At 35.7% G+C, this 72,089-nt stretch overlaps 2 protein-coding genes and 2 pseudogenes across 2 annotated transcripts; 1 reads left to right on the forward strand and 3 right to left on the reverse strand.

The window, feature by feature from the left end:
- Positions 1 to 3,669: 3,669 nt before the first annotated feature.
- LOC131837860 (olfactory receptor 6C74) lies at positions 3,670 to 4,608 on the reverse strand. The gene has a single exon (XM_059183524.1). The coding sequence runs from the start codon at positions 4,606 to 4,608 to the stop codon at positions 3,670 to 3,672; it is 939 nt and encodes a 312-aa protein (XP_059039507.1).
- A 26,576-nt stretch (positions 4,609 to 31,184) lies between these two features.
- LOC131839739 (olfactory receptor 6C74-like) lies at positions 31,185 to 32,178 on the forward strand (annotated as a pseudogene).
- A 9,379-nt stretch (positions 32,179 to 41,557) lies between these two features.
- LOC131837861 (olfactory receptor 2AP1-like) lies at positions 41,558 to 42,493 on the reverse strand. Its single transcript, XM_059183525.1, has one exon. It carries the CDS (start codon positions 42,491 to 42,493, stop codon positions 41,558 to 41,560), a length of 936 nt encoding a protein of 311 aa, XP_059039508.1.
- A 1,442-nt stretch (positions 42,494 to 43,935) lies between these two features.
- LOC131839740 (tetraspanin-3-like) lies at positions 43,936 to 49,938 on the reverse strand (annotated as a pseudogene).
- Positions 49,939 to 72,089: the final 22,151 nt, after the last annotated feature.

A 72,089-nucleotide genomic window follows, 5' to 3' on the forward strand; every position in this document is an offset into this window, starting at 1 on the left:
AGACAGGAAACAACGTGTGTTGGAGAGGATGTGGAGAAAGGGGAACCCTCTTACACTGTTGGTGGGAATGCAAGTTGGTGCAGCCTCTTTGGAGAACAGTGTGGATATTCTTTAAGAAATTAAAAATAGAGCTTCCCTATGACCCTGCAATTGCACTACTGGGTATTTACCCCAAAGATACAGATGTAGTGAAAAGAAGGGCCATCTGTACCCCAATGTTCATAGCAGCAATGGCCACGGTTACCAAACTGTGGAAAGAACCAAGATGCCCCTCAACGGATGAATGAATAAGGAAGATGAGGTCCATATACACTATGGAGTATTATGCCTCCATCAGAAAGGATGAATACCCAACTTCTGTATCAACATGGATGGGACTGGAAGAGATGATGCTGAGTGAAATAAGTCAAGCAGATAGAGTCAATTATCATATGGCTTCACTTACTTGTGGAGCATAGCACACATAAGATAGCACACAGAGGACATGGGGAGATGGAGAGGAGAAGGGAGTTGAGGGAAATTGGAAGGGGAGATGAACCATGAGAGGCTATGGACTCTGAAAAACAATCTGAGGGTTTTGAAGGGGTGAGGAGTGGGAAATTGGGGAAGCCAGGTAGTGGGTAATATAAGGGCACATTGCATGGAGCACTGGGTGTGGTGCATAAATAATGAATTCTGTTATGCTGAAAAGAAATAAAAAAAAACAATATTGGCACTAAATACTGAGTTATTTAACTTTAGATGTGTTTTTGGATTAATAGAACATAACAGATAGCTTGCATCACCTTGAAATAGTAAAACATATATGAAAGCAGACCTTCATCCTTGCTTTAGGGGCATCTCTGGCCTTTTGTTATTATTTAGACCATGGGTAAGCAAACCAAAATCTACAGTACAAGCCCACAGGCTGTTTTTGTACAGTCTTCCATCTAAGAATGGTTTTTACATTTGAAAGTTCAGAAGAGGAAGGAGGAGGAGGTTGAAGGAGTAGGGAGGATAGGAGAATGAAGGAAGCATATAATGGTATGTTAAGATATATTTTTAAAAATGTATCAGGGATTCAGAACTTCTCAGGCGAAGTATTTTTTAAAATATACATTAGGAGAAATATACGATTTAATTTACAAGTAGACATATTCCAGTTTTCTCTTTTATATGATAACAAATGCCCATCAATCGTATATGCTTTCATGAAGATATTTCTCTACCATTCTGTTCCAAAATACAGAGTATTTTATTTACTTTTTTAATTTAAATTCAATCAGCCAATATATGCACATCATAGGTTTCTGATGTAGTGTTCAATGACTGCATATAACACCCAGTGTTCATCACATCATGTTCCATCCTTAATGCATGGTATCTTAACCGTATGTGAAAAAGTAACTAGTTTTCAAAAGAGAGTTAAAATAAGCAAAAGAAATTTAGAAATTGGTTGTTCGAAATTATTTCCATAGTTATTTTTAATGAAGATTATATAAGCTCAATAATTACAAAAATGCTCATCCACCCATTTGGAAAACTTAGAATTATTATAATCTCTATTAAAATATTCCAAATAAGAACTTTCTGTGCACTTTAAAAGTGTTTATATAAAAATAAAAGTTTAAACAAAGAGGCAACCCACGGAATGGGAGAAGATATTTGCAAATGACAGTACAGACAAAAGGTTGATATCCAGGATCTATAAAGAACTCTTCAAACTCAACACACACAAAACAGACAATCATATTCATAAAATGGGCAGAAGATGTGGACAGACACTTCTCCAATGAAGACATACAAATGGCTATCAGACACATGAAAAAAATGTTCATCATCACTAGCCCTCAGGGAGATTCAAATTAAAACCACGTTGAGATATCACCTTACACCAGTTAGAACGGCCAAAATTAACAAGACAGGAAACAAAATGTGTTGGAGAGGATGTGGAGAAAGGGGAACCCTCTTCCACTGTTGGTGGGAATGCAAGTTGGTGCAGCTTCTTTGGAGAACAGTGTGGAGATTCCTCAAGAAATTAAAAATAGAACTTCCCTATGACCCTGAAATTGCACTACTGGGTATTTACCCAAAAGATACAGATGTAGTTAAAAGAAGGACCATCTATACCCCAATGTTCATAGCAGCAATGGCCACAGTCGCCAAACTGTGGAAAGAACCAAGATGCCCTTCAACGGACAAATGGATAAGGAAGATGAGGTCCATATACACTATGGAGTATTATGCCTCCATCAGAAAGGATGAATACTCAACTTTTGTAGCAACGGACGGGAGTGGAAGAGATTATGCCAAGTGAAATAAGTCAAGCAGAGAGAGTCAATTATCATATGGTGTCACTTATTTGTGGAGCATAACAAATATCATGGAGAACAAGGGGTGTTAGAGAGGAGAAGGGGGTTGGGGTAAATTGGAAGGGGAGGTGAACCATGAGAGACAATGGACTCTGAAAAACAATCTGAGGGTTTTGAAGGGGCAGGGGGTGGGAGGTTGGGGGACCAGGTGGTGGGTATTATAGAGGGCACAGATTGCATGGAGCACTGGGTGTGGTGCAAAAATAATGAATACTGTTATGCTGAAAATAAAAAATAAATAACAAAAAATGAAAAAAAATAAAATTAGGCAGCAGATTAACATTAAAGCAGACAGAATTGTAGTAATTCAATATCAAAAACAAATTCAAATAGGACAGAAGAATATTGTCACTTTCACTCCTTTTGATGTGAGCAACATGCATTGTGAAGCATTAGTTTTGAACTATGAAGACCCTTCTAAGTACCAAGTTCAGAGAGGCTTAGGATAGACTTTAATATAACTTATCACATAATAAACTGATATTTACAAATATAATAATATATGTTTTATGAAATTGTATCTTATAGTGGTACCATTAACATTAAAATTAATTTATATCATACAGTAGTGTTATAAAATACATTGATTCTTTTGCCTAATGTCCTTGCTTAATTTCTATTTTTCTATTAATATATTTAAATATTATGTACTATAGTGAATATATGTTTTATAAACAAATGTACATATACTGTGAAATTGGTTTTGTTTATGTTTTTTTTTTTACTGGTACAGTATATATGATAAAGAATAATAATAATAAGCAAATAAATTTACAAATTAATTATCTGAAATGATTGCCATCATCTAGATTTACAGAAACAGAAAAATTCTATATTATTTAAGGATATAGTAGTTAGTGATTCAGTATCTCTAAGAGTTATAGATCAATTACTATTTTTTATTTTGCCTTGAGTCAGTGACAATTTGAGGGTTTCTAGAAATATGTGTTTTTTGCTAAGTTTTACAAATTTAGGTGGTACATTAACTCTATATAGAATATGTGTAAAATTGAATCTCTGAATGCCAGAACAGTGGAAAAAAACATGGAAAAATTAAAGTCTAATTTTGTCTTCCTCTTAGAGAACTTTTAGAAGAAATAGATAAAAGTGCCAAATAAAAAGGCACATTATTTTGGCCTAAATAAGGGACAGATAAAGAAAGAGAATTAGGCTTTGGAGATTAGTCAGGCCACCATGAAATTTATAGCAAGAAAAATAGTTGCTATTATTTCAAATATAAACATTGAAGAGTTCTATGAAGCACTTTATCCTTCTTGCTTTATTTTACTCATAACCTCAGGAAAATCACTAAAATGATTCACTTCACTGAGAAAATCTCAATCTTTTTGATCATGTGCTTAAAAGCATCTTGCACTTGTTTGTTTCTCAGTGTATAAATGAAGGGATTCAACATAGGGGTAACAGAGGTACTGAGAAGGGCTATCCCTTTATTTAAAGATACTCTGTCCTTTGCAGAGGGTTTCACATACATGAAAATGCAGCTGCCATATGAAATGGACACAACTACCATGTGAGAAGAACATGTAGAAAAGGCTTTCTTCCTCTGTTGAGAAGAAGGTATCTTCAGTATAGTCCTGATGATGTTTGCGTAGGAGAGAATCACTAATATCAGTGTAACCAGGAGGGTCAAAATGGCTGAGAGAAATGCCATTAAATCTATTACATCTGTGTCTGTGCAAGAGAGCTGTAATATAGGAGAAAAATCACAGAAGAAATGATCTATAGCATTGTCTGCACAGAAATCTAGCTGGAGACCCACAAGGAGTGGTGGAACAATTACTATAAAACCAGCCAACCACGAAGCAAAGACCAACAAGTTGCAGACTCTGTCACTCATGATGGTGGTGTAATGCAGGGGTTTGCAGATGGCCACATAGCGGTCATAAGACATGGCAGCTAGAAGAAAAAATTCAATTGCACCCAAGACAATAGTAAAAAACAGCTGTGTTGCACAACTATTGTAAGAAATAGACTTATCACCTGTTGCCATACTGGCAAGAAATCTGGGGATGCAGACAGTTGTGAATGAGATTTCTAAAAATGAGAAACTTCGGAGGAAGAAATACATGGGTGTCTTTAGATGAGAGTCCAGTAGGGTGAGGGTGATTATGGTTAGATTCCCACTGACACTCAACATGTAGGTGAAAAGAAGGAGAAGAAAAATGATCACTTGTAATTGTGGATTATCAGTCAGTCCAAGAAGAATAAAAGTTGTTACTGTGCTGTGGTTTTTCATTGCTAACTTCAAAAAAAAAAATTAAAAAAACAAGAAAAAATGAGAAATAAAGGTTATAATCTTACATGAGATACCTATTTGCTTGAGATTGTCCATACATGTGTTGTTCCCATCACCCAACCTCCTTCAGTGTTACACTAGTCAGCAGTAACAGCCTCTAAAACCTTGCTCATATAATTTGTACTCAAAATTTCACTGAGTGCAACTCTAGTATTTCATTTCTGAAGTGTCATAAATTCAGGCATTCCAAAAGGATAATATATGGTATATGAAAGTCATATAAAAAAGAAACAAAGAAAAATCCAGAAAAAATGTTATAATATTTTAATTTGTGTCATCTGTAGTTGCAAATTTTTTCCAATCTATTTAGTTCAGATTAAGTTATTTTACACGATCAGGTAACTCATTCCTCTTTGCTAAACTTATCTCTTTCTCTGTTTATTACTCCTTATGATAGTATTCTGTAAATTAGATTTCAGCTGAGGACTCCCTGCCTTTTAGAAATCATAAACTTGACCTAAATACCTGAGTGGGGATTCAGTACTTTCACCAAACTTCTGTAAACTCTTCAAGATTGAAATTCTCATGACCACTTTAGGTCTGTTTTCCTCTTTTTCCTGAAGACTTTGGTGTACTTTTGTCTCACTCACCCTGGTTATTCTCGTTTCTCTGATATGGACCCAAGTAGATAGGAAGTATATCCTCATGCATGATGACTGTGTTGTTTATGTAGCATTCTTTACTTTTGCAGTAACAGAGGAGGGTTCTAGAAAACAAGCCATTTAAAAAAGATGTTATCTACTCATGCCTGGTAGTTTGTTTTAGTGTCATTGCTCTGCATGGTTCCCCCTGTCACCATGGTAGCCTCTTCTCTCTTACTCATGTCCTTCTCCTTCTCTTCTCTTATCCTCTTGTTTTATGGTTAGCACCTTAAAATTCAGAATTTTATTAGCCTTTTCATTTTTTTCTTACTTTCCATCTTTTTCCAGACCATGCCTACATCCTCATGTTTATCATCTCAAAAGTGTATCACCAAATTTTTCTGAAGCATGACCAAATTTTCCTTAAGAAGAATGTCATGTTATACATTATTTTAAACTTTTATATGTATTTTAAAGCTATTACATTTCACACAATCCAGTTCAGGTATTAAAAAATGTAGAGATATTTCCAATGGTTATAATAATTACAAACGTTTTTTTCTTCTTTTACTTCATTCCTTTCTTATATTTTTTCCTTTCTTTTCCCAGACTCCCCAATGTATAATTTTTCTAAAAATATCTACGTTCTGGTTATTTAAGCACAATTTATACTCAGTGATTAAGTTTTTGAAATCCAAGTTTGGTCTACTTTCTTTTTTTAAAGTTGGTCTAATTTCTTAGGTCCAAAGCATAAGAAAATGTCAGTCAACAAAGGATGAATTATATAGAGTACTAAATTATAAAGTTAGAAGTGAATTCATACATGCATACTCACAAGCTAAATTTAAATTACAAAACTGCAAAAAAAAAAAAAACACATACAAAAACTAAAAAACTATTGTAAACTACTTGACATCATTATCTTCTTTTAACTGCAAATAAAATACTTGGTGAGTGGCAATAAAATAGTCACTGTTTCTGACCATTTTTATAAGCCCAGGGACTTCTGTAACTACTTCCACAATTTATCAGTAAGGGAGAGGAGATTCCTTTGGGATATGAAACTGGATATTTTATGAAATGTTTAAATTCTATTGAATTCAATAAAAGGAAACTTCTCAAATTTACTACTAATTCATTTTTCCAATGTCATATTTTGCAATATTCATAATGATCTTGTATACCAAAAACATATGTAATTATAATTATCTGAGGAAAACAACATATTCATTTAATAAACTACATTTCTGGGATTCTTTTGAATGTTATGAAGGATAGCTATTCAAAGATTGATTCCAACAAAATGCAGGTTCAAAGATTCCTTATTAGGACAAGTCAACTGAGTTGTTAAAAAAATTGTTTTAACTTCATGGCATATATTTCAATGGCTTACAAATGAATCAATATTTTTGTCCAAGTTCATGCAATTACTATGACTAAAATTTAAAAAAAAAAAATTCCCCAACCTTACTGGCTTTAGTAGCAATTTCATTCCCAACTGTCTTCTTTTGATTTGAGTCCCAGAACAGAGGAAATTTCTGAATGTTGCATATCCATCATATTTGTATATTACTTTAAACTACTTTTAACTTGTGTTCTTATCCAAAATACATTAACCCCAACATCTCACACTCAGCTGTGTGAGCTAAAAGATTTTATCAGGACAAGAAATTTATCTAGTTTCATTTCTTCTTTAAAGAGCCATATCTCTAATTTATATTAAATTTAGAGAACATTTTCTGTATTAGGTATAAAATAAATATATTTATTAAAACAAAAACTTAGAATAGAGTGGTAAAAAAAGATTTCAGTCTCCTTGTTTACTTTGAGATGTTTCTAGCCTACATGAGGAGCACAATTGCTACTTTTGTAGTTTTAGGATTTAATAATTTTGTGTACTCTGCCATTGATCTCAAGAGGATTAAACGACAAAACAATTTTTAAAAGACAAACATTTCCCAGGATACCATTGTACGGTTATGCTAAAAATACATGAATTATTTATTAAGTGAAGAAAACTCTATAATCCATAAACTCAAATGTAAAAACAAGACAAAAATCTTTGAGGCAGCTATATGCTGTTTTTCTTCTGAATTTAAAAAAAATATTTTATAAACATATAATGTATTATTAGCCCCAGGGGTACAGGTCTGTGAATCGCCTGGTTTATACACTTCACAGCACTCATCATAACACATACCTTCCCCAATGTCTATAACCCCACCACCCTCTCCCGACCCCCCGACACCCAGCAACCTTCAGTTTGTTTTGTGAGATTAAGAGATTCTTATGGTTTGTCTCCCTCCTGCCCATCTTGTTTCATTTATTCTTTTCCTACGCCAAGTCCCCCACATTACATCTCCACTTCCTCATATCAGGGAGATCATATGATAGTTGTCTTTCTCCACTTGACTTATTTTGCTAAGCATGATACCCTGTAGTTCCATCCATGTTGTCGCAAATGGCAGGATTTCATTTCTTTTGATGGCTGCATAGTATTCCATTGTGTATATATACCACTTCTTCTTTATCCAATCATCTGTTGATGGACAACTAGGTTCTTTTTATAGTTTGGCTATTGTGGACATTGCTGCTATAAACATTCGGGTGCACGGCAAAGGCAAGGGAAGCAAGGGCAAAAATGAACTATTGGGATTTAATCAAGATCAAAAGCTTTTGCACAGCAAAGGAAACAGTAACAAAATCAAAAAACAACTGACAGAATGGGAGAAGATATTTGCAAACAACATATCAGATAAAGGACTAGTGTCCAGAATATATAAAGAACTTAGCAAACTCAACACCCAAAGAATAAATAATCAAATCAAGAAATGAGCAGAGGACATGAACAAACATTTCTGCAAAGAAGACATCCAGATGGCCAACAGACACATGAAAAAGTGCTTCATTGTGGTTTTGATTTGTATTTTCCTGATGCTGAGTGATATGGAATACTTTTTCATGTGTCCGTTGGCCTTCTGGATGTCTCCTTTGCAGAAATGTCTGTTCATGTCCTCTGCCCATTTCTGGATTGGATTATTTGTTCTTTGGGTGTTGAGTTTGCTAAGTTCTTTATAGATTTTGGACACTAGTCATTCATCTGATAGGTCTTTTGCAAATATCTTCTCCCATTCTGTCAGTTGTTTTTGATTTTGTTAACTGTTTCCATTGCTGTGCAAAAGCTTTTGATCTTGATTAAATCCCAATAGTTCATTTTTGCCCTTGCTTCCCTTGCCTTTGGTGATGTTCCTAGGAAGATGTTGCTGCAGCTGAGGTCGAAGAGGTTGCTGCCGAGTTCTCCTCAAGGATTTTGATGGTTTCCTTTCTCACATTGAGGTCCTTCATCCATTTTGAGTCTATATTTGTGTGTGGAGTAAGGAAATGGTCCAATTTCATTTTTCTACATGTGGTTGTCCAATTTTCCCAACACCATTTATTGAAGAGGCTGTCTTTTTTCCATTGGACATTCTTTCCTGCTGTGTCGAAGATTAGTTGACCATAGAGTTGAGGGTCTATTTCTGGGCTTTCTATTCTGTTCCATTGATCTAACTGACTGTTTTTGTGCCAGTACAATACTGTCTTGATGATGACGGCTTTGTAATAGAGCTTGAAGTCCAGAATTGTGATGCCACCAACGTTGGCTTTCTTTTTCAATATCCCTTTGGCTATTCGAGGTCTTTTCTGGTTCCATATAAATTTTAGCATTATTTGTTCCATTTCTTTGAAAAAGATGGATGGTACTTTGATAGGAATTGCATTAAATGTGTAGATTGCTTTAGGTAGCATAGACATTTTCACAATATTTATTCTTCCAATCCAGGAGCATGGAACATTTTTCCATTTCTTTGTGCCTTCCTCAATTTCTTTCATGAGTACTTTATAGTTTTCTGAGTATAGATTCTGTGTCTCTTTGGTTAGGTTTATTCCTAGGTATCTTATGGTTTTGGGTGCAATTGTAAATGGGATTGACTCCTTAATTTCTCTTTCTTCTGTCTTGGTGTTGGTGTAGAGAAATGCAACTGATATCTGTACATTGATTTTATATCCTGACACTTTACTGAATTCTTGTACAAGTTCTAGCAGTTTTGGAGTGGAGACTTTTGGGTTTTCCACATATAGTATTATATCATCTGTGCAGATTGATAGCTTGACTTCTTTGCCGACTTGGATGTCTTTAATTTCCTTTTGTTGTCTGATTGCTGAGGCTAGGACTTCTAGTACTATGTTGAATAGCAGTGGTGATAATGGAAATCCCTGCCATGTTCCTGACCTTAGCGGAAAAGCTTTCAGTTTTTCTCCATTGAGAATGATATTTGCGGTGGGTTTTTCATAAATGGCTTTGATAATACTGAGGTATGTGCCCTCTATCCCAACACTTTGAAGAGTTTTGACAGGAAGGGATGCTGTACTTTGTCAAATGCTTTTTAAGCATCTATTGAGATTATCATATGGTTCTTGTTCTTTCTTTTATTGATGTGCTGTATCACATTGATTGATTTGTGGATGTTGAACCAACCTTGCAGCCCTGGAATAAATCCCACTTGGTCGTGGTGAATAATCCTTTTAATGTACTGTGAATCCTGTTGGCTAGTATTTAGGTGAGAATATTCACATCTGTGTTCATCAAGGATATTGGTCTATAGCTCTCTTTTTTGATGGGATCCTTGTCTGGTTGTGGGATCAAAGTGATGCTGCCTCATAAAATGAGGAAGTTTTCCTTCCATTTCTACTTTTTGCAACAGCTTCAGGAGAATACGAATTAGTTCTTCTTTAAATGTTTGGTAGAATTCCCCTGGGAAGCCGTCTGGCCCTGGGCTTTTGTTTGTTTGGAGATTTTAATGACTATTTCAATCTTCTTATGGTTATGGGTCTGTTCAGGCTTTCTGTTTCTTCATGGTTCAGTTGTGGTAGTATATATGTCTCTAGGAATGCATCCATTTCTTCCAGATTGTCAAATTTGTTGGTGGAGAGTTTCTCATAGTATGTTCTTATAATAGTTAGTATTTCTTTGGTGTTAGTTGTGATCTCTCCTCTTCCATTCATGATTTTTTTATTTGGGTCCTTTCTCTTTTCTCTTTGATAAGTCTGGCCAGGGGTTTATCAATTTTATTAATTCTTTCAAAGAACCATCTCCTAGTTTTGTTGATTTGTTCTATTGTTGTTTTGGGTTCTATTTCATTGATTTCTGCTCTGATCTTTATGATTTCTCTTCTCCTGCTGGGTTTAGGGTTTCTTTCTTGTTCTTTCTCCAGCTCATTTAGGTGTAGGGTTATGTTGTGACCTGAGACCTTGCTTTTTTCTTGAGAAAGGCTTGTACTGCTATATATTTTCCTCTCAGGACAGCCTTTGCTGTGTCCCATAGATTTTGAACCGTTGTGTTTTCATTATCATTTGTTTCCAGGAATTTTTTAAATTCTTCTTTCATTTCCTGGTTGACCCATTCATTCTTTAGAAGGATGCTGTTTAGTCTCCATGTATTTGGGTTCTTTCCTAATTTCCTCTTGTGATTGAGTTCTAGCTTCAGAGCATTGTGGTCTGAAAATATGCAGGGAATGATCCCAATCTTTTGATACTGGTTGAGACCTGATTTAGGACCGAGGATGTGATGTATTCTGGAGAATGTTCCATGTGAACTAGAGAAGAATGTGTATTCTGTTGCTTTGGGATGAAATGTTCTGAATATATCTGTGATGTCCATCTGGTCCAGTGTGTCATTTGAGGCCTTTATTTCCTTGTTGATCTTTAGCTTGGATGATCTGTCCATTTCAGTGAGGGGAGTGTTAAAGCCCCCTACTATTATTGTATTATTGTTGATGTATTTCTTTGATAATTGTTATTAATTGGTTTTTATAGTTGGCTGCTCCCACGGTAGGGGTATAGATATTTAAAATTGTTAGATCTTCTTGTTGGACAGACCCTTTGAGTATGATATAGTGTCCTTCCTCATCTCTTATTATAGTCTTTGGCTTAAAATCTAATTGATCTGATATAAGGATTGCCACTCCTGCTTTCTTCTCTTGTCCATTTGTATAGTAAATTCTTTTCCACCCCCTCACTTTAAATCTGGAGGTGTCTTCGGGCTTAAAATGAGTTTCTTGGAGGCAACATATAGATGTGTTTTTTTTTTTTTTTTATCCATTTTGATACCCTGTGTCTTTTGATTGGGGCATTTAGCCCATTAACATTCAGGGTAACTATTGAGAGGTATGAATTTAGTGCCATTGTATTGCCTGTAAGGCGACTGTAACTGTATATTGTCTCCGTTCCTTTCTGATCTACTTTTAAGCTCTCTTTGCTTAGAGGATCCCTTTCAGTATTTCCTGTAGAGCTGGTTTGGTGTTTGCAAATTCTTTCAGTTTTTGTTTGTCCTGGAAGCTTTTAATCTCTCCTTCTATTTTCAATGATAGCCTAGCTGGATATAGTATTCTTGGCTGCATGTTTTTCTCATTTAGTTCTCTGAATATATCATGCCAGCTCTTTCTGGCCTGCCAGGTCTCTGTGGATAAGTCTGCTGCCAATCTCATATAGAACAAAAATCTAACCAATATACAGACTTCTTTTCCAGGCTGCTTTCAGGATTTTCTCTTTGTGACTTAAGACTTGTAAATTTTACTATTAGGTGACAGGGTGTGGGCCTATTCTTATTGATTTTGAGGGATGTCCTCTGCACCTCCTGAAATTTGATGCTTGTTCCCTTTGCCATATTGGGGAAATTCTCCCCAATAATTCTCTCCCGTATACCTTCTGCTCCCCTCTCTCTTTCTTTTTCTTCTGGAAACCCAATTATTCTAATGTTGTTTTGTCTTATGGTGTCACTTATCTCTGAAATTCTCCCCTCATGGTCCATAGCTCTTTGTCCCTTTTTTGCTCAGCTTCTTTAGTCTCTGTCATTTGGTCTTCTATATTGCTAATTCTTTCTTCTGCCTCATTTTTCCTAGTAGTGAGAGCCTCCATTTTTGATTGCACTTCCTTAATAGTTTTTTTTTTTTTATTTCAACTTGGTTAAATTTTTGTTCTTTCATTTCTCGAGAAAGGGCTTTTATATCTCCCGAGAGGGTTTCTCTAATATCTTCCATGCCTTTTTCGAGCCCGGCTAGAACCTTGAGAATTGCCATTCTAAACTCTAGATCTGACATATTACCAATGTCTGTATTGATTAGGTCTCTAGCCTTTGGAACTGCCTCTTGGTTTTTTTTTTTTTTTTTTTTTTTTTTTGGTGGTGAATTTTTCTGCCTTGTCATTTTGTCCAGATAAGAGTATATGAAGGAGCAAGTAAAATACTAAAAGGGTGGCAACAACCCCAGGAAAATATGCTTTAACCAAATCAGAAGATATCCCAAATCGTGAGGGGGCAGAAAGGGGATAAATAGAGGTTCAGAAAGAACTAAAGAAAAAAAAAAGAAAAATAGAAAAGAATTTAAAAAAGAAAAGTAATAATGAAAAGTATAAAAAAGAACAACAACTATATATATAACTATATATATAAAAGTAATAATGAAAAGTATAAAAAAGAACAACAACTATACATATAGTTGTTGTTCTTTTTTATACTTTTCTTTATTACTTTTCTTTTTTAAAATTCTAACTATATATATATATATATAGTTGTTGTTGGAATTTTTCTATATATATATATATAGTTGTTCTTTTTTATACTTTTCTTTATTGCTTATATATATATATATATATATATATATATATATTAGATAAACTAGTTTAAAAAGTTAAAAAAGAAAAGGGTAAAAGTTAAAAAAAAATTAGCAGAAGAAGAGAAAAAAATGAAAAAGAAAAAAAATTAAATTAACTGCAAGACTAAAGAATCATAGGGAGAAAGCCATGAGTTCAGTGCTTTGTTTTCTCCTCCTCTGGAATTATGCTGTTCTCCTTGGTATTGAAACTGCACTCCTTGGTAGGTGAACTTGGTCTGCTGGATTTCTTGTTGATCTTCTGAGGGAGGGGCCTGTTGTAGTGATTCTCAAGTATCTTTGCCCCAGGCGGAATTGCACTGCCCTTACCAGGGGCCAGGCTGAGTAATCCGCTTGGGTTTGCTTTCAGGAGCTTTTGTTCCCTTAGCGCTTTCCAGCTTTTGTTCCCTGAGCACTTTCCATAGAGTTACAGAGGACGGGAATACAAATGGCGGCCTCCTGGTTTCTTGTCCTGAGGAGCCAAGAGCCTGGGGCCCCACTCCTCAGTGTGCCCTCAGAGAACAGCGCCCAGTAACTCCCGTCTGCCTGACCTCCGGCTGAGCTCCGAGCTCACCGACCCTGCGACTGGTTCAAGGTAACCCCGAGCTGTGATCTTACTGTCAGCTCTGTCTCTGTAGCCAGCTTCCCCATTCTAATACCTGTAAGCTCTGCAACATTCAGACATGCCTGATCCTTCAGGACCCTGCGGGACCTGAGGCCACGCTGACCCTGCATGGGTTTTACCCCGGTTTAGCCTCTGGAGTGAAGTCCCTCAGCGGAACAGACTTTTAAAAGTCCTGATTTGTGCTCGGTTTCTCCACCGCTTGCCGGGAGCCGGCCTCTCTCCCCGGGGTCTATCTTCCCGTTGCTTTGGATTCACTTCTCCGCCAGTCCTAACTTTCAAAACGTGGTTGTTTTTCTGTTTCTAGAATTGCTGTTCTTCTTCTCTTCGATCTGCCGATGGATTTGTCGAGGCAGCTATATGTTGTAAGCCATAAGGAATTTTTCGTACTTATATCTTACATATCCATAACAAATATACATTCCACACAAGAAAAAAATGAAACTCTACAATTCATATTGTGAAAAGACTTTGAAGGGATTATTACCAAAAGTTTCAATCCTGATTCAATAACAGGCTTATATTATACTTACCTGAATTAAATCATGCAAGGCCATCCTCTTGAGTGGCAGTTTTAAAGACTTAATTAGTTTTAAGATTTGGAAGCCAAGATATTTATTTCATCATTGACAAAGGAAATATTAAGTGTCTGACATTACCATGGCAGGATCAAACTCATAGAGATCTACTTTGAAGGGAAATGAGTTTCTCAAGACAGATAATAGAAATCTAATGTTTACACCTGCTATCTAAGTGTCTACATCCAATCAGCATAAAATTTGGTTGATTCTACACAAAATTTAATTTCAGTTCATTTTACCTATTTTTATCTCTATTGCTAAGTACTTGAACTAATACTGTCTTCTATCACAGATAAACTTTAAAATTACTGCAATTTTACATATTAGATATTTAAAGATATTTCAATGAAGTAAAAATATATGTACAGAATGTACAATTATCATATTATATAACTTGGTTACTTTTCACAAACTCAACATACCTACATAAGCAGCGCTCAGATAAAGAAACAGAATGTTACCAGTACTAGAGAATCCTCCCTTTTTTTTCTTCTGGGCATTAAAGCCACGGCTCTTAGCCACTGTTCTTATTTCCAATGCATCAGATCATTTTTTTTTTTTTTGCCACATTTAACACAATTTAAATTTATTTCCTGAAAATTTCAATCAAATGTGCAGCACAGATGGCAGAAATTTTGTAAATTTGAAGCTGCAATGTGCTATTCTACTCTATGCCATCATTCAGAGATTGATTTTTAAGGCTCTGTTCTCTTCAACATATATCTACAGTCAGCTATCAGATGGAGGAAGAGAGATTGGTGAATCACCTGGGAGATTTTTATTGCTAATCCTGGAGGTCATTATGATAATTTCCACTAAGTTTCCATTCATAAGAACCCAGTTATATAGACAAGCCAAAATGCAAAATCTCTAGGATTTCTAGTCTCAACTTGTGTCCATCAAGAAATGCTTCATGAATTAGACACAGTGTCTGCTACAGGTGCTAACAATCTAATCTAGTCTACTATTGCCTTCCACCTGGTCTAAATAGTAGCCTGTAATAACCTTCAAAATAATCTTTTCTTCCCTCACTAATCCAATCTATTTTCTGTAGAGAAGAAAAAAAGTATGTTCTCTAAAATTTAACTCAGGTCATGCTACTTTACTGAAATTATGTCCTAAGACCTATTGAATTGCAGACAATGAGTGGCCAGGAAGAATCCTTGGCATAGCTCCTCACCACCCATCTTCATCCTCTTCCACTCTTACCTTCTTTGCTGTTTTCAGTTGTAACACTGACTCTCTTTTAATTCCTCAAGCTCTTTTTCACCTCTATCCCTACCTCTGCTCTCACTCTTCCTCCAAATTCCAGGCCTCTAATTAAATGTCATTTTCAAAAAGACCATATATGAGGAGGTTCTTCTTCAGAGTCTTTATTTCAGTATTTTATTCTTTATAACACTGTCAATATTAATTTTTACATATCATTCTTCTCTCTCTCACTTTCCCTTTTATCTTTCTGTTCTCCTAGATAATCCTCATTTCAGAGAAGGGAGTTGTCTGCTATCTTATTTCATCCCTATATGCTTAGGATCTGGGGGTATCTGGGGTATCCCTCAAACTAACTAGAAATTGAATGTGTTGAATAGTGTAAAAATTGAATTTTTTATATATGAGATTGATTCATGATTATCCTGAAATTCTGTGCATGATGAAATAAGAAATAGATGATGTCATTAAGTAAGTTGTAGGATAATAAAAGAAAGCCTAGGAAATTACCATGGAGGAAATTTGGAGAAGAGAGGCAATAATGATGCTAATTTTTTAAATATTAAATTCAGGGTGTCATCTATATATAGTTCTTCCCAATCAGAACTATCTGATATAGTTCTTCCTAATTTTTAGGTAAAATAATCTACACTGAAAACTAACAATTCAAACTTACCCAACTCTGGAAACATTTGAAAATAACTTGAAGATAAAATATTTTAGAATGAGAAAAATATCTGTTAAAAGGTAATGAGTTCATAGCAACAATTGCCACATTCGCCAAACTGTGGAAAGAACCAAGATGCCCTTCAATGGACAAATGGATAAGGAAGATGTGGTCCATATACGCTATGGAGTATCATGCCTCCATCAGAAAGGATGAATACCAACTTTTGTATCAACATGGATGGGAGTGGAAGAGATTATGCTGAGTGAAATAAATCAAGTAGAGAGAGTCAATTATCATATGGCTCCACTTACTTGTGGAGCATAAGATAGCACACAGAGGACATGGGAAGATGGAGAGGAGAAGGGAGTTGAGGGAAATTGGAGGGGGAGATGAACCATGAGAGACTATGGACTCTGAAAAACAATCTGAGTTTTTGAAGGGGTGGGAGGTGAGAGGTTGGGGGACCCTGGTGGTGGGTATTATGGAGGGCAGGTATTGCATTGGAGCACTGGGTTTGGTGCATAAACAATAAATTCTGTTACCCTGAGAAGAAATTAAACAAAAAAAAATCTTTTTCATAATAAAAGGCAACAAGTTATCAAGCTATGAAAAGGCATGGAGGAAATCGTAAATGTATATTACTAAGTGAAAGAAGACAGTCTGAAAAGGTACATACTATATGATTCCAACTATATGATATTCTGGGGAGGGCAAAATTATGGAAATAGTAAAAAGACCATGGCTGCCATGGGTTGGGGTAAGGGGTTAGGGATGAATAGATGCAGACAGGATTTGTAGGGCAATGAAAATTCTCTTGTGATACCTTAATGATGGATACATCTCATGCATTTGTCCAAACCCAAAGAGTGTACACACCAGGAGAGAACTGTAATTTAAACTATGGACTCTGGGTGATTATGATGAGCCAGTGTAAGTTCATGAGTTGTAACGAATGGATCACTCTGGTGGGGATTGTTGATACTGGAGGAGACTATGCACGTGTGGGTGAAAATGTTATGTGAAATCCCTACACTTCTCTCTTGATTTTCCTGTGAACCTAAACCTGCTCTAAAATAATAATAATAGTAATAGTAAAAGTCTTAACTAAAAGAAAGAAATATGAGAGAAAAAAATCTAAATTTAATATCACAAAGCATAAATAATAATATAATAATAAAAATAATAAAATGATCTCCAATCCCTCTTTAGTTCCTAGCCTTGTCTTAAAGAAAGCAATACAAATTACCTCCAAAACTGCTTATTATGACCCTAAGGAATTGTGTGTGTACCAAATGACCTCATTATTGTGTTATTTTTACTCAGAATGTTAATTCAGTAAATTTATTATTTTTTATTAAAGGTATATATATTTGGGATGCCCGAGTGGCTCATTCAGTTAAATGTTTCCTTCAGCTCAGGTCATGATCCCAGGGTCCTGGGATGGAGTCCATCCCAGGTTCTTGCTCAGAGGGGAGCCTGCTTCCCCCTCAGCTTGCCTCTCTCTTTCTCTCCCTCTCTCTGGCAAATAGATAAATAAAAATTGTTTAAAAACGATATACACATTTGAAATTCAAAAGTCAAGAAACTTAGAATTCTATTAATGAAAATTAGTAGCCCCCTGCCCTCAGGAGGATTTCATGCACCTTAACTCGTAGTCTCCACAGCCCTCAGCTATTAACAGCTTCGTATCCTCTATTTTATACATAACTACTTCTTAGTATTTTGAGTTAGAAATTATTTAAATATTTACTGGCTTAAATATGGAAGGTGGGCACTTGAAATTCGTACATTTCCCATCCTTCGTCCCCACATCCCTTTAAATATTTAATATAATTTTGAACATAATTTTACTGTAATGACCAGTTGGATTGTTATACTATACTAATTTACATTATTTTGACAGTGTAAAATTTTCTTCCATCTGAGCCAAATCTTGGCCTATATTTTGTTTCTTTATTTAACAATGTTCTGTTTCTACAGACTTCATTTTCTCACTAAAATAATTACATGGTAGATGGTAACTACACTTATTGTGGTAAGCATTTGGTAATGCAACTCAGTGTCAAATTACTATGTTGGGCACCTAAAACCAATATAATATTGTACATCAACTATACCCCAATTATTAAAAAAATGCATAACTGTTTTTGTACTGTTCAGTGTTCTCTGTTCAGGTAGCTTCCTGAAGTGCAGCCATACCCTCAGTAGACTCAAATACATTTAGCAAACTCTACCTTTATTTATTTCTTTTTTTATCAGTTCTAAGAGTCTCTGAACTCATTTTTCTTCCAGCATCATCAGAACTCATAGCTTTCAAGGCCTAATCCACAACTATTGTATGGAGATGCTTGTTTCCAATATGGCAACATGGAGATTCATTTTACCTTTCTCCTATTCCCAAGTGTGGATAGAGTGTGAGGATATTTAAGTTTCTTCACATTGCAGTGCCCTCTTTTAAGAAAACAACCCCCAAATTATGAATGCACACTTATAAATACAGGATTAGGAACAAATATGAGATTGATTTAGGATGAAAACAGTGATAGCCAGTCACACATTTAATTAAGCTATTAAAATCATAAAGTCCAGAAAATAACACAATTTGCATTATATGATATAGTTCTGTAATACCCTTTTTCCGTAACATATTTATTGTATTTTTATGATATTTCCATAGATTTTTTTAATTGATCATCTTAAAGTGTACAGCTTAGGGCCATTTAGTCCATCCATACTGTTTTGCAGCCACCACCCATAGTAAGTTCCAAACATTGCTCACCCAAAAGAAAGCTCTGTATCCATTTAGCAGTCATTTTCCATTCCTTCTTTCACAATCCCCTGGCAAATACTAATCTGTTTTCTTTCTCTGTGGATATCCAATTTTGGATATTTCACATAAGTGGAATCATACCATCTGTGACCTCTATGTCTGGCTTCTTTTACTTAGGATCATGATATCGAGGTATATCCACATTGAAGCATCTATTAATACTTCACTTTTTTCTCTTTGGATAACATCCCATTATACATATATATCACATTTTCTTCATTCATTCATCTGTCAATTGACATTTCAGTTGTTTCTACTTTTTTACTACTGTGAATAGGGCTGCTTTGAACAATAGCATACTTACAAGCATTTGTGAACAAGTTATTTGGGTCAATACCTAGGAAAGGTGTTATTGAATCATATGACAATTTTATGTTTAACTTTTTTTAATGGAATTCCCGAACTTTCCACTTTTTCCTCATTTTATATTCCTACTAACAATGCACTGGGCTTCCAACTTCTTCATATTCACATTATTTTTTTTTTTTTAATAATGGCCATCCAGCAGTTCCCCAACCCCCACCCCAGATGACCATAATTGAAATATAATTCACCATAGTTTTCACATGCATTTTTTTATAATGGCTAATGATGTGTAGCATCATTGCATGTCCTTGTTGGCCAATGGAGAAATGTTTGCTCAAATACTTTGCATATTTTAATTTGGATTACTTGGGATTCTTTTTGTGTTTTTATTGTGGCTGACTTGTAATAGTCCTTTATATAGTCTGGATACTAGAAGCTTATCAGATAAGTGATCTGAAAATATTTCTGCCGGGTTTTTTTTTTTAATACTTCCATGGCAATGTCTTCTGATGCACAAAATCTTTTAATTAATTAAATAGTTTAAAATATTTTATTTATTTATTTAAGAGAGGATGAAAGCAAAACAGATCACAGAGGGAGATGGAGAGAGAAAAGCAGATTTACCATTGATGGGAGAGTCTGATGGGGGAGCTCAATCTCAGGACCCTGAGATCATGACCTGAGCCAAAGGCAGACACTTAACCCAGGCACCTCAAACTTTTAATTTAGATAGAGTCCAATTGTCTACGGCCATACCATCCTGAACACGCCCGATCTTGTCTAGATAGAGTCCAATTTAATTTTTTCTTTTTTTGGTCATTTCTTTGGTGTCATGTAGAAGAATTCACCGCTAAATACAAATCAGCAAGATAGATTCCAACATTTTCTGCTACAAATTTTATAGTTTTGGTTCTTACATCTAAGTCATTGATATATTAATTTGTGATAGTATGACCCAGGGCTCTAATATTCTTAGCATGTGGCCATCTAGTCATTCCAGCTCCGTTTATATAAAAGACTATTCTCTCCATTGAATAGTCTTGTAACCTACTCAAAAATTAATTGGCCTTAGATGTATGAGATTATTCTGGACTTACCTATTCTATTTGATTTCTCTATAACGATCTAAAAGTTCTTTCCAATTCAACTGTTATTTATTTGTTTGTTTATTATTTTTGTCTAACTGTTCTGTCTAGCACAATGTTGAATAGCAGTTGGAAAAAGTGGACATCCTTGTCATGTTCCTGATGTTTGGGGGAAGGCTTTCAGTCTTTCAGCCTTGAATGGGACATTAGCTGTAGGGTTCTCATGAATGCTTTTCAGCAGTTTGAGAAAGTTCCTTTCTACTCTGCATTTACTGTATTTTTCTTATGAAAGGATTTCAAATCTTGTCAAAGCTTGGCTTTTCCTGCATCAATTGTAATAATCATGAGTTTTTTTCCCTTCATTTCATCTTCCATCATCTTCCATCATTGACATATTATGTAAATTGATTATTTTTTTAAATGTTGGATCACCTTACATTCTACCCCACTTTATCATGGTATCTTACCTTTAAATACAACCAAATTTGCTTTCTTAATATTTTGCTGAGGATTTTTGCATTGATATTCATAAGGGATAGAGATCTGTATTTTTTGATGTTTTTATCTGGTTTTAATATCAGAGTAATGCTGTCCTCATATAATCAAAGAGGAAAGGTATTAAAATCTCCAGTATTTGTAAGGGTTTGAAATGGATTAGTGTTAACTCTTTAAAGCTTTGGGAAAATTCATCTGGTCTTAGATAGTCTTTATATAGAGGTTTTGAATTACTGTTTCAATTTCTTCAATCACTGTAGGTCTATTAGACCTAAGTGGTAATTTGTGGGTTTTCATGAATTACTATGTTTCAGTTATGCTATCTAATTTGTTGATGCACAATGGCTCATAGTATCTTCTTATACTCCTCTCTATTTCTACAAGGTCAATAGTCATGAACCAACTTTGATTACTGATTTTAGCAATTTGAGCCTTCTCTCCTTTTTACTTGGTCAATCTAGCTAAAGGTTTGTCAGCTTTGATGACCTTTTGAAAAAGCAACTTTGGGATTTACTGATTTTCTCTATTTTTCCCTTTCCTATATGTCATTTATCTCCACTCTAATATTTATTATTTACTTCTTTCTGATGGCTTTGGGTTTCTTTACTCTTTTTTTCTTAAATCTGTAAGTTTGGACTTAGATTACTGATACGAGATCTATCCTTTTTGTTAAAGCAGATGTTTAAAGTTATAAATTTCCCTCTGAACACTGCTCTTACTGTATTTTGTAAGTTTTGGTAGCTTGTGTGTCTGTTTTTATTTGTCCCCAAGTGTTTTCTAATCTTTGTGATTTATTCTTGGACCCTTTAGTTGTTTATGGGTGTGTTTTTAATATCCACAAGTTTTTTCATACATACCAGAATTTTGGTCTGAAACTACTGAAAGTCAAAATGAAGAAGTAAACAACAAATGCCTTATATTATCTAACTATGCTTACGTTATCCAATTTGGTAGTCATTAAAAGTGGACATATGTTTAGTCCAAACTGAGATGTGTAATGAATATAAATGTATATCATATTTCAAAGGCAGTACAAAAAAAGTAAAAGATCTCACTAATTTTTTAATATGTATTAGATGCTGAAATGACAATTTTTGGATGTACTAAATATATTATTAAAATTAATTTCACTTGTTTTCTTTCACTTTTTTAAAAATAAGGTTATTAGAAAATTTGAAATTGCAAATGGGGCTTACATTTGTGTTTTGCATTATATTTCTATTGGACAGTGCTGATTTTTTTGTTTTTTAAGTTTAAATTATATACATGTATATATTAGACCTCTGTTCATTAAATATATATATAATTTACATTTTCTGTTTTTTAAATTGAGTGTTCTCTATTAATCTTTAATTTCACTCTTTTGTATTATAATCACCCTTCTGCTGTTCGGCCCATCCATTGAACTTCTACATTAGATAGAATTTTTGTTACTAATTTTAAAATAATTCTTTTAATATACATATATTTATATTTCTTTGTGAATAGTTCTTACTTTATTTCAGGCTCATTGAAAAAAAATTAGTCTCTGATATTTACCCCATATTTAAAATTTTTGATATTTCTAATTCCTCTCTGATATTCCAGTTTTCCAGCTTGATTCAGTTTTCTTCAGCTGAAGAATTTCCTGCAGCATTTCTTGTAGTGCAGATATGTTACTGAAAAATGCTCATGGTTTTATTTTATCTGAAAATGTCTTTATTTCCCTTTCATGTTGAAGGATAGTTTACTGTATAGAAGTCTAAATTGACAATTTTTTTTTTTTTCTCTCAGCACTCTAAAGATTCCTTCCTGGTTTCTGGCCTCCCTAGCTTATGAAAAGAAGTCAGAAATTGTTCAAGCCATTGTCCTCCAAAATTCATGGTATATAATGCATTAATTCTCTCTAGCCACACTTTTTTCTCACTGTCTTTGTTGTTTAACAGTTTGATTATAATGGGCGTAGGCATTTTATCATGCTTGGAGCTCGCTTGGTTTCTTGATTTTGTAAATTTATGTCACTTTTCGAAGCTATGGACTTTGGAAACATTGATTCTTCTGAATGATCATATGTCCAAGATGGTAAAATGGAAGGCATTCTGTAAATTCTGTAACCCTGACTGTCAATCTTGTCCAATAAAGTTTCCCCTTAAACCTGTCTGTTGATTAACGCAAGAAAGGGAGCAATAATAAAGAAGGGGAAAGGAAGGTAGGAAAGGATATAATGGAAATAAAGAAGAAGAAAATAGGGAATGAAGAAAGAAGGTGGTCAGAGATAATCTAATTTGGGCCTCAGAATACTGCCAATTATTAAAGATAGAAACATACTAATAGCAATGGACTTGTAAGTAATTTTAATAAATGGTAATTAATAGACAGTTGGTTCTACTCAGAAAGAGTTACTTTAGTGGAAAATCCAGTTGAATGTACTTATTCATTTATTCCTTCTTCAACACTCTTATTTTCTTGATGAAGGACAGATTTCTGACCTATATCATTTGTGTTTTCCCTAAGAACTTTGTTCAACATTTCTTATGGGACAAGTCTGTTGGCAATGAATTCTGATTTTATTTCTGTCTTAGTCTATCTAGACTGTTGTCACAAAATACCATAACTTGGTGCCTTGAACAACAGACATTTGTTTCTCAGTTTTAGAAGCTAGAAAGGCTAAGAACTGGGTGCCAGCAGATTTGGTGTCTAGTAAGAGCTGGCTTCACAGGTTTCATAGACTTGTCTCCAGGTCCTCACATGGCAGAAGTGGGTAGGGGAGCTGTCAGGACATCCAGGAGTGCTCAATACATTTCAAGCACACAATAAATAGGTATTTTAGGAAAGAATAAATGAACTAATAAATTAATGAAGATAAAGGGTGTGCCTAGTATGTTAATATAGTATATTTTGTACAGAATCTCCTAAGAACATAGTTGAAGGAGATAGAAACAGTCTATATTTTATATCTCTTATACAGTAAACAAACCAAAGATCTTCAGGGAAATATTGCCTTTGGAGCTGAATTCCTTGGAGAGATATGCACAAAGTTTAGGGCATTCCCTGGAAATAAACCATAATCATCTCAGAGGATAACAGTTGTTTAATTTTAGTGCTTGTTGTATTAACATAAAAACATTGACTATGAAGAATAAAAGAGATACTTTGGTGTTTAAATTGTTGATTTGAGCTAGAAATAGCTAATCATGAAATGTCCACAAGTATTAAAACTTATTTTAAGAATTACATATTTCAGTGTGCTGCCTGAAAAGAAAAAAAAAAAAAAAAGTAAGCCTAAGTGCTTTATCCTGCAATAGGAATATAAAAACTGTGAACATCAACAAACAAAATCCTTTGCCCGTATAACTGTTTTTACACCTTTAAGAATAACAGTTTCTGGGACGCCTGGGTGGCTCAGTGGGTTAAAGCCTCTGCCGTTGGCTCAGGTCATGATCCCAGGGTTCTGGGATCCAGCCCCACATCTGGCTGTCTGCTCAGCAGGGAGCCTGCTTTATCCTCTCTCTCTCTGCCTGCCTCTCTGCGTACATGTGATCTGTCTGTCAAATAAATGAATTACAAAAAAAAAAAAAGAATAACAGTTTCTGGGCACTTGGGTGGGTCAGTGGGTTAACCCTCTGCCTTCCACTCAGGTCTTAGGGTTTTGGGATTGAGCCCTACATCAGGTTCTCTGTTCAACAAGGAGCCTGCCTCCCCCCTCTGTTTGCCTGCCTCTCTGCCTACTTGTGTTCTCTTTCTCTGTCAAATGAATAAATAAATAAATAAATAAATAACAGTTTGTAAGTTTTTGTGCTTTGCAGACTGATTTATAATCCATATACTGAAAATAAGCATCTCTAAAACTCTGAGTAATTTGTTGATATTAATAGATTTACGTTATACTGATTTTAGCTTAATTATAGAGGATCTTAAATTAACTTATTAAATGACATCATTTTTGAATAAAAATGTGTTCATGATTTTGAAGGTAGGGATAATTTTCTTGCAGCTTTTAACATAAGTAAATAAATAAATAAAAGTAATAAGCTTGTTAAACATATTATAATACACTTTCCAGTGTATATCTAGGGAATTGGGGAGCAGGAGAAAAACTAGATCTGATTTGATAAAATTTTTACTTGTGGGGGTGATATATCTGTTTTTGACTCAAATTACTATAGCCATTATAATACAATTAGTTGCCTGAGGAATTGTCCCTTAGGTTTGGGAGAATGTGTTTAAGTACTAAGAAGATATCATTACACTCTTGTACTAATAGCCAGAATCTCTAGGACCATAAGTATTTTGTGGAGAAAACTGTATTGTATTCTCTCTGATAAATATTTAGTAATTCATGAGTTTTCATTCATGTGTACCTTTTTACCACTGTTTATCCTACCTAAAATACCTTACTCTACTTCCTAATCTATCTCCAGTGCTTAGCTTTGAATCCATGTTTTTCTTTTTCTTTTAAGCATCCATTCTTAATCTCTCCCCATAGTAAGAATGAGTCTTATTTACTATTAAGTTTATGGCACATGGTATATTGCTATATTCATGCACAAATTCTGTCTCCTGAATATATTGGTAAACTGCAATAGTCAAGGACATTTACTTATACTTCTTTGATTCCTCAGTATATAATAATGCATTCTCCATGGACCTATAAACATTGTTTACTATGAAAACTGTTATATATAAGACTATGAAGTCTATTATATATAAGTAATATATTACTTAGAAATAAGATCTTTGAGGCACCTGGGTGGCTCAGTGGGTTAAGGCCTCTGCCTTTGGCTCAGGTCACAGTACTGGGGTCCTGGGATCAAGCCCTGCATTGGACTCTTTGCTTGACGGGGAGCCTGCTTCCTCCTCCTCTCTCTCTCTCTCTCTCTCTGCCTGCCTCTCTGCCTACTTGCAATCTCTGTCAAATAAATAAATAAAATCTTAAAAAAAATAAAGAAGATCTAAAAAAAAAGTGATGCAGGGGTTTCCTAAAAAAACCTTTTTTTAAGGATTCAAGTAATTTGCTTATTGTATAAAAATCAGAAAACAGAAGCAAAATTTTAACAGTCAATTTGTAATCCCACCATTTAGAAATATGTTTAGCATTTTAGTTTTAATAATACTCTTACATGTGCTGTTTCTGTACAAATGTATGTAACATAAATAAGAAAACTGCAATTTTTAAATTTTTAAATTTTTTTACAAAAGTCACACTATACAAAGCCTTTTTTTTTTTTTTTATTCCCCCACCCAACATTGTGGTTTTTAATCACAATGGCAGTTGAGACTCATGAGGATGACAGTCTAGTGGCTCAATGGTTTTTTTTTATACGATTTGGGGCCATATATCATACCAACACTTCAGAAGTCTCCATCTTTGTCAAATTTCCATCTTGTATGTGGTATTACATAAATTTTATCCATTTCATACGTGGGAAAATGTTTACTATGTTTACTATGTAAACGATGTTTATAGGTCCATGGAGGATGCAAACTTGTGCAGCCACTCTGGAAAACAGTATGGAGGTGCCTTAAAAAGTTAAGAATAGAACTACCCCAACCCAGCAACTGCACTACTATGTATTTATCCAAAGGATACAAACATAGTGACTCAAATGGGCACGTGCACCCCAATGTTTATAGCAGTAACTATGGAAAGAACCCAAATGTCCATCAATGGATGAACTGATAAAGAAGATATGAGACACACATACACACACACACCCCAGAATATTACTCAGCCAACCATCAAAAAGAATGAAATTTTGCCATTTGCAGTTATGTGGATGGAACTAGAGGGTATGATGTTAAGCAAAATAAGTCAAAGACAAACACCATATGATTTCATGCATACATGGAATTTAAGAAACAAAATAGGTGAACATAGAGGAAAGGAAGAAAAAATAAAATAAGATAAAAACAGAGAGGGAGGCAAAAGACACTAACTATAGGGAGCAAACAGTTTTGGAGGCAAGGTGGGCAGGGGAATGGGGTAACTAGGTGATGAACATTAAGGAGGGCAATTGATATAATGAACACTGGGTGTTACATGTAAGTGATCATCACTAAATTCTACTCATAAAACTAAAAAAAATTGTTTAATAAGTGTTTCATATTCATAATGAAATCCATAAAAAAGCATAACTGATAAAGAAGTCGTCAAACAAATTTGCCCCCAAAGGATGAAATGCTTATACCCAAGAGTTTTCATGACATTTAGTCTGATGAAAGCTTATATAATTTTCAACCACAAAATCAACTCAGGGACAAATCAATAGGCAGGGACATTGAATTGCCTTGGCTTTTGAATTGGCTTGGCTTTTGGCTTATCATATTATTTGGGGTCAGTCAGTTTTACCTGCAAGTGTCTGAACACTTGCCAAGTGACTGATCATCACATTAAAATTTGCTAGAGGTTATTTTCTGTTTTCCTCTTACAGATTTGCTGTAACCCATTTCTACACATCAGGTAAAAAGCCAAGAGCTAAATACCAGTCACTGTCTCATCTGAAGAAGACTCTAATCCTTTTTTTTTTTTTTAATAAACATATATTTTTATCCCCAGGGGTACAGGTCTGTGAATCACCATGTTTACACACTTCACAGCACTCACCAAAGCACATACCCTCCACAATGTCCATAATCCCACCCCCTTCTCCCAAACCCCCTCCCCCCAGCAACCCTCAATTTGTTTTGTGAGATTAAGAGTCACTTATGGTTTGTCTCCCTCCCAATCCCATCTTGTTTCACTTCTTCTTCTCCTACCCACTTAAGCCCCCATGTTGCATCACCACTTCCTCATATCAGGGAGATCATATGATAGTTGTCTTTCTCGACCTGACTTATTTCGCTAAGCATGATACGCTCTAGTTCCATCCATGTTGTCGCAAATGGCAAGATTCCATTTCTTTTGATGGCTGCATAGTATTCCATTGTGTATATATACCACATCTTCTTGATCCATTCATCTGTTGATGGACATCTAAGTTCTTTCCATAGTTTGGCTATTCTGGACATTGCTGTTATAAACATTTGGGTGCACGTGCCCCTTTGGATCACTACGTTTGTATCTTTAGGGTAAATACCCAATAGTGCAATTGCTGGGTCATAGGGCAGTTCTATTTTCAACATTTTGAGGAACCTCCAGGCTGTTTTCCAGAGAGGTTGCACCAGCTTTGCATTCCCACCAACAGTGTAGGAGGGTTCCCCTTTCTCCGCATCCTCGCCAGCATCTGTCATTTCCTGACTTGTTGATTTTAGCCATTCTGACTGGTGTGAGGTGATATCTCATTGTGGTTTTGATTTGTATTTCCCTGATGCCGAGTGATATGCAGCACTTTTTCATGTGTCTGTTGGCCATCTGGATGTCTTCTTGGCAGAAATGTCTGTTCATGTCCTCTGCCCATTTCTTGATTGGATTATTTGTTCTTTGGGTGTTGAGTTTGCTAAGTTCTTTATAGATTCTGGACACAAGTCCTTTATCTGATATGTCGTTTGCAAATATCTTCTCCCATTCCCTCAGTTGTCTTTTGATTTTGTTAACTGTTTCCTTTGCTGTGCAAAAGCTTTTGATCTTGATGAAATCCCAATAGTTCATTTTTGCCCTTGTTTCCCTTGCCTTTGGCGTTGTTCCTAGGAAGATGTTGTTACGGCTGAGGTCGAAGAGGTTGCTGCCTGTGTTGTCCTCAAGGATTTTGATGGATTCCTTTCGCACATTGAGGTCCTTCATCCATTTTGAGTCTATTTTTGTGTGTGGTGTAAGGAAATGGTCCAATTTCATTTTTCTGCATGTGGCTGTCCAATTTTCCCAACACCATTTATTGAAGAGGCTGTCTTTTTTCCATTGGACATTCTTTCCTGCTTTGTCGAAGATTAGTTGACCATAGAGTTGAGGGTCTATTTCTGGGCTCTCTATTCTGTTCCATTGATCTATGTGTCTGTTTTTGTGCCAGTACCATGCTGTCTTGATGATGACAGCTTTGTAGTAGAGCTTGAAGTCTGGAATTGTGATGCCACCAACGTTGGCTTTCTTTTTCAATATCCCTTTGGCTATTCGAGGTCTTTTCTGGTTCCATATAAATTTTAGCATTATTTGTTCCATTTCTTTGAAAAAGATGGATGGTACTTTGATAGGAATTGCATTAAATGTGTAGATTGCTTTAGGTAGCATAGACATTTTCACAATATTTATTCTTCCAATCCAGGAGCATGGAACATTTTTCCATTTCTTTGTGTCTTCCTCAATTTCTTTCATGAGTACTTTATAGTTTTCTGAGTATAGATTCTGTGTCTCTTTGGTTAGGTTTATTCCTAGGTATCTTATGGTTTTGGGTGCAATTGTAAATGGGATTGACTCCTTAATTTCTCTTTCTTCTGTCTTGGTGTTGGTGTAGAGAAATGCAACTGATTTCTGTGCATTGATTTTATATCCTGACACTTTACTGAATTCCTGTATAAGTTCTAGCAGTTTTGGAGTGGAGTCTTTTGGGTTTTCCACATATAGTATCATATCATCTGCGAAGAGTGATAATTTGACTTCTTCTTTGCCGATTTGGATGCCTTTAATTTCCTTTTGTTGTCTGATTGCTGAGGCTAGGACCTCTAGTACTATGTTGAATAGCAGTGGTGATAATGGACATCCCTGCCGTGTTCCTGACCTTAGCGGAAAAGCTTTCAGTTTTTCTCCATTGAGAATGATATTTGCGGTGGGTTTTTCATAGATGGCTTTGATGATATTGTGGTATGTGCCCTCTATCCCTACACTTTGAAGAGTTTTGATCAGGAAGGGATGCTGTACTTTGTCAAATGCTTTTTCAGCATCTATTGAGAATATCATATGGTTCTTGTTCTTTCTTTTATTGATGTGTTGTATCACATTGACTGATTTGTGGATGTTGAACCAACCTTGCAGCCCTGTGAAGAAGACTCTAATATTAATGGTAAGTTTTTCTCTTTATGGTCTTCCCCTATGGTGCTACCTCTTTTCTACTTCTTTCATCTTCCTTCTCTTCCTTCCCTATTTCATTTCCCCCTCTCTGAATGCTTATTCACTTTATTTTGCATTTTATTGTGTTATTCTCTTCCTGTTTTGAGAACTATAACCAGAAGAAACACTGAATTTGTTTAATTCTTTTCAAGTTAGTTTTACTGTGCAATCAGAAAAATTTAAAATTGGCATAGGAGATGATAAAAAGTGACGAAATGAAGAGATGGAATGGAGACAAAACCCACTACACTGATTTATAGGAATAAAAAATCAGATAGGACCAAGAAAGTGTGTTCATTAGCTGAGTGGATGTGGCACAGGCTAAACCTGGGAAGAGCTACAGTTGTTATACTGAATTGCTTCCAGGATGATCTTATACCCAAAGCTGGATTTCTATTTCAACCACTGCCGCTTCCAGTCGGTGACGAGAGAAGAATTAGGCACAAACAAGTCAGCTGCAAGACTGGAAGCAGGAGACAACAGTTGAAAAGGACTGCTGCCATGAGCAACTCTACAGTCTCACTTTTATTGGATAGAAAACAATAGCCAACAGAAGGATTGTTGAAGGTCAAATGTTAATCCCGTTTTGCAGACAAGCAAGAAGGAGGATAAAGTTTATAGTTAACCAAGCATATTCAAAGGACTCATCTAACTAACAAGGAGCACTTCTGGGAAGAGAAAAGAGCTATAACTAAAAAGGGAAGCAGGCGGTTTTTGTTCCACCCTGAGCTGAACAGGCGTTCCCGGGTGCTTGGCTTCCCTAAAGCAGGCAACGTTCCGCCCTGGGCATGCCGGGTGTTCCTGGCTGCCCGGCTTCTGTGAAGGGGCGGCATTCCGCCTTGAGCAAACCAGGCATCCCCAGCTGCCCAGCTTTTGTGTAGGGGCAGCATTCAGCCCTGAGCGAGCCGGGCATCCCCAGCTGCCCAACTTCACAGTCATACATCGTCCTTCTCCCCAAAGACCTGTTGTCAGTATCAGTATTTTTTAAGGCCATGTCTAAATGTGCTTGGCAACTAGTAAAATCCTCCAGGGGTTACAGTTTAAGTAACAAATTGTTCCGAGGGGCAGCAGCAAACCATCTTAAACATTCATACATCATTTTGTTTCTCGGTTGCACACATGGTCAGTTCTTTGAGGCAATGATACTTACATAGTCATCAGGCTGAGTACAAGTACGATGACATTTTTGTCCTTACATACTGAGCAAAGACGAAATAATTTTTTTCACATGCCTGTTCATTTCTTTACCTCATTACCATAAATGTAAGCCATGCTATAAAGATTATTTATAAGATGGATTTTTATTTCATCAGATTTGTAGAAAATATTTGTCTTTCTTCAGAAGCAATGTAACAGCTTTTGTTAGAGTTTATCTTACATTACCAATAGCAATTACTAATATTTTGACAATGTTATCTTCATATTTTATCTTTGGTACCTGTACATATTTTTTTCTCAATAATTTTACCAGAGCAAAAGTATATCAGAAGGTCAAGATGGAAAACTGTACAACTGTGACAGTATTTATTTCTTCAGGATTGACACAGAACTCCAAACTGAAGAATGTGTATTTATCTTCCTGCTCCTCATCTACTTGTTAAGCATCTCAGGAAACTTAGTTATCATTACTCTCACTTTGCTGGATTCTCGTCTCAAGACCACTATGTATTTCTTTCTTTGAAGTTTTTCTTTCTTAGAAATTTTTTATACTACAGTCTGCATCCCCAAATTGCTTGTGAGCATGGCAACCGGTGACAAAACGATTTCCTATAACTGTTGCGCAACTCAGTTATTTTTTGCCTTCCTTCTTGGTGCATCTGAATTTTATCTCCTGGCTGTCATGTCCTATGATCGTTATGTTGCTATCTGTAAGCCTTTGCATTATACAATCATTATGAACAGCAAAATCTGTATCCAATTAGTCCTTAGCTCTTGGATCACTGGTTTCCTCATCATCTTTCCAGGACTCATTTTAGGCTTAAGCCTGGACTTCTGTGACTCCAATATCATTGATCATTTCTACTCTGACACTGCTCCCCTCTTGCAAATCCCTGCACTGATACGCATGTGTTGGAAATGATGAGATCCGTCTTAACTTTGGTGACTCTGCTGGTCACTTTGGCATTAGTGATTCTATCATACACATGCATTGCCTTGACAATTTTAAAAATTCCTTCTGCCAACCAGAGAAAAAAGGCTTTCTCCACATGTTCTTCTCACATGATTGTCATCTCCCTCTCATATGGCAGCTGCATCTTCATGTACATTAAACCCTCAGTCAAACAGAGGATATCCTTAATGAAGGGAGTGGCAATTCTCAATACTTCTATTGCTCCGCTTTTAAACCCCTTCATTTATACTCTAAGGAACCAGCAGGTAAAGCAAGCATTTAAGAACTTGCTACAAAGATTTCTATTTGTATTCAAATACAATCATAATGAGATCTATATAAGGAAAGTTAATGAGGAAAATTGCAAAAGAAGTGCTTAGACTGGGTCCCAATTTTACCATTGCACCATTCAATATATAGTCATATCTGTCCTTTCACTTCTTTCTGAAATGTCATGATGTTTATATTAGCTCTTGTTTCTCAATAACACCTTGCCCTTCACAATACTAAAACTATTTTTCTGTTCCATTGTAAGAGTTCTCAAATTTGACCCCTTTATCTTCTTCCATTTAAATGTAGCAAGTATTTGAATGATTATTTTAATCAACTTTATGTATTAGTTCATGGAGACTTAATTATTTCCATATCTGTGTAGTATATTTTGATTTTATATTTGATTTTTTTAAAAAATCTTGATAAGTTCAAAACAATCTTATGATGTCTTCTTTGGGGTTTTACCTTGGCTTGTCTTTTTATGTCCTGATACACATTCTCTATTGTTTTAAAATAAAGGTATTTAAAAGTGGAAAGTTGCAATTAAAATATCACTGTCATTCTTTGTCTTGATATTTAAAAAAACCACTATGCTAGTATAATAAAAAATTATATAGTGTTATTATTTTGTACTTTATGCTGTAAAAGTAAATAAGTAAATGTTGACTCATGTGTGTCCCAAATCACATAACTTTTTAAAAAAGATTTATTTATTTATTTGAGAAAGAGAGAGGGAGAGAGCATGAGTAGGGGTAGAGGCTGAGAGAGAGAAACAGACTCCACACTGAGAACAGAGCCTGATGCAGGGTTGATCTCACAACCCTAAGATCATGACCTGAGCCAAAATCAAGAGTCAGAGACTTAACAGACTGAGCCACCCAGGTGCCCCATCACATAACATTGATTAAGAATAAAATGCAGCAAAGTTTAGGGAAGATGGTGGGAGAGTAGGGGACCTTGTTTCTTCTGGTCTCTTGAATTTAGCATGATATCTATCAAGTGATTCTGAACACACATGCATTTAACCTGAGATGTAAGAAGATTTATCTGGATCTCTACAAGCAGAAAAATGACTACTTTTTGAAAAGTAAGAGGTGTAGAACTTTGAATCTTTGAGGGAAATATCAGAAGATAAACGGAGTAGGGAGGGAGCCTCCATAAGCCAGCCACTGGAAAGTGATCTAAGACTAGAGCACAAAACCAGGACCCTTACAAATCTGCTGCAGTGACAGATATTCCTCTCTGAAAAAGGTACAGAAGATGAATAGGGTAGAACTCTAGGTGGATCATTGTGGTCTCAGGATTCTAGGAAACTCAGAAATTAGGTGGGGAGCCTGAACTGATAGATCACTCAAACAGTGGAGCAGGGGGACTAGTTATGGTCAGTGAGCCCAGAGGGGTTTAGTCATCCTAAAACTTAAGCCAGGTTAGTAGGGAGATGACTCTCTGCCTGAACACCACAAAAAGGTCTAGAAGGTGTGGGGTGTTTAACATCCCAGGGGAGATACAAAACAGCTTGCACCCATGACAGGGCAACAGCTCTCGGGGCACTGTGACCTCTGAAAGTACAATGGGGCTGCACCTAGCCTTGACCTGATTGCTGAGGAAGAGGGCGCACATGTGAGCCCATAGCTCCTAGTAATTACAAAGTCACAAAGTGCAGAGGTGCCACAGATCCCCCCAGGAGAGTTACAGCAGGCACGAATAGTGAGAGTCTGTGGAGTTTGGTACAGACAGAAGTGGAGATAGTTTAGCCTGGAGGATTTATTGAAGAAGGGGGACTATAAACTTGTGGCTCTGAGCCAGAGATTCCCACAAAACCATATTTGCTCTGACCCACTAAATACAAGTGGAAAAACACTAGGGAAAAAAGCCAAATAGATAACCAGCTCACATTAAGCCCACCCCCCTAACAAGGGGTGGGGCAACTACACCCAGGCAAAGATGCCTGAGAATCTGAGCTGCAGTTTCTCTCCCCAGAAGACAGATTGGAAGAACAAGTGAATCATAAGCTTATTTCCACAAGACTGTAAAACTTCAGGGCCAGGGGAAAATAATATAGAGAGCTCCAGGTACTCTCTCACAACTGGTTTATACTTCAGGCTAAAATTTTACATTTCTTTTTGTTTCTTTTCTTTTCTTTTCTTTTTTACTATGTTCCTGTATCAAGAATAGTCATTTCCTAATTTAAGTTTTTAAGTCATTTTTAACCTTAATTTTGGTCATGTGTACATTTTATAGATTTATGCCCCATACTAGCCCATTTTTCACTCTATTCAATTTTATCTTGAGATATATATAAATATATAGATATATAGATACTCTTCTTTTTAAGGATTTAGATTTTTAATTTTTTATTTTTTTTAATTACTTTTCAGTGTACTAGAATTCATTGTTTATGCACCACACCCAGTGCTCCATGCAATATGTGCCCTCCACAATACCCACCACCAGGCTGACCCATCTTCCCACCCCCCACCCCTTCAAAACCCTGAGATAGTTTTTCAGAGTCCATAGTCTCTCATGGTCCATTTCCCCCTCCAATTTCCTTCATCTCCCTTCTCCTCTCCATCTCCCCATGTCTTCTATGTTATTTGTTATGCTCCACAAATAAGTGAAACCATATGATAATTGACTCTCTCTGCTTGACTTATTTCACTTGGCATAATCTCTTCCAGTCCAATCCATGTTGATATAAAAATTGGGTATTCATCTTTTCTGATGGAAGCATAATACTCCATAGGGTTATGGACCACATCTTCCTTATCCATTCATCCATCGAAGGACATCTTGGTTATTTCCACAGTTTGGCAACCGTGGCCATTGCTGCTATGAACATTGGGGTACAGATGGCCCTTTTTTTCAATACATCTGTATCTTTGGGGTAAATACCCAGTAGTGCAATTGCAGGGTCATAGGGAATCTCTATTTTTAATTTCTTGAGGAATCTCCACACTGTTCTCCAAAGTGGCTGCACCAACTTGCATTCCCACCAACAGTGTAAGAGGGTTCCTCTTTCTCCACACCCTCACCAACACATGTTGTTTCCTCTCTTGTTAATTTTGGCCATTCTAACTGGTGTATAGGGCGTATCTCAATGTGGTTTTAATTTGAATCTCCCTGATGGCTAGTGATGATGAATATTGTTTCATGTGTTTGATAGCCATTTGTATGTCTTCATTGGAAAAGTGTCTGTTCATGTCTTCTGCCCATTTTTGGACATGATTATCTATTTTGTGTGGGTTGAGTTTGAGAAGTTCTTTACAGATGCTGGATATCAGCCTTTTGTCTGTACTGTCATTTGCAAATATCTCTCCCATTCCATGGGTTGCCTCTTTGTTTTGTTGACTGTTTCCTTTGCTGTGCAGAAGCTTTTGATTTTGATGAAGTCCCAAAAGTTCATTTTTGCTTTTGTTTCCTTTGCCTTTGGAGACATATCTTGAAAGAAGTTGCTATGGCTAATTTCGAAGAGGTTACTGCCTATGTTCTCCTCTAGGATTCTAATGGATTCCTGTCTCATGTTGAGGTCTTTTATTAATTTTGAGTTTATCTTTGTGTATGGTAGAAGAGAATGGTCACATTTCATACTTCTACATATAGCTATCCAATTGATATATAGGTATTCTTATTTCTTTGCAAATTTTAGATGTAGTGTCTTCTAACACACAGAACAAAAATCAAGCAGGAACAGGTAGATCACCCTTCTTTGTCCACCCTGAGAAATTATAATCTCTCCCCACCACACACACTTTTTTTTTTTTTTAATTTAGTTATCTGACAGAAATCACAAGTAGGCAGAGAGGCAGGCAGAGACAGAGAGGGGGGAAGCAGGCTTCTCACCGAGTAGAGAGCCTGATTTGGGGCTCGATCTCAGGACCCTGCATGACCTGCACCAAAGGCAGAGGCTTTAATCCCACTGAGCCACCCAGGTGTTCCCACACACACTTTTTAAATTTATTTGGATCATCTTGGCTTTGTTTGCATATCTGTGGTAGCTTATCATCACCTCAGATTTTTTCTAAGGTGCATTTTACTTGTGTCATGGTTGATATTTTGGATTCTGTTCATTTGCTCAACCACCCCTTGGCAGAATGACTAGGAGGAGGAACCCTCAACAAAGAAAAGAACCAGAGACATTGTCCTCTGCCATAGAACTAATAGATATGGATATAAGCAAGGTGTGAGATATAGAATTTAGGATAGCAATCATGAAGTCAATAGCTAGGCTTGAAAAAAGCATTAGTGACAATATAGAATCTCTATAGGCAGAAATGAGATTTAATCAGGCCAAACTTAAAAATGCCATGAATGGGATGCACTCTAAACTGGATACTCTAACAGGATAAATGAGGAAGAAGATCAAATCAATGATGTATAAGATAAGCTGATGGGGAAAAACTGAGCACTTTTCCCCTAAGGTCAGGAAGATGACAAGGATGCCCTCTCTCACCACCTTTCTTCAACATAGTACTGGAAGTCCTAGCCTCAGCAATTAAACAATGGAATGAAATAAAAGGCATTCAAATTAGCAAAGAAGAAGTGAAACTCTCTCTCTTCGCAGATGACATGACACTTTATGTGGAAAACCCAAAGGACTCCACCCCCAAATACTAGAACTCATACAGCAATTCAGCAACGTGGCAGGATACAAAACAATGCACAGATGTCAGTTGCTTTTCCATATACTAACAATGTAACTGTAGAAAGAGAAATTAGGGAATCAATTCCATCTATAATAGCAACAGAAACCATAAGATATCAAGGAATAAATCTAACCAAAGAGGTAAAGGATCTATATTCTAGAAACTACAAAACACTTATGAAAGAAACTGAGGATGACACAAAAGGGTGGATAACTATTCCATGCTCATGGATTGGAAGAATAAATATTGTTAAAAAGTCTCTACTGTCCAGAGCAATCTACATTTTCAGTGCAATCCCTGATATCAAAATACCATTGATGTTTTTAACAGAGCTGGAACAAATAATCCTAAAATTTGTATGGAACCAGAAAAGACCCTGAATTGACAGGGGAATGTTGAAAAAGAAAACCAAAGATGGGGGCATCACAATGCCTGACTTCAAACTATATTACAAAGCTGGGATCCTCGAGGCAGCATGATTGGCACAGTAACACACACATGGATCAATGGAACACAATAGAGAACCCAGACGTCAACCCTCAACTCTATGTTCAACTAATCTTCAACAAATCAGGAAAGAATATCCAATGGAAAGAAGACAGTCTCTTCAATAAATTGTGTTGGGAAAATAGGACAGCCACATTCAGAATAGTAAAATTGGACCATTCTCTTACACCATACTGAAGATAAACTCCAAAAGGATGAAATACCTCTATGTGAGACAACAATCCATCAATATCCTAGAGGAGAAGACTTTGACATTGGCCACCACAACTTCTTTAAAGACACATCTCTAAAGATAAGGGAAACAAAAGTAAAAATGGACTTTTGGGATTTCATCAAGATAAAAAGCTCTGCACAGCAAAGGAAACAGTCAACAAAACTAAGAGATAAGCCATGGAATGGGAGAAGGTATTTGCAAATGGCATTACAGATAAAGGGCTGGTATCCAAGATATATAAAGAACTTCTCAAACCCAACATCCAAAAAACAAATAATCCAATCAAGAAATGGGCAGAAGACATCAAGAGACACTTCTCCAAAGGAGACATACAAATGGCTAACAGACACATGAAAAAAGGTTCAACATCACCAGCCATCCAGGAGATACTAATCAAAATCACAAAAAGACACCACCTCACACCAGTTAGAATGGCAAAAATTAACAAGACAGGAAACAACAGTTATTGGCCAGGGTGTAGAGAAAGGGAAACCCTGTTACATTGCTGGTGGGAATGTAAGCTGGTACAGCTACTCTGGAAAACAGTATGGAGGTTCCTCAGAAATACAGCTACCCTTCGACCCAGCAATTACACTACAAGGTATTACTGAAGAAATACAGATATAGTGAAAAGAAGGGGTATATATACCCCAATGTTCATAGAAGAAATATACACAATAGTCAGATAGAAGATGTGGCCCATATATAAAATGGAATATTGCTCAACCATCAGAAAAGATGGACACCTACAATTTATACTGACATGGATGGAACTGGAGGGGATTATGCTAAGTGAAATAAGTCCAGCAGAGAAAGACAACTATATTGTTTCACTCATATGTGGAACATAGGATATAGCATGGAAGACATTAGGGGAAGGGAGGGAAACCTGAATGGAATGAAAGCAGTGAGAAAGACAAGCCATGAGAGACTCTGGACTCCAGGAAACAAAGTGAGGGTTACAAGGGAGACGGGTAGGAGGATGGGGTAACCAGGTGATGGGTATTTAGGAGGGCATGTGTTGTGATGAACACTGGGTGTTATATGCAACTAATGAATGGTTGAATACATCAAAAACTAATGATGTACGAAATGTTGGCTAACTGAACACAATACTAATAAAAAATAAAGATATTGCCAGAGATAAGCATGTACAAATAGAAAGAGAAATTTATTATTATTATTATGATCATTATTATTTACTCTTTAAAGAAATAATAGAAATACGGAAAAAAAAAGAATAAAATGCAACCTTGAGAGATCACATATGATGCTTTACAAGCTGCTGCTTATTCATCTTGGAGCTGTGTTCCTTAGATTTTACATCTATAATATGGTAATTACTATTTTTTAATTTTGAGATATTTTTAGGCAAATTTGAAAGTATAAAATAAGCATAAGTATATTCCAGATTTTAAAAAAACATGAAAACTTGTAAATTATTCTGATTTTATCTTGTAAAAAAAATACATTTCAAAGAGATATAGGAAGTTAGACCCATCACATGGCTAAGGTAGAATTCAAATTCACTTTTGCTTGATTCCAGAGGCTATGTGTATCCACTACCAACACTCTCCAATAAGTTGTTAATAAAGAGTGGTTTATGTGCATACTAAAATGGTAATGGCTTCAGTTTTGGGGTTGAGCATAGAGATTGAATAAATAAGATACTCTCAAGCTGATTCCATTAGCTGGTATTGTAGTTTATCACTGTGCCTTGTCATTTTATATATTTGACATGCCACTTAAAAATCTGGAAAGCTCCATACTTGAAAGATGCTTCTTATAGTTTTACCATATGGTCTAGTTTGGAATAAAATTGTCTTGAAATAGATAATTGATTTTATATGCACAAAATAATCTCCCTCTCTCTCTTGCTGTCTCTTCTGGCTTTCTCTCTCTCTCAATCTCTCTTTCTGTATCTCTCTCTCTCTTTCACACACACACATACACACATATCTTTCACTATATATTTCAATAATTTTCTATTCTTTTCCTTTTTTTTCCCCTTTGGTAAAATGATTTCCATAAATCATATGTGAGTCCATAAACCACAATTAGCCAATTACTCCATTCTCCAAATACCCCAAATAATCTCTCTAGTGACCCACTGTAACAGGAAACAAACTGGGAAGGGAAATCCTAGAAGAATAACTCAGCCTGGCCAAGTTGAAACATTAAAAGCCTCTAGAGATATATTGCCAGAATGCCTAAAAAAACTTTTGAAGTTCACTATTTTGATTTTTGTAATGGTTTCAGAGGTGTGTACATGTATCAAATCTCAAGTTGTAAACTTTATTGGATGCACTTTATTTTGCATAAATTAAGTTGCATAAAATTGTAAAAATAAATAAAGAAAAAAAGACAAAGAAAAACAAAGCAGCAAGAAAACCTGTAACCCAGCCTGAACTCAACTCAGATTCTAATTAATTTAAGAGACTCAATTATTAGTCCCTATTATTCCTTTGGATGTCATGATTCCTCTATCTGATTAACTTTATTTTCCTATCTTCTGCAGATTTTCATTTACTTCAGCATAATATTCCTAGATTTTTGGTTGGTTGGTGTGTTGATTTACGTTTGTATTTTAATTAAATCAAGGATTAATGGAACTTTATCTGTTTTGAAAATAATTACCTCTGGCAAATAATGTTTAGCTACATATTATTGTTTGATCTTCTTTTGAAATTGAACAACCACCATAATGTGACTTAATGTTTTGAGGTACTACTTATGATGTAGAAAACAAATAATCAAGGGAACTAATGAGTCAGTTACCCGTCAATCTAAAAAACTAAAAAAGTATCAAACTTACTCACTTGTTAACATCAGCTATGTGCCTGGCATTTAGATGTTTTTTCTGATGAAATTATGGCAAGGTATATATGACTTAACAAGTTCTACATTTTCAATCATCTTTCTCCTCCATGGTTTCCCAGGGTTCTCTTTTAGTATCTGCAACTTAGTAGATTTTGCATTACTAGATGGATGAGTAAAGACTTCAAGAGTACAAACTTAACTATATGGTTTAATGAAAGTTTGTTAATATCTCTAGGACTCAATTTTCTTCATCTGTAGATTGAAGAGATTAAAGTAGAAACATCTGTAGCTTCTTTATTTTTTTTGCCTTCTTTAAATTTTAAAATTACCCATACTATGAGTCTGACCCATACTTCCTGAAAAATTAATATAGACAGGAAATGTTCAGAAAATATCAGCTTGTGATGGATATTCTGCCTGAGGATATTAGATTATGAAAATTTAAAATTTAGTATGAAATTTAGATAGAATATGATTTAAGCTTGCAAAACTATTAACACCGTAGATACAATTAATATAGCTTTATTCCATATGCTTCTGAAAGAGAACCAGAACAATGACTAGGCACAACACTAAATTTGTATGAATTTGCTATAATGGTATAGTGCTAATTAACCTAAATTATAATCATTCCTTTACCTCTTGCTTAGATTCACTCGAGTTAAAGTGTGTATAAATCATTATTAATCATTTTCCTATCAGTTAAAAAGCAAACATATATTGATTTTCCCTTCTTCAGAATTTTCTTTATCTCAAACATTGAGTAGCCTAAGTTCTCAGTAACTGATTATTGTGGAAACACTAAATTTAAATCTGAATAATATAACTTGAAAATTAACTTTGTGTTAATTCACTAATATATTATTTAAACTGTTATTAGCAAACTAAAGTAGATTTCCCCTGAGTATTTATTTGATTAGTCAATTACCAAATACAGAGATTGAACACTGTATGGCAGTGGATAAGATAAGAAAAGCTCTGTTGTAAAAAACACACTATTAGAAGTCATATTCACAATTCTCCCAAATCTTTTCTTTAAAAGTAAGGTATGAATAAAGAAAAGTAGCACAAAAATGTTAGAGGACACACACACACATATATACATATTTAGAGGCCTGTCAAATTTTAAGAAATAAAGTGATGACACAACAGGTTTCATTAAATAAATAGTTTTACTGTTTTGGTGCTCAATGAACAGTACTGATAATCTATAACAACAAACTTTAATGTTATAATAATGTACATAGACAGTCTTTCAAACCTTTATTTATTATTTATTATTGTTATGAACCTCAGTTAGTTTCACCTTGAAAACACTGTTATCTTGCTGACCATATCTTTGAAGGCTATTTTCACTTGCTTGTTCCTCAGGGTATAGATAAAAGGGTTCAACAGAGGAGCAACAGAGGTATTTAAGACAGCCACTCCCTTATTAAAAGTTTCTGCATCCTCAACAGAAGGATTTATGTACATAAAGATACAACTTCCATAAGAAAGTGAGACCACAATCATATGAGAGAAACACGTAGAAAAAGCTTTTTTTCTTTGTTGAACAGAGGGCATTCTCAGAATTGTCCTGATTATGTACATGTAGGAAAGAATCACTAATACCAAGGTGAAGAGGAGGGTGATTCCACCAGAGATAAACTCTATCATTTCTATGAAATGGGTGTCTGAACAAGACAGATGCAACAGCACAGTATAGTCACAGCAATAATGATTGATGACGTTGGATGCACAGAAAGGCAGCTGGAGAGTCATTACATGTGGCACAATGACAACCAAGAAACCAGAGAACCAGGAACACAGGACAAGTTGAATGCAGAGTCTCCTGCTCATTATGGTTGTATAATGTAGGGGTTTACAAATGGCAACGTAGCGATCATAGGACATGGCAGCTAAAACATAAAATTCAGTTGCTCCCAGAAGAATGGCAAAAAAGTACTGAGTGAAACAACCAGCAAAGGAGATAGTCTTATCTCCAGTTCCAATATTGACTAGCATTTTGGGGACAAAGACAGAGGTAAAAGATATTTCCAAAACAGAAAAATTCCGGAGGAAGAAATACATAGGAGTCTGGAGTCGATAATCCAGCAGGGTCAGAATGATGATGGTCAAGTTTCCCATGATGCTTAAGACATAAGTTAGCAGCAGAAAAAGGAAAAGCACAGCTTGAAGTTCAGCATCATTTGTCAGTCCAAGGAGAATGAATTCTACCACTGATGTTTGGTTTCTCATCACTAACTTCAGACAAATTAAGACAGAAAATAATAATGACATGAAGTGATTAACACATTTCTTTATTTTACTTTATAATTAACAAAGGACTTGCTTCTTAGGAACATTTTCAGTTGCTCTCACCATTTTTTTCATTAATTTATCTTTTCCTTCCTAATCTTTCTATTTTGTTTTTCCTCTAAGTTATTATGAGTACGTGTGTATACTCTGTATATGTGTATATATATTATGTGTCATATGCATATAGACAAATCTAAAACAAATGTGGAAGGTAGATTTTATTTGATTAAATAGATTTCTTAAATCATTTTAACTCTCAATTTATTTATTTATTTTTTTAAATTTATTTGTTTTCAGAAAAACAGTATTCATTATTTTTTCATCACAGCCAGTGCTCCATGCAATCTGTGCCCTCTATAATATCCACCACCTGGTAACCCAACCTCTTACACCCCCGCCACTTCAAACCCCTCAGATTGTTTTTCAGAGTCCAAGTCCATAGTCTCTCATGATTCACCTCCCCTTCCAATTTACCCCAACTCCCTTCTCTCTAACACCCCTTGTCCTCCATGATATTTGTTATGCTCCACAAATAAGTGAAACCATATGATAATTGACTCTCTCTGCTTGACATATTTCACTCAGCATAATTTTTTCCAGTCCCGCCCATGTTGCTATAAAAGTTGGGTATTCATCCTTTCTGATGGAGGCATAATACTCCACAGTGTATATGGACCACATATTCCTTATCCATTCGTCCGTTGAAGGGCATCTTGGTTCTTTCCATATTAACTCTCAATTTATTAGCAAATAAAGTAAATATAAATTAAGGTATGAACTACAGAATTAAAATTGAAATTGGTTGTTTTCTTCTTTTTGTTGTTTTATTTTTTTTTCTTCTTTCAATTTTTTTATTTAGAATAAATATTCTGTGCACCTACAGAGGGTCTAAACTTAGAATGATTTCTCTCTTTTTTTATGATTCTAAAATCTATCTTAGCAATTTTGTGCGGTTGCTATCTTATTGCACTACAGTATATGTTATTTAAAAGGACACTGACAAGGGGCACCATCTGGTGTTAACTTTAACCGCAGCTTCCTTTTCCTCCCCACAAAGACCTTTGGCCAAGACTTCTCCATCATGAAGACTGAAAGGGTCCAGTGATACTCTGGCAGCAACGCAATTATTCCATGGAGGTAGCGGAAGGAGCTTAGGCTGCCTTCGATTCTCCCACACTATGCAAACTGCAAATGGTTCTGAAATTAGAACATGTACTGCTATACTAGAAAACTTAGGGACATGGAGAGTCAGCTAGAATAGAGGAAAGGAAAGTCCTAGGTGGGTAGGGAAGTAGGGCAGCCCATTGAAGAGCCAAGCTGCTTCGTCCAATACCTGTGTGCTTTAATTAAACAAACTCAGGCTGCCAACAGAGTAGACCTGCTCAATTCACCTTCCAAATCAGAACAGGACTTACAAGCTCAGGCTTGTGTTTTCTACTACGCACAGTAGATGAGCTTTTGTTGGTGAGGAGAAGCTCACAAGCAGGATCTCTACTCCTGCACAATATGATGCAGGCACATAACATGCCCAGCAGCTGAATAGCTGCAAATGCCAGGGCTGCCCAGATAATAGGCATCATGACTTCTAGTAACCTCTTCACAACTAGAGCCCCACATCCCTTAGCACAGAGGTCAGAGGGGTGGGCCAGACTGTCATTACAGCTGCTGAGCCTCTCCGCTGCAGCTACGAAGGACACTCTGGTTTTTGGTCTCTTTGAACCGGTCTGTTTTCCCAGCCTGACTAGTTGTGAATTCCACAACAGTGAAGCTGTCTCTGTACCTAATCAAGAGCCTGGCTAGCAGCATCAGGTTCGGTTCATTGTAAGTCTTACACACTTTCTGAATGCTGCGATCAACCTCACTTTCCACCTTTGCTCTGTAAGCATATCCCAAAACCACCACAGCAACTTATCTGACAAAAAGCAAGCATAGGATGATGACAAACATGGCAAGTCCACAGTGGCTTTCTCGGATTGTGGCACAGCAGCCAGTTAGGTCCATAATGAAGAGCAGGGCTCTTAAAGCTATGATCACTACCACGGACAAGAGAGTATACACATTTTCAAAGAAATGGTCACAGTCATAATAAGTGATAAAGATATAGGCTCCCACATAGCATAAAATGCCACCTGCCCCCCAGAAGATAAGGTTGGGAAACACCAGCAGAGTCTTGGAGGAGTGATGCTGCATTGGCCTCTGCAGCTGCGGCTGCCGGGGCCCTGCTCTGCTAGAGGGCTGTGCTCACCTAGTGAGGTGGCAATGGCTGGCCCAGGCACCTCCCTGCACCCAGTACCCTCCTTGCAATAGCAGAGCCCTGGATCCAGGCCTGATGATTTTTCTCTTAATTCTTCTTCTTCATCTTTTTTTTTTTTTTTAAGATTTTATTTATTTATTTGAGAGTGACAGAGTGAGCAAGTGAGAGAAAGAAAGTAGGAGCAAGAGGAGAGGGAGAAGCAGACTCTCTGATAAGCAGGGAGCCTGAGGCAGGACTCTATCCCTAGACCCTGGGATCACCATCTAAGCCGAAGGGAAATGCTTAACCAACTCAGCCACCCAGGCACCCCTTTTCCTTAATTCTTAATGAAGTGTTAGGAATTCACTGGCAAGGCTATGTGCTGTGGTGAGTGCGGTGAATTGTGTAAGACAGATGAAACACAGACCTGTACCCCTGAAACATTATATGTTAATTAAAAAAATCTAAAAGACAAAAAAAGGGTTAGGAATTCATATTACTTATAGTTCTTTGATCATGGAAAGGGCTCAATAAATGCTATCACCATTTAATGTAGATATGTGGATTAGTCAGTACTTGGCAAAACATTAAATCAAAATAATCTCACTGATTGTGCTTTTTTGCTATATGCAAGAACTGCCCATACGCAAATTACAGTTCCTTAAATGTCAGCTCAAGCTCAGCTCTTCATACAATTGTATCTAACAATCACAATCAACCATAATTTATTCTCCTCTTCTTTATTATAGTTTACCACAACATAACACTTGGTCACAAAGTCAAATTATTTTCTAGTTATATCAAGCATATACACTCTATCTGTCCAGCTTCAACATAAATAAATTACCCATAAGAATAAGGTACATCTTTTATACAGAGTCCAGAAAATTGTACAGATTTGGTAAAAATTTTAACGTAAAATACTTTTTGACTTTTTTTAGAGGCATAGCCCTACTTTATTAAAGGCTATAGTTTTTATGTAAATGAAAGTTCCAATTAAGCTTATCCATACAGCTCTTCAGAATATTCCCTTAATACTTTTCATCATCAGACACAAAGAAATACTACTAAGAATGCTTTTTCTACTCAAAAAATAAAATTCTTTTCATTTTAACTACTATTTTACTATATATGTTGACATATTTTCATATCATACTATGTAATAAATTAGTAATAGTCATGCATAATATATTCTTATCAAGGTGAAAGCTCCCGAAGTAATAAGTTAATAATAGCCACACATCATATATTCTTATCAAGGTGAAAACTCCAGAAGTATTTAATACAAAAAAAAGAGCAGTTTTGCCAACTTAGGAAGACATTGATTGTCTAGAATTATATCCAGAAAATTTCTGGGTTCCTAACATAACTTCAATCAATTTGTGCTTTTGCAGATAATTTTTCCTTTTGTTAAATACCTCTATATAAATATTTTTAAAAGCAAAATATGCTATGCACTTATCAGTGTTATTAAAAATTCTATTTTGTTATTGACAATTAGAAAATATATTAAGAATGTAAATTTAAGTATTAGCTGAAATAATGGCTAGCTATGTCTGAAAGTATTATCTTGACTACTTCATATTGAGTACAGATAAATAAATGTAGGGCATAAAAAATTATGCACAAATTATGAGCTTTACCATACTTTATATGCAGAAAAATATTAGGGCACACCTTTCCACTATGACCAAACAGCTCACTAAATTGAAATATTGACAAAAGTTGAAATAAATTTGGGGATTTGAATCATTGATAATGATATTCTATTTCTACATGAAAATAGATAGTATCAGATAATTTGGAGATACTGTTGTTAATCTTCTGTGTGAGATCCTAGCTATTAAGACTGAAAATTATAACTTAGAAAGTAATGAAGCAATTGCATTCACTAAAGACCATTAAAACCCTGAAATTTCCATTGTTTAAATAATAATTTTTTGGATAAAATGAAGACTTTGTAAATGATTCCCACATAATAGAAATACTTTATTGATTAAACAAGTCCAAAATGAGATAAAAAACGTTTATGTATTAGTAAGTAACATCATCTTCTACTAAATAAAAGATGAACAAAATGAGAACTTTTATGTAAGAAGAAAAACTTATAACAACCAAATTTCTTTCAGCAAAATAAAAAATGATAACTTTTTTATAATAAAGATAAGTGCTATTCCCAGAAAAATAATAGATATACTATATGTGATCAAATAATAAATGATCAAATAATAAATACTTGACCCAGACAGGATATATTTACTCAAAAGATTTACTGCTAGGAAACTGTTTCTTTTCTTAAAAAAAAAAAAAAAAAAGGTTTATTTGTACCTAAAAGGGTTTGGAAAACCTTTCCCAACTCCCCAACTTTCCCTGGTTATCAATACCTTCTCCTAAAGTAAAATCATCTCTACAATGAATTGTATATAACTTTCAATATTTAGCCTCTGCCTCCTTCTGTGGTGGACCTCTTTGCTAGTTTAAGAAGCATTTAGGAGGAAAGTTGAATTTGTTGTCATTGAATCCATGACAGATGGGAATTGGCATCACGGAAAAACAGAAGAAAATGTGATTTGTTTTACTTTATGTTCTATTCTGTGAGTGTGGTGTAACATTTTCTGCCTGAAAATAGGTACATATGCTAAACTGTTATATTGTGAAATTTTTACCTGTATTTGTTTAGATCAATCAACATTTTATTTAAAAATAATATGTACACAGTTGTATCAACAAGCAAACATGAAAGGTAACAGACAAAACATAAAGAGACTATACATCTGTAGTTCAAGGCAGCCATTACCAGCTCTCTCCTACCTCAAACAGGTGAATTGGTTCTGCCTTAGTTTCAAATGAGCTCCTTCCATGGCTAAATCAGAGAATATAAAGGTTTAGGACCCACTGGGAAATGGTCCTTGGGTCATCAGAATTTGTCTGCTTCAAAATACTCAGGAATGCCTGGCTTTCTGTCCCAACAAACATAGATCAAACTAGCAGGTTAAAAAGAAGAAACAAATGGGCACCTGGGTGGCTCAGTGGGTTAAAGCCTCTGCCTTTGGCTCAGGTCATGATCCCAGGACCCTGAGATTGAGCCCCACATTGGGCTCTCTGCTCATTGGGCTCTCCCCCTCTCTCTGCCTGAATCCCTGCCTACTTGTGACCTCTCTCTCTGTCAAATAAATAAAATCTTAAAAAAAGAAGAAGAAGAAGAAGCAAGAGCATATAAGCAGATTGAAATACCCACCAAGCCTTTCTTGTCATTCCATAGCTCTTAGAATTTCTCTACCACTATTTTTCTTACTCATTTTGGTTTGTGTGAATGGATCTTTTGCTATTTCTTTGTCACCTATACCCACCCAAAGTCAACTCAAAGCCCACTTAAAGTCAACTCAAAGACATTGTAATGGCTGTTCTTTCTCTAAACATCACATGACTAGCTCCCTCACGTCACCGAGATCTCAGAATTGGGCATTTCTCAAGGGAAGTTTCCCTGATCATACTATCAAGATAACCACTACTCAATCACTGTCTAACACTTAATTGGCTTGATATTTTATGCATAATAGATTTTTTTTTGTTGTTCACACCACTCTTAGATTTTGTTATTTCTTTATTTGCTATGTGTTTATTGTCTAGCATTCTCAGTAAACTGTAAGCTCCACTAAATGAAGGACTTTATGTACTAGCTTCTCTGTATGCCTGTGCAATTTTTTTGCAACTACCAGTTTCTTTATGATACTTTAGGGTGTCTACAAGACACCCTACAAGAAGGACACACAACATGATATCTTTGCTGAGTAAATATTTGTTGAGGATTTATTTAAGCCAAATTAGATGTCTAAATTAGATACTCTGTTTTATTGAGGTATAGTTGATTTATAATAAATTTTACATGTTTAAAATATATAGTTTGGTAAGTTTTGAGATATGCCGTAACCTATGAAAACTTCACCACTATCAAGAAAATAAATATACCCACCAATCTTAAAATTTTCTTATACCCCTATTAATCCTGGCCTTGCAACTGACCTCATACTCTCACATAGTAGATAAGTTCACTGGGAAAGGATTAATTAGCTTTGCAACCGTGTGGGTGTTTTCCAAAAGAAGAAGGAATAAAGGGCCTATTTTTAACCAACTGCCACTCTAATTTCTCCAATTAAGCATTATAAACAAAAAGCTATTCAGATATTCTGTTTCCTTTGTATATTTTCCACAAATACTCTACATAATAGCATTACCATTTTTTCTGTAGTTTTAAAATACAGCATACAGCAAATGTTATTTATAACTATTTTTTAAATAGCTATTCTTAATCACTTTTTTTTGGTCATAAACCTCAGTGAGTAAATGCATGTTTTATTTTCTAAAAGGTGGTGTATAGGGACTATACTGAGAGTAGAGGTATCTGTGGACTAATGGGGTGGTTAGGAATATTTTCTAACTGCAGCTAGAGTTCCTGCTGAGATCAGTGTAGTGATAAGATCCAAAAAGTAAGTGGAAATCTAAGCCATGTAAAAAAGTCCAAGAAAGATGGAAAACAATATTGGAAGCTTGAGGATGAAGTTAATATTCAGAGAGACAGATGAAAGCAGGGAGATTTCAATATATCGCATGGGTAACAAGAAAGCTAAGTAGGCTCTGTTACAATATGTGGTTAACATATACGGGCTCTCTGCACTGTGCTTTACGGTGGAAACAGTTTAGTTAGAGTCAAGACGAATGTGATCCTTAACCAGGAATTATCTGGAATTAGTCATGCATCTTTTATCACTTTGCCAGTTCTATATAACAAAGATCCCCAAAATTTAGTGATTTACAACAGCAAGCATATATTATTATTTATGAGTCTATGGTTCAGCTAGGCAGTTCTGCTGTATGGACATGGTTCTCCCACATCCTGGGGAATCAACTAGCTATAAGCTCATCTAGAATGGCTTCAAGAGGGATGAATCAGTTCAGCTTTAATAGCTGTCTCTTCCAGCTGACTGACTTTGCTTGTTCTCATGCGAATTGTGGAGTTCAAGAGGCAGAGAGAGAATGCATGCTTGGTTTCTTGATTCTTACACTCTGAACTGTCACAATATTCCTCTGTCACATCTCTTTGCAAAAGCAAGTCACAGGACTCAGCTAAATTCAAAGAATGATAAACAGACATTTTCCTGCTGAATGGACCTGTAGCATAACATTGCAAAGGACATGGCCATTTTCCTACCCATCCGCCATACAGCTCATGAAGAATCATCTAATCACTAAAAAGCTGTGGCAACCATATTGCTGTCCTAGGGCTGCCATAACAAATTCCCCCAAACCGGTGACTTAAAACCACAGAAATTCATTCTTTCACAGTTTAGGAGGCCAGAAGTCTGGTGGGTCTGAGGAAAAAAACCGTTGCATGCTTTTCTTCTAGGTTCTAGTGCTGGCCAACAAGCTTTAGTACTCCTGGCTTGCAGCCACATCTCTCCATCTTCAGCCTCCATTTTGACATGGAGGTCGGTCCTGTGGATCTGTGGATCTATGTGTGTCTGAATCTCATCGTAAATAATGACCCTAGTCATTGGATTTATGGCCCACCCCAATCTAGTATAACCTTATCTTCACTGATTATATGTGTAAATGCCTTGTTTTCATATAAAATCATATTCACATGTATCCATTATCTCTGGGAGGACAAAATTCCATTCACAACAGTGATCATATATATCATATGAGATATGCTGAAGAGAAATCAATACCTTGAGAGTCATTAAAAACAAGCCTGTAAACTAAAAAACAGACAAATAAAAGCCCAATCTATAAATAAATGTATAAGAAAAAGAGAAAATGCCAGTTAACATGCAAACAGCTTCCTTTACTTTCTTCTGGACCTTTGCTGTCTGTGTTCCCTTGCTAAACACAAGGCATGCTTCTTTTTCAACTTAAAGTTAAGCTCCTTTTGCAAACTTGTGCATGAAAATTCCTACCCCATCTGCTAACCGCTTTGCCATTTATAACCCATACATTACTATTTATTGTTGTCAAATTTTGTTTCATATAATTTTAGAGCATGTTCCTTTATGGATGACCAAAGTGAGTCTCAGAGAGTTTCTATTTTGATCAGGATCAATAAGATAGTTAATGAAAGAACCAGAAATAGCACCCAGAGTCTTATTTTTATTTTCAGATTTTACTAATTTTGCTTTTTCCCATTTTATTGAGATAAAATTGACATATAGCACCAATACAAGCTGAAGGTATAAATATAATGTCTTGACATATGTATATTACAAAATGATTCCCATGTAAGTTTAGTTAATATCCATAACCTCATACAGTTACAATTTTTTTTTCCCCATGTGATAAGAACTTTTAGGATGTACTCTCTTAGAAACTCTCAAATTGGAATGCCTGGGTGGCTCAGTGTGTTAAAGCCTATGCCTTAGTCTTGGGTCATCATCCCAGGGTCCTGGGATCGAGCCCTGTATTGGGCTCTCTGCTCAGTGCGAAGCCTGCTTCTCTTCCTCTCTCTGCCTGCCTCTCTGCCCAATTGTGATCTCTGTCTGTCAAATAAATAAATAAAATCTAAAAAAAAAAAAAAAAAAGATACTCTCAAATTTACTCTACACTTGCATTAACTGTAGTCATGTTGTTGTACATTGCATCCACAGTACTTATTTATCTTATAATTGAAAGTTTGTACCTTTTGGCCAACTTTGTGTATTCCCTTCCTGTACAGCTTTCCTCTGGTAACCACAAATCTGATCTCTTTTTCAATGAGTGTTTTGTAGATTCCACATATAAGTGAGATCATACATTACTTGCCTGACTTATTTTACTTAGCATAATGCCCTCAGGGTCCAACAATATTATCATAAATGGCAGGATTTGCTTCTTTTTGATGACTGAATAGTATTCTATTGCATATATGTATTGTAAATATTTTTGCATTGTAAATAATACTGTAATGAACATGAGTGTGCATATATCTCTTTGACATAGTGATTTCATTTCCTTTGGATATATACACAGAAGTGGAATTTCTGGGTCATACCATAGTTCTCACTTTATTTTTTTTTATTGTTTTGAGGAACCATCATACTACATGTCCCATAGTGGCTGTTCCACTTTACATTTCTACCAGGAGTGCACTACTGTTCCCTTTTTTCCATATCTTCCCTACTATTTGTTATCTCTTGTCCCTTCGATGATACCCATTCTCTCCAACAAGTCCAAGGTGATATTTCACTGTGGTTTTAATTTGCATTTCCTTAATGATTAGTGCCTTTGAGCACATTTTCATGTACCTCTTGGGCATTTGAATATATTCTTTGGAAAAATGTCTGTTCAGAACATCTTCCCATTTTCTTTTTTTTCATCTTCCCATTTTCAAACTGGATTATTTGCAGATTTAAGCTGTTGAATTGTATGAGTTCTTTATATATTTTGGCTATTAATCCTGTATCAACTTTATAATTTGCAAATATATTCTCCCATTCCATATATTCTCCCATTCTAAACAATTTTGCTATTTGTTTCTTTTGCTGTGCAGAAAATTATCAGCTTGTAGTCCCTCCCACCTGGTTTTTGTTTTGCTTTGTTTTTGTTGTTGTTGTTGCTTTTGCTTAAGGTATTATATCCAAAAATCATTGCTAGGATCTATGTCAAGAAGCATTTTCCCCCAAAGATACAGATGTAGTGAAAAGAAGGGCCATCTGTACGCCAATGTTTATAGCAGCAATGGGCACAGTCGCCAAACTGTGGAAAAAACTTAGATGCCCTTCAATGGACGAATGGATAAGGAAGATGTGGTCCATATACACTATGGAGTATTATGCCTCCATTAGAAAGGACGAATACCCAACTTTTGTAGCAACATGGGCAGGACTGGAAGAGATTATGCTGAGTGAAATAAGTTAAGCAGAGAGAGTCAATTATCATATGGTTTCACTTATTTGTGGAGCATAAGAAATAGCATGGAGGACATGGGGAGATAGAGAGGAAAGGGGAGTTGGGGGAAATTGGAAGGGGAGGTGAACCATGAGAGACTATGGACTCTGAAAAACAATCTGAGAGTTTTGAAGGGGCGGGGGTGGGAGGTCGGGGTACCAGGTGGTGGGTATTATAGAGGGCACAGATTGCATGGAGCACTGGGTGGGTGCAAAAATAATGAATACTGCTATGCTGAGTTTTATGATTTCAGGTCTTACAGATAAGTCTTTAATCTGATTAAATTTTTTGAGTGGTATAAGATAAAGGTCTAGTTTCATTCTTTTACATGTGAATATCTAATTTTCCTAGCACAGTTTATTGAAATGACTATCTTTTCTCCATTGAGTACTCTTAGCTCCCCCATCAAATATTTGACGTATATGCATTTAGGTTTTAAAAAGTAAGATTACTTTTTTTCCTACCACTTGTTTGAATTTGCTTTATTCACATATGGTTTTTGTTCACATTAAAATATTAAAAATTGAGGGTCCCTGGGTGGCTCAGATGGTTGGACATTTGCCTTTGGCTCAGGTCATGAGCTCCAGGTCCTGGAGTCAAGTCCTGTATCAGGCTCTGGCTCAGTGGGGAGTCTGCATCTCCCTCTCCCTCTACCTCTCCCCTTGCTTGTGCTCTCTCTGTCTCTCTGTGTCTATAGCTCTCTCAAATGAATAAAAAATATCTTTAAAACTTTTTAAAAATTGATTAAACAAATTATCAATTTTTTTCTATCAAACATTCCTCTACAAATTTGTCAATAGTTGTAGATGGAGAAAATGCAGCCAGCTAATCTGAAAATTAATAATATCATTATAGTTTTTAAATTTTATTTATTTTTGTGAAAGAGAAAGAGAGAGGGAGAGAAAGCACAAGCAGGAGCAGAGGGAGGTACAGAGGGAGGGGCAGACTCTCTGCTCAGGAGGGAGTCTTTTGCAGGATTCAATTCCAGGATCCTGGGGTCAAGACCTGAGCTGATACGAGCTTAAGGTAGATGCTTTATGGATTGAGACACCCAGGCACCCATCATTATAGTTTTTTAAGGCCACCTCCAAAGGCCTATCTCAAATTATTTCTGCACCATCTCTAGATGGCCTTAAATCACACATAAAAGGTTATTCCCAACTAATTTATGATGAAGAGGGGTTTCTGTCTCCACATATCAATATATTCCATATCTACATATGCACATGCAATTTTTATCCTAGATTTAGAATGTTCCTTTCATAATGTTTCCATGAAAGCCATTTTGATAGAACTTACAAATTAATTCACTCAAATGGCATTCTTGATTGTTTTTTATCCATTAAACTTCTTCATTAAAACAGAAACAAAGAAAATCAAAAAAACCTGGAACTGACTTTTGATGATTTACACAGGAAAGATTGAAAATATGCGAGAAGTATACCACATATAAAATTAGAAGGAAAATTCAATAAGCAGCATTCAGGACCACGGTGAAAATCCAGATTCAGTTGTGTAAACACACTGATGTGGCCACAACAAAAACTTGGGACACCAGAGCTTAAGCTTGCACTACCAGCGCTGGACACTGGGGACCGCCACTGCCACCGCAGTTTCCACTGCCCCTAGACACTGAGAGTGGCTGGTTTCATGTGAAACACTGTCCCCATTTCTTTGCATCCATAAATCAGAATTCAAAATCTGATTAGTTAAGTTTAGTGTACAAGCCCACAAACTAGCTCTAAGGGAATCTAGTAAAATACTGTCTGGCCTTCACTTTATCCATGGAAAATGGTTTTGCCTTCCCTAAGACTCAAAAGGAGGAGTCCAGAGGCTAAGTGGTAATTCATCACTATTTCCTGCTTTTTGAATATAGTGAATTGTGGTAGCACAATGGAAACTCACAGGACTTTGCAACAAGCCTGTAGCACAGATGATGGTTCATGGGGGATACATAGTTATTGAGTATTGGGTTCTGAATTCAAAACATTGATTATCTGACTACCAAATATGTAGGTTTCATTCCATAATGAATCAGCATTTGATGTATATTTTATTCACTCTACTACCTGAAAATCCACAGCACTCACTATCAATATTATTTTGTAGTCCTAGATTATAAATGTGTATTATGTGCATTTTGTAGCATTGATTTTGGCAATTGAGAATTTTGCTTTATCTCCTCATTATATAATTGCATTTTTATTAATTGCTCTTGGGTTTTATCTCCTAACCACAATTAAAACTCTCTTTGGGCAGTGTAATTTCCTGCATATTAAATATAAATATAAAGCAATGCTATACATTGGACTAGATTCACTAATTTGACCTGATCACCATTGAAATAAGCCAGATAGACTTTTTAAGCTACATTGAAATATCAACACGTTAATTATTCTTCTTGCCTCAGTAAGATCTAACCAATTCTTATTTTAGAGGTACCAGGGGTACCAGTTTTGGCCTTTGAAGACATCCTGGACACTCAAAATTACAGACATTTGTAAGAAATATTTCCAGAAAGTCTTCTAAATAACAGTATAGGAGCATATATATTGGAAGAAATCTATGGAATTTTAAACATAAGAAAAATTCCTTTTTTTCATACAACTAAAAAAGACAATAATATCACTTTAAAAAAAAAAGTGATGAAAATATTTGTCCAAAGAAAACTCTGGAATTGTTGTTAGTGATAAAAATTTTAGCATTTTGGGGGGTGAACAACTCATCAAATAAGTCCTTTTAATCATCTCTTCAGATATAATAATGACTCTATTAATTAGCTTTTGGAACTCTAAAGAAGAAATCAATTTTTAAATTGAGGATGACAAGCTTGGAAAAAAAAGTCTCTTCAAGGAGTTTGTGGCTCTTTGACTTAAAGTTATAAATTTACTTATACTTACATTCAATCTATAAAACTATATGTAAATTTGTAAATTGAGGATGACAAGCTTGATAACCAGTCTCTTCAAGGAATTTGTGGTTCTGTTACTTACACTAAATTTATGAATTTATTTGTACTTACACTAAATTTATACATTTACTTATAAATGTATAAATTTATTCATACTTAAATTAAATTTATAAAACTATATGAAATATATATGTATAACTATATTAAGAAAATTATATGAGGGCACCTTGGTGGCTCAGTGGGTTAAGCCGCTGCCTTTGGCTCAAGTCATGATCTCAGGGTCCTGGGATCGAGTCCTGCATTGGGCTCTCTGCTCAGCAGGGAGCCTGCTTCTCTTTCTCTCTCTCTCTGCCTGCCTCTCTGCCTACTTGTGATCTCTCTCCATCAAATAAATAAATAAAATATTTTTTTTAAAAAGAAAACTATATGAAACATAATGATCATATTATAAATTCCCCAAAGAAGCCATGGGTTTTAAATCAGACAAGATATGAAATACCTTATGAATACCTTATGAAAATTTTTTTTGCATCTTACAGGAGGAAATTAATTTTACATTTCTCTCAAAACAAAAATGCATAACTAAAGCATACACTTTCATATATGGGTTCTAAACTATATTTTATGTTATTCTAACAATAATACTATCAAACACTCAGATAGGGTTTATTATGTATCAGGTGTTTCCATAAACTCTTTTCATAAATTACTGTTATTCTATTCTTGATTTTATTATGCTAGCTTATTAACCACATACACATTCACTGCTAAGCTGATTTTACAACCTCACAATCTACTCATGAGTCATAGTCAAATTGTGAAAAACCAGGGACAACTGACTGACTCAGTCAGTTAAGCATCTGACTCTTGATTTCTGCTAAGGTCATGATTTTAGGGTCAGAGGACTGAGCCCCATGTCAGGCTCCACCCTCAGTGGGAAACCTGCTTGAGATTTTCTGGATCTCCCTCTATCCCTCTCACTGTGCTTTCTCTATCTTTCAAATAAATAGATAGATCTATTTAAAAGAGAAAAAAAAAAAAAGGAAAGAAAGAAAACCATTACAATAATCTTACCAGATGGTCACTGAATTTAGCAACATTAATTTGGAATTTGTGAGTTAAGCTTAAACAATTAAAAGGCCATTGAAGGAGAAAGCTTTAAAGGTACTGATATTTCCTACCCCAAACTCCCATTATGCTCAATGGATATAAACTTCAGAAAATAACAATTAAATTAAAATAAACATCACAAATTGCAAATTTGTGATAATTTTAAATTTCTCTGATATATTGACCAAGAATGATATAGGCTAGCTGCAGCTTAAAGAAAAATCTATACAATTAAGAAATATGTTGACTAATGAAGACTTAGAGCAACAGATACTATTGGTATAAACTGGATATTCAATACATATCTTTAAGAGCATGGGAATGTGAAATTTTCCAAAATTACATTTGACTCAATTTAATTTTGTGTTCTTAGTTGATTTAAGGCATTTATGGCCTTACAGACAAAATTCCCAAGTATAAATCGTGCTTTATCAGGACGAAAATGTCCTAGAGATTTTAAGAAATTAACATTGAATTTCAAATGTAGAAGGGTCTGAATTTGAATTTCTGTGACTACATCTCAATAACCCTACCTTGTCAAGATTCTTAAATTTTCTAATCCTAATACATCTTTTATGAAAAAATAAATGTATAACGGGATCTACCTGTTGGGTTGTTGTGAGGACATTTTTTTAGGATTTTATTTAAGGATTTTATTTAATTATTTGAGAGAGAGAGAAAGAGCATAAGCATGGGGAGGGCAGAAGGAGATTGAGAAGCAGTTTCCCCACTGAGCAGGGAGCCTAATGCAGGACTTGATCCAAAGACTCTGAGATCGTGAACTGAATTGAAGGCAGTTGTTCAACTAACAGAACTCCTGGACACCCCACGAGGGCATTTTGTAATGTTTTGATAAATCATGTGGGCTATCATTATCACTATTCTTGCTTTTACTATAGTGGAAAGCAAGTATTTCTTGTTTAAATTCTAAGCAACAGCTAATTAATAAAAATTAATAAACAAGTCTGGATGGCTCAGTAAGTTGATTGTGAGAGTCTTGGTTTTTGGTTCAGGTCATGATTTCAGGACCATGCTACCGAGTCCCCTGTCAGGCTTTGCACTCAGCATGGAGTCTGCTTGAGAATCTCTTTCCTTTCTCCTTCCCCTCTTTCTCTCTCTCAAATAAATAATCTTTAAAAAATAAAATAAAAATTAAGAGAGAAGGAGACTACAATAATTCTTAAAGAGACTATCCATCGAGATGATCTAACAATTATAAATATCTATGCCCCAAATATAGGAGCAGCCAATTACATAAGAAAACTGTTAATCAAGATAAAGAGTCATATTGATGTGAATACACTAATAGTAGGAGATATTAACATGCCTCTGCCAGAAATAGACAGATGATCGAAGCAGAAAATCAATAAAGAAACAAGAGCATTGCATGACACATTGGGACAGATGGACCTCATAGATACATAAAGAACATTCCACCCTAAAACAACAGAATACTCGTTCTTATCAAGTGCACATGGAACCTTCTCCACATACTGGGTCACAAATCAGGACTCAACCAATACCAAAAGACTGATATTATTCCCTGCACATCATCAGATCACAATGCTTTGAAACTGGAGCTCAATCACAAGGAAAAGTTCAGAAGAAACTCAAACACCTGGAAGCTAAAGACCACCTTGCTTAAGAATGCTTGGATCAACCAGGAAATCAAAGAAGAACTTAAACAATTCATGGAAACCAATAAAAATGAAGACACTTCAGTCCAAAACCTATGGGATACAGCAAAGGGGGTCTTAAGGGGGAAATATATAGCCATACAAGCATCCCTCAAAAAAATTGAAAAATCCAGAACACAGCAGCTGTCACTACACCTTAAAAAACTGGAGAATCAACAACAAATCAAACCAACTCCACACATAAGAAGGGAAACAATCAAGATTAGAGCAAAGATCAATGAGGTAGAAACCAAAGATACAGTAGAATGTATCAATGAAAATAGAAGCTGGTTTTTTGAAAGAATCAATAAAATCAATAAACCATTGGCCACACTAATCAAAAAGAAAAGAGAGAAAGCCCAAATTCTTAAAATTATGAATGAAAAGGGAGATCACAGCGAAGGCAAGGAAGTAGAAACAATCATCAGAAGTTATTATCAACAGTTATATGTCAATAAGCTAAGCAACCTAGATGAAATTGATGCATTCCTGGAAAACTATAAACTCCCAAAATTGAACAAGGAAGAAATTGACAACCTGAATAGACTGATATCTAGTAACAAGATTGAAGCAGTGATCAATAACCTCCCAAAAAACAAGAGCCCAGGACCTGATGGATTCCCTGGGGAATGCTACCAAAGTTTCAAAGAAGAAGTAACACCTATTCTCCTGAAGCTGTTTCAAAAAATTGAAGCAGAAGGAAAACTTCCAGACTCTTTTTATGAAGTCAGCATTACCCTGATCCACAAACCAGGCAAAGACCACACCAAAAAGGAGAATTTCAGACCAATATCACTGATGAATATGGATGCTAAGATTCTCAACAAGATCCTAGCAAACAGGATTCAACAGCACCTTAAACAGATTTCCACCATGACCAGGTGGGATTCATCTTTGGGTTACAAGGATGGTTCAACATTTGCAAATCAATCAATGTGATAGAACAAATCAATAAGAGAAGAGGAAGAATTACATGGTCCTCTCAATTGATGAAGAAAAAGCTTTTGACAAAATCCAGCATCCGTTCCTGTTTAAAACGTTTTAAAGTAGAGGGATAGAGGGAACATTCCCAAACTTCATAAAATCTATCTATGTAAGACCCACAGCAAATATCATCCTCAATGGGAAAAAGCTTGCAGCTTTCCCATTGAGATCAGGAACATGACAAGGGTGCCCACTCTCCCAACTCTTGTTCTTCTATAGTATTAGAAGTCCTAGCTTTGTGGGATTAAGAGTCACTTATGGTTTGTCTCCCTCCCAATCCCATGTTGTTTTATTTATTCTTCTCCTACCCACTTAAGCCCCCATATTGCATCACCACTTCCTCATATCAGGGAGATCATATGATATTTGTCTTTCTCTGCCTGACTTATTTCGCTAAGCATGATACGCTCTAGTTCCATCCATGTTGTCGCAAATGGCAAGATTTCATTTCTTTTGATGGCTGCATAGTATTCCATTGTGTATATATACCACATCTTCTTGATCCATTCATCTGTTGATGGACATCTAGGTTCTTTCCATAGTTTGGCTATTGTGGACATTGCTGCTATAAACATTCGGGTGCACGTGCCCCTTTGGATCACTACGTTTGTATCTTTAGGGTAAATACCCAGTAGGGCAATTGCTGGGCCATAGGGCAGTTCTATCTTCAACGTTTTGTGGAAACTCCATGCTGTTTTCCAGAGTGGTTGCACCAGCTTGCATTCCCACCAACAGTGTAGGAGGGTTCCCCTTTCTCGAGGGTTGCTGGGGGGAGGGGGCTTGGGAGAAGGGGGGTGGGGTTATGGACATTGGGGAGGGTATGTGCTTTGGTGAGTGCTATGAAGTGTGTAAACCTGTCGTTTCACAGACCTGTACCCCTGGGGATAAAAATATATGTTTATAAAAAATAAAAAAATTAAAAAAAAAAAAGGAGTCCTAGCAACAGGAATCAGACAACAAAGAGAAATAAAAGGTATCCAAATTGGCAATGAAGAAGTCAAACTCTCTCTCTTCACAGAGGACATGATACTTTATATGGAAAACCCAAAAAACTCCACCCCCGAACTACTAGAACTCATAGAGCAATTCAGTAACATGGCAATATGCAAAGTCAATGCATAGAAGTCAGTGGCTTTTTTATACACTAACAATGAAAATACAGAAAGGGAAATTAGAGTATCGATTCCATTTACTATAGCACCAAGAACCATAAGATACCTGGGAATAAACCTAACCAAAGACACTTGAGAATCACTACAAAAGGCCCCTCCCCCAGAAGATCAACAAGAGATCCAGCCAGAACCAAGTTCACCTACCAAGGAGTGCTGGTTCAATACCAAGGAGAGCAGCGGAATTCCAGAGGAGGAGAAAGCAAAGCACTGAACTCATGGCTTTCTCCATTGATTCATTAGTATTGCAGGTAATTTTTTTTTTTAATTTTTTTCTTCTGCTGCTAAATTTTTTTTAACATTTACCCTTTTCTTTTTTAACTATTTTATCTAATATATATATATATATATATATATATATATATATATATATATTTTGTTTGTTTGTTTGTTTGTTTGTTTGTTTTATATTTTTTCTTTACTCATTTTCTTTTTTTTTTCTGAACCTCTTTTTATCCCCTTTCTCCCCCCCCCCAATTTGGGGTCTCTTCTGATTTGATTAAAGCATATTTTCCTGGGGTTGTTGCCACCCTTTTAGTATTTTATTGGCTCCTTCATATACTCTTATCTGGACAAAATGACAAGGCAGAAAAATTCACCACAAGAAAAAGAATAAGAGGCAGTAGCAAAGTGATCAATGGTGTTGGAGCCACAGTAGTCTAACTGGAGAAAAAGAATAACTAGTGGGAAGATATTTAAGAATGCTGCTAGCCAAGCACAGAAGACAAGTAAAATGCAGACTCTTTTGTTCATGACGGTGGTATAATGCAAGGGTTTACAGATGGCAACATAGCGGTCATAGGACATGGCAGTTAGAAGGTAAAACTCAGTTATTCTCATAAAGATGAAGAAAAACAACCGAGCTGTACAAATATTGTATGAGATCATCTTGTCTCTGGTGATAATTGTGCCCAGAACTCTAAGAATACAGACAGTTGTAAAGGATATTTCTAATACAGAGAAGTTCCTGAGGAAGAAATGCATGGGGGTCTAAAGATGGGAGTCAACCAAGGTGAGAGTGATGATGGTCAAATTACTAGTGATACTTTATATATATATATATATATATATATATATATATATATATATAGCAGTATTCTATAATTTTAAAAATATATATATATGATAATTAATATATATATATATGATAATTAAGAAGAGAAAAACATAGTCTCCAGCTGTGGGTCATCTGATAGTCCTAGAAGAATGGATTCTGTGGGTACTGTGCGGTTTTTCATTGCTGATCCATTCTTCCCCCCTGTAAAGCAGAAACTGTATGTTACCCTATAGAACATAAAAAGTTAAAACATGATTGAAGTTAGAGTACAGAATTTTAAAAATATCCACAGTGATGAATAATCTATGAAACACAAAACAAATGTTTTCCTTCAGCAACTCTCCAATTTGTACTGGGCCTCACATTCAGGTAATACATATTATTTGAAGTTAAATACTGATTTCTTTTTGTTGAAAATGCACTGTCATGAGCCATGGATAAAAAAATCTTATGCTAACATTTAAGCAGAAGCTACTTATTTTGATGTTTTTAAAAATAATATTCTAATTATTCTTGAAAATATTTAGCTCCTTTTATTAAAAAAACATGAAAATATTCTAATTGATATTTTTCTTGTCCTCAATATTATAAAAACTAGTCTGGATTATGGATAATATAAATACAGGGTTTCATATCTCACAGGGGTTATTTGGGCCCACCTCCACATTTCATATTTGGAGACCTACATAGTTTAGAAAACTTCCACAAGTTTACACAATTAGTCACCATAGTATTCATCTCACTGTACAACATGCATGTTTATCCATGGGAATGTTGGTATTCCCTCATAAATTACTTTCTTAAGAGTTTGGTTGATGCTATCACACTCTTACCTTTTTTTTTTTTTTTGCTTTATTGATAAAAAGATCTAATAGACAAGAAGATAACCTTCTATTAGTAAATTAAATAAATGCCTAGAGTAGTTGAAATCATTCAATGCATAATCCTTTTCCTTTTTATTTCTTTTTTTAAAAAATTATAGAATACTGCTATGGAAAATGAACAAATGGATGGTCAAAATAACATCAACTAGGAAGCAGATATTCTTTCCAATTTTAAAAATAATCCTTTGTATGTGACAGAGTACATTTTTAAATTAGGTAAAAATGAACAATCCGAGATTTATTTCTTTGTTCCTGCTTTAGGATTTTATTAATAGTCTCTTGATAGTAGGCAATTATTTAATTTTTAATATTTAAATGATTGTAAATCCACAAACATATATGCAAATGTGATCTTTAAAACATTTAAGTAAAATGAAGATTCCTTATATTATATTGAAGAATAAAAAATTTACTTACTTCTTGATTCTTCTTGATGACCTAGTCTCAAATTTTAACAACTGATTTGCTTAAACATTTACACAATTTCAGAGTGGGTAAATTGAGTTAACAAAATATTTGGTTTCTACTGTGCTCTTAAAACAAGTGTGTTGATTTAACTTTTTCATGGTTCTTAGGAATTATAATTCTCTTTGACTCGCAATTTCCTTCATTCCTGATATAAAATACTGACAATATTTTATTATAATTCGACTCATTCTTGCTTTTCATCTCTCTCTCAAACTCTACATACAATTCAGTTACTCCTAGGTTGACTAGTACTTTCCCATTTGCCTCTAATCATATAATACAAAGCACTATTTATTCAATCATTTTTCTTTCTATTCATGCAAATATTTAAAATCAGTATTTTGTAATTCTATGATTATACATCTATAAAACCTAAGTAATATTTTCCTTAAGTTCATGGACTGTTATATTTTCCTCCAAACAGGAAATTTTGGAACAGAGGAAATTTGAAAACAGGAAATTTGGTTTTGAGAAACCAAAAATATGCAATGTTCTTTATGTCTGCCATAGAAATGGAACTGGACTTATTTTATCTGTGTCTTTTTGTTGGTCCAGGGTAATTCATTAAGTAAACAGAGTACCAAGGAGAAGAATCCTTAAAGACAGAGGTGAATCATTTTTATAAATATTGATTAAGAAGTACAAACAGCAAAATGACTCAGATAAATAGGTAAATATAGAAACGATGAGATCCTAAGTATGTGAAAGCTAGATTTAGAATTTCACACTTCTATTGCTTCTCGGACTTTTGGCTAAGATCAAGTGTAAAATTTCAGTCTTCTGTGATTGCATAAGGAACACACATTTTTCTTCCAGAAACTGGACTTGACTTCAGTAGAATTAATGTGCTTATATCTTTTGAATTTTGGGTATCCAGAGAAGAATTCTTTATCAGGATGAAATGGTGGAAAACACTGCTGTGGATTTCTAGTATGACTGATTGTTTTCTGAAATGGACAACCTCTTAAAGACCGATGAGGAGGTTTATACTTACATTGACCCTTTGAATTTAGGGAAGCCATTCCCAAGCCTTTTGTGGCTTTTATTGCCTTTTGACGACTTTCTTCACTGTGTTATTTACTTCCATTAAACAGCTATTTATATTTGTGTGTATGACATCTTCTCATATTGAGAATATTTGTGAATCAATAAAATAAATATCTGGAAAGCTGGCATTGGATATTTTGTCTTGTTTATTTCCAGAATTCCTTCAATGAAAGATGTCATTTTTATTACTAGAAGGGTAATATAATATAGAAATATAGAGCATCTCAATGGCTCAGTGGCTTGGGCATCTGCCTTCGGCTTAGGTCATTGTCTCAGGGTCCTTGGATTGAGCCCCACAACAGGCTCTCTGCTCAGCAGGAAGACTGTTCCCCCTCTGTCTCTGCCTGCCTCTCTGCCTACTTGTGATCTCTCTCTCTGTGTCAAATAAATAAATAAAATAAGAAGAAATACATATGAGTACCATATGTACACATATGTGTAATATAAATTTATATTTAACAATTTATCTTATTTTCTTTGCAGTTATAAATGTGGGCATAAAACATGTGTGCATTTAATACCAGTAGTGCAGATTATTACTATTTGTGGGAGTCAGGATGCAGATTATTTACAAGATTGAAAGATGAGTGTATTTGAAAGTGGGACAAAAGAAAGAAGTGGGAAAGGATGAACAAACCACTGACTCACACATTTGAAAATATGTAGATGCTGAGATGTGTTGAATTTATAACTGCTACACATTAAAATAAGCATTGAAAATATTATTCAAGATATTTCAAGTGAAGATGGTGAAACTGATTCTCTACTTGTGAAAATTCTATTCCTTTGCCTTTAGTTTTGTATTCAAATAGCAATTCTTTTTATATTTTACTCCAAGCTTTTATTGATTACCAGGCACTGACCATAAAATTATCTCATTTTTTCAAACAAGCAGACAATACAAAACTATCTGAGGTCAGTGCTATTATTATTCAGGAAAAGAAAGATTCTGAGGCAGAAAGAATTTAAAGTGTCTGGTGTTCACCATTTTTGTGTTTGTGAGCAACACAATTTTTAGTGTCTCACAGGGAAAGGGAATGAATTTCTATCTCACAAAGCACTGTACTTCATGAAATATCCTATTAGACATGTTTCTTCTCCATATCTTTTCTCAAACTCATAGATACTGGATTGCCTCTCTCTTTCTTCCTTGATCAATCATCCTCTTACTCTCTAACTTTCTACCCTTACTGCTTTATTCCTAGTTCCTAATAGCTGTCTAGCTTTTCTCTAGGCCTTGGAATAATTTACTTTTAATGAAGACTGATTACACCTGTTACCCTCCTATCCACAAGCTAGTAGGCATCTGCTTTTTAGTAATGTGTCAATTTCCTCCATGTATTCTGAGGTTGATGAGTGACTATGTTTTAGGTCAATGAAACATCATTTAAGCTACAGGTTTCACGCTCCTCAGTGGAGGATGGATTTTAATTACAAATAATGGTTTGCTCTAACATGTTCTAAATCAAATATGAAATTTATTAAATCAAATGGTTAAGGGATCCAAATCTTTTAAGACTTTCTCTAAAACCTGAACTGGAATCCTATTACTTATTACTCTCAGTATATATTAATAATCATTTTCAGTGATATATTATCATGCTCTTGTGCAGGTAAGCCCCTCCACTAGATGTCTGGTTGGCCTCATGCTTACTAACTACCATCATTTAATTGAGCTATTATTCTATAAGTTGAATTTTTAGTCTCAAAGTCTATTGATTGACAGATGATGTTGGACCTGTTAAGTTACTAGTTGTAACCCATATAGTTAAGAGAATCCTTTTTGTGTGTGAAAAAATAATAATGGTTTTCATCATGGAAGTTCCTACAATTAGAAATCTCCAATGCAAACCTTAACAAGAACTGTTCTCAATAACTTCATGAGAGATCAATAGACATCAAATAAACTGATTTTTGCATAGTTGTCAAAAGACCCAATGTAGGGCAGGGAGCCAAGATGGCAGAGAAGTAGTAGAAGGCTGAGACTACTTCAGGTAGTAGAAGATCAGCTAGATAGCTTATCTAAAGATTGCAAACACCTACAAATCCAGCAGCAGATCAAAGAGAAGAAGAACAGCAAATCTAGAAACAGAAAATCAACGACTTTCTTTTCTTTCTTTTATTTTTCTTTCTGAACCTCTTTTTTTTTTTTAAGATTTTATTTATTTATTTGACAAATAGAGATCACAGGAGGCAGAGAGGCAGAGATAGAGGAAGGAAGTAGGCTTCCTAATGAACAGAGAGCCTGATGAGCGGCTTGACCCCAGGACCCTGGAATCATGACCTGAGCTGAAGGAAGAGGCTTTAACTCACTGAGCCACCCAGGCTTATTATCACCTTTCTCCCTCCTCACAATTTGGGGTCTCTTCTGATTTGGCTAAAGCATGTTTTCCTGGGGTTGTTGCCACCCTTTTAGTATTTTTACTTGCTCCTTCATGTACTCTTATCTGGACAAAATGACAAGGCAGAAAAATGCTCCAAAAAAAAAAAAAAAAAAAAGAACAAGAGGCAGTACGAAAGGCTAGGGACCTAATCAATACAGACATTGGTAATATGTCAGATCTAGAGTTCAGAATGATGACTCTCAAGGTTCTAGCTGGGCTTGAAAAAGGCATGGAAGATATCAGAAAACCCCTCTCAGGAGATATAAAAGCCCTCTCTGGAGAAATAAAAGAACTAAAATCTACCAAGTTGAAAAAGAAAGCTATTGGGATGCCTGGGTGGCTCAGTGGTTAAACCGCTGCCTTCAGCTCAGGTCTTGATCTCAGGGTCCTGGGATCAAGCCCTGCATCGGACTCTCTGCTCAGCAGGGAGCCTGCTTCCTCCTCTCTCTCTGCCTGCCTCTCTGCCTGCCTGTGATCTCTCTCTGTCAAATAAATAAATAAAATCTTTAAAAAAGAAAAAGAAAGCTATTAATGAGGTGCAATAAAAAATGGAGGCTCTCACTGCTAGGATAAATGAGGCAGAAGAAAGAATTAGCAATATAGAAGACCAAATGACAGAGAATAAAGAAGCTGAGCAAGAGGGACAAACAGCTACTGGACCACGAGGGGAGAATTCGAGAGATAAGTGACACCATAATACGACACATTAGAATAATTGGGACTCCAGAAGAAAAAGAAAGAAGGAGGGGAGCAGAAAGTATACTGGAGAGAATTATTGGAGAGAATTTCCACAATATGGCAAAGGGAACAAATATCAAAATCCAGGAGGTGCACAGAACCCCCCTCAAAATCAACAAGAATGGGTCCACACCCCATCACCTAATTATAAACTTTACAAGTCTTAGTGACAAAGAAAAAATCCTGAAAGCAGCCCAGGAAAAGAAGTCTGTAACATACAATGGTAAAAATATTAGATTGGCAGCAGACTTACCCACAGAGACATAGGAGGCCAGAAAGAGCTGACATGATATATAGAGAACTAAATGAGAAAAACATGCATCCAAGAATACTATATCCAGCTAGGCTATCATTGAAAATAGAAGGAAAGATTAAAAGCTTTCAGGACAAACAAAAACTGAAAGAATTTGCAAACACCCAACCAGCTCTACAGGAAATATTGAAAGGGGTCCTCTAAGCAAAGAGAGAGGCCAAACGTAGTAGAACAGAAAGGAAAAGAGACAATACAGTAACAGTCACCTTACAGGCAATACAGTGGCACTAAATTCATATCTCCCAATAGTTACCCTGAATGTTAATGAGCTAAATGCCCCTGTCAAAAGACACAGGGTATCAGAATGAATTAAAAAAAAAAAAAACTGCTATATTTTGTCTACAAGAAACTAATTTTTAGCCCGAAGACACCTCCAGATTTCAAGTGAGGGGGTGGAAAAGAATTTACCATGCTAATGGACATCAGAAGAAAGCAGGAGTGGCAATCCTTATATCAGATCAATTAGATTTTAAGCCAAAGACTATAATAAGAGATGAGGAAGGACACTATATCATACTCAAAAGGTCTGTCCAACAAGAAGATTAACAATTTTAAATATCTATGCCGCCATCTTGGGAGCAGCCAACTATATAAACCAATTAATAACAATTATAAAATAAATACATCAACAATAATACAATAATAGTAGGGGACTTTAACACACCCCTCACTGAAATGGACAGATCATCCAAGCAAAAGATCAACAAGGAAATAAAGGTCTCAAATGACACACTGGACCAGATGGACATCACAGACATATTCAGATCATTTCATCCCAAAGAAGAGAATACACATTCTTCTCTAGTGCACAAGGAACATTCTCCAGAGTACATCACATCCTCGGTCCTAGATCAGGTCTCAACTGCTATGAAAATGTTGGGATCATTCCATGCATATTTTCAGACCACAATGCTCTGAAGCTAGAACTCAATCCACAAGAGGAAATTTGGAAAGAACCCAAATACATGGACACTAAACAGCATCCTTCTAAAGAATGAATTGGTCAACCAGGAAATGAAAAAAGAATTTAAAAAATTCATGGAAACAAACGATAATGAAAAGACAATGGTTCAAAATCTATGGGACACAACAAAGGCAGTCCTGAGAGGAAAATAGATAACTGTACAAGCCTTTCTCAAGCAACAAGAAAGGTCTCAAATACACAACCTACCCCTAAACCTAAAGGAGTTGGAGAAAGAACAAGAAAGAAACCCTAAACCCAACAGGAGAAGAGAAATCGTAAAGATCAGAGCAGAAATCAATGAAATAGAAACCAAAAAAACAATAGAACAAATCAACGAAACTAGGAGTTGGTTCTTTGAAAGAATTAGTAAGATTGATAAACCCCGGGCCAGACTTATCAAAAAGAAAAGAGAAAGGACCAAAATAATTAAAATTATGAATGAAAGAGGAGAGATCACAACACCGAAGAATTACAGACAATTATAAGAACATACTATGAGCAACTCTACACCAACAAATTTGACAATCTGGAAGAATTGGATGCATTCCTAGAGACATATAAACTACCACAACTAAACCATAAAGAAATAGAAAGCCTGAACAGACCCATAACCAGTAAGGAGATTGAAACAGTCATCAAAAATCTCCAAACAAACAAAAACCCAGGGCCAAATGGCTTTCCGGGGGAATTCTACCAAACATTTAAAGAAGAATTAATTCCTATTCCCCTGAACTATTCCAGAAAATAGAAATGGAAGGAAAACTTCCAAACTCATTTTATGAGGCCAGCATCAACTTGACAAGGATCCAGACAAGGATCCATCAAAAAAGAGAACTACAGACCAATATCCTTGATGAACACAGATGCGAAAATTCTCACCAAAGTACTAGCCAATAGGATTCAACAGTACATTAAAAGGATCATTCACTATGACCAAGTGGGATTTATTCCAGGGCTGCAAGGTTGGTTCAACATCCACAAATTAATCAATGTGATATAATATATTAATAAAAGAAAGAACATTAACCATATGATACTCTCCATAGATGCTGAAAAATCATTAGACAAAGTACAGCATCCCTTCCTTATCAAAACTCTTCAAAGTGTAAGGAGAGAGGTCACATACCTCAATATTATCAAAGCCATCTATGAAAAACCCACCGCAAAAATCATTCTCAATGGAGAAAAACTGAAAACTTTTTCACCAAGGTCAGGAACACGGCAGGGATGTTCATTATCACCACTGCTATTCAACATAGTACTAGAAGTCCTAGCCTCAGCAATCAGACAACAAAAGGAAATTAAAGGCATCCAAATCTACAAAGAAGAAGTCAAACTATCACTCTTCACAGATGATATGATACTATATGTGGAAAACCCAAAAGACTCCACTCCAAAACGGCTAGAACTTGTATAGGAATTCAGTAAAGTGTCTGGATATAAAATTAATGCACAGAAATCAGTTGCATTTCTCTACACCAACACCAAGACAGAAGAAAGAGAAATTAAGGAGTCAATCCCATTTACAATTGCACCCAACACAATAAGATACCTTGGAATAAACCTAAACAAAGAGGCACAGAATCTATACTCAGAAAACTATGAAGTACTCATGAAAGAAATAGAGGAAGACACAAAGAAATGGAAAAATGTTCCATGCTCCTGGATTGGAAGAATAAATATTGTGAAAATGTCTATGCTACCTAGAGCAATCTACACATTTAATGCAATTCCTATCAAAGTACCATCCACCTTTTTCAAAAAAATGGAACAAATAATTCTAAAATTTATATGGAACCAGAAAAGACCTCGAGTAGCCAAAGGGATATTGAAAAAGAAAGCCAACGTTGGTGGCATCACAATTCCGGACTTCAAGCTCTATTACAAAGCTGTCATCGTCAAGACAGCATGGTACTGGCACAAAAACAGACACATAGATCAATGGAACAGAATAGAGAGCCCAGTAATAGACCCTCAACTCTACAGTCAACTAATCTTCGACAAAGCAGGAAAGACTGTCCAATGGAAAAAAGACAGCCTCTTCCAATAAATGGTGCTGGGAAAATTGGACAGCCACATGCAGAAAAATGAAACTGGACCATTTCCTTACACCATATACAAAAATAGACTCAAAATGGATGAAGGACCTCAATGTGCGAAAGGAATCCATCAAAATCCTTGAGGACAACACAGGCAGCAACCTCTTCGACCTCAGCCGTAACAACATCTTCCTAGGAACAACGCCAAAGGCAAGGGAAGCAAGGGCAAAAATGAACTATTGGGATTTCATCAAGATCAAAAGCTTTTGCACAGCAAAGGAAACAGTTAACAAAATCAAAAGACAACTGAGGGAATGGGAGAAGATATTTGCAAACGACATATCAGATAAAGGACTTGTGTCCAGAATCTATAAAGAACTTAGCAAACTCAACACCCAAAGAACAAATAATCCAATCAAGAAATGGGCAGAGGACATGAACAGACATTTCTGCCAAGAAGACATCCAGATGGCCAACAGACACATGAAAAAGTGCTGCATATCACTCGGCATCAGGGAAATACAAATCAAAACCACAATGAGATATCACCTCACACCAGTCAGAATGGCTAAAATAAACAAGTCAGGTAATGACAGATGCAGGTGAGGATGCGGAGAAAGGGGAACCCTCCTACACTGTTGGTGGGAATGCAAGCTGGTGCAGCCACTCTGGAAAACAGCATGGAGGTTCCTCAAAATGTTGAAAATAGAACTGTCCTATGACCCAGCAATTGCACTATTGGGTATTTACCCTAAAGATACAAACGTAGTGATCCAAAGGGGCACATGCACCCTAATGTTTATAGCAGCAATGTCCACAATAGCCAAACTATGGAAAGAACCTAGATGTCCATCAACAGATGAATCGATAAAGAAGAGGTTGTATATATACACAATGGAATACTATGCAGTCATCAAAAGAAATGAAATCTTGCCATTTGCGACAACATGGATGGAACTAGAGCGTATCATGCTTAGTGAAATAAGTCAAGCAGAGAAAGACAACTATCATATGATCTCCTTGATATGAGGAAGTGGTGATGCAAAATGGGGGCTTAAGTGGGTAGGAGAAGAATAAATGAAAGAAGATGGGATTGGGAGGGAGACAAACCATAAGTGACTCTTAATCTCACAAAACAAAGTGAGGGTTGCTGGGGGGAGGAGTTTTGGGAAAAGGGGTTGGGGTTATGGACATTGGGGAGGGTATGTGCTTTGGTGAGTGCTGTGAATTGTGTAAACTTGGTTATTCACAGACCTGTACCCCTTGGGATAAAAATATATGTTTATAAAAAATAAAAAATAAAAAATAATGAAAAAAAAAAAAGAGTGAAATCAGCCATGAAGAGAAAACAAGAAGTATGCAGACTCTGGGATTCATGAAATGGTTATGCAATGCAGAGGTTTGCAGATGGCAATGTAATGGTCATAGGACATGGCAGTCAGAAGGTAAAATTCAGTGACTCCCAACAGAATAAAAACAAAAACAAAACAAATCAAAACAAAACAAAAACAACTGAGCCATACAGTCATTAAAAGAAATGGTTTTATCTCCTGTAATCAGGGTGCCCAGGAACTTGGGTATGCTGACAGTTGTGAATGAAACCTCTAGCAAGGAGAAATTTCTGAGGAAGAAATACATG

Source organism: Mustela lutreola, chromosome 8 (genome assembly GCF_030435805.1).
Source record: "Mustela lutreola isolate mMusLut2 chromosome 8, mMusLut2.pri, whole genome shotgun sequence".
In the NCBI taxonomy this organism is placed as follows: domain Eukaryota; kingdom Metazoa; phylum Chordata; class Mammalia; order Carnivora; family Mustelidae; genus Mustela; species Mustela lutreola.

What these genes read in the sequence shown, in the direction of transcription:
- LOC131837861 (XM_059183525.1), bottom strand. Translation starts at nt 42,493, where the DNA reads ATGAGAAACCAAACATCAGTGGTAGAATTCATTCTCCTTGGACTGACA.
- LOC131837860 (XM_059183524.1), bottom strand. Translation starts at nt 4,608, where the DNA reads ATGAAAAACCACAGCACAGTAACAACTTTTATTCTTCTTGGACTGACT.